Source organism: Camellia sinensis, chromosome 10 (genome assembly GCF_055761805.1).
Source record: "Camellia sinensis isolate YWXY chromosome 10, ASM5576180v1, whole genome shotgun sequence".
Taxonomy (NCBI): Eukaryota; Viridiplantae; Streptophyta; class Magnoliopsida; order Ericales; family Theaceae; genus Camellia; species Camellia sinensis.
Genome location: NC_138970.1, coordinates 121,011,871 through 121,083,959, shown reverse-complemented (window position 1 = coordinate 121,083,959; position 72,089 = coordinate 121,011,871). Strand labels below are relative to the sequence as shown.

Sequence of the window (72,089 nt, the reverse complement as noted above, 5' to 3'; positions counted from 1 at the left end):
TTATTATATGGCAGAGTTGAATTATACTTGCATATAATAGAGTTGAACTAAGTTGGCGATGTTTTTGATTGAAACATAACGAATAAGTTAGACTTATTATATGGCAGAGTTGAATTATACTTGCATATAGTAGAGTTGAACTAAGTTGGCGATGTTTCTGATTGAAACATAACGAATACCTTAGACTTATTATATGGTAGAGTTGAATTATACTTGCATATAATAGAGTTGAACTAAGTCGAATTAACCTGGACTTGCCATATCGACAGAGTCAAACACAGATTGAAACTAAGTGCATTTGGGTAAGATTAATAGAAGAACCAAGGTTGAGAACATCGACTAGTCTCTGTTTAATATAAACTTCGGCAACGAGGTCAAAGCCACAAGCTTAATGAGAACCCAAGTGGAACTTAAGTTCACATTAGGGGGCAGAGAGCTAGAGAATGATGCTTGGGAGTTGGAATTTACAAGCTAAGGTTGGTTTAAACACTTGCTGAAATTTTAAGAAAAATTTACAAGTTGAAGTTAAGCCGAGGTTATGATTAAAGGAAAAGATTAGCTTAATACTAGTTGAAATTTTAAGAAAAATTTACAAGTTGAAGTTAAGCCGATGTTATGATTAAAGGAAAAGATTGGCTTAACACTTGTTGAAATTTAAGAAAAATTTACAAGTTGAAGTTAAGCCGAGATTATGTTAAAGGAAGATTGGCTTAACACTTGTTGAAATTTTAAGAAAAATTTACAAGTTAAAGTTAAGTCGTGGTTATGTTAAAGGAAGATTGGTTTAACATTGGTTGAAATTTTTAAGAAAAGTTTACAAGTTAAGCCAAGGTTATATTGAAAGAAGTACCTACATACTTGCTGAGATTACCATGTTGCCAAGACTTGGAAGATATTGGAAGACTTTTGTCTTGATAAGTAAAAGTAAAGTGGCAAGTTTTAAGTAGCACTTGTGAAAATATTTTTTTATAATATTTTCAAGTGTCAAGCCAAGGCCGAGATAAACTGTTAGTGGGTATAACCAAGGTATTACACCCCGAGGAGATTGCACAGTTAAGGTGTACTTTGAAGACATGCAGAATATTCTAAGTACTTAAAACATACAAACATTAGAAAGGAGAAGTTGTACTTGCATTCAAAGATGAAAATGGGCACTTCGGCCTACAAAGGGATTACTTGTTCGGATTACAAAAGTGGCACGTCGGCCAAATTAAAACTAACATTGTTTCAAAAGTGAGAAAAAAGTACAAGGTACAAGAAATGAAGAAAAGCATCAAAATGAACTACTCGGTACCAACAGTTGGTTGTGTCTCAGCCTTAGAAGACAACTGTGAGCCTTTCTCGGCAGCCTTCTCAGCCTCGAGCTCGGCGTCGATCTCTCGTAAAGTCTGATCGATGCTCTTCTCGGCGATTGGCACCTCAGAGATTGTCTTCTAGGAGGAGGCACCTTTTGAAACTTCATCTTGTTCATCCTAAGTCAAGTCCAAGACTTGCTCATTCAGAGTTAGGGACTTGGCCCCAGCAGCTTCTTCGATCTTCTTAGCCTTAGCCTGATCCTCGGACTGGCTTGGAGAGGGAGGGAATGACAAGACGAGGTTACTAGCATTCGTGAGAGGAGAGTCCTCGAGAACAGCCAATTCCTTCAGAGCAGCCATCCAACCAAGGGTATAACCCTTGTTGCATGCCTGTTTGACTTGTCTCTTGTAGTCTTCTTTGACGTCGGCTCCCCTCGGCATACACTTTCTCATCCATTGCTTTGATCTCGGCCTCTTTTGTGGCCAAGGCAGCCCGGAGCTCGGCGTGGGCTTCGGCAGTTTTCATTTCGGCCTCCTTCTTTTCGGCTTCAAGAACCTTGGCAATGGCCTCCGCAGCATCTGCCTTCTCCTCGGCCTCGTCTTGAGCTTGCTTGGCTGCCTTAGCCTGGTCTATCAACCCCCTCATCTTGGCCTCGGCGTTGTTTAATGATTTGAGTAGGCCAGCAGCTTCCTTGGTCTTACGGGCCAACTCCTTCTTGATGTCGAAGGCCTACATCGCAAAGAAGAGAGCATGCTGGATTGCCTAGAAGACATGGAAAAAACAAAAGTTAGTAAAAAATCTCTAAGTATGGAAAAACATAGAATGGAGAGTTGAAGTGTTAGGGGCTTACTTGTACGGAGTTCTGCAACTGCAGAGCGAAATTTTCGTATTCGCGGACCTCGGTGTTGCGTTCGAGGTCTTTGGGAAGCAGCAAGGCAGTAGAGAGGGCAACGCCGACTTCAATGTCGGTCGCGCTGTCGCCGACTCTGACTGGCTTGTCCTAGATGGTGATTGGAGGGGCCCGAGGGGCGTCAGATTTCAGAGACCTCGAGGTTGTAGCAGATGTCGACCTCGGCTTCTTTGACTTGGAAGATTCGGAAGGTTCAGCCTCGGTGAGCCTCTTTTCAGCAGCAAAGGCACTTTTTTCCGCCTCGGCCATCTTTGAGATCGACAAGGTATCCTCAGAATCGATCTGAGTTACTGTTGCCTTAGGTTAGGCTTTCTTTAGCCTCTTTGGCTTTGGCTTGGGTTGAGACTGGGATGGTAAAGATTGTATAGTGACGACGTTGGGGATGTCGGCTAGAAGACGAGCTACAGCCTTTTTATAACCCATTTCGTCGGCGGCAACGGCAACGATGACCTTGGTGCTGAAATGGATTGCTAGAAGTGCAGTCGGGAGGTTGGCTGGATCATATGAGGATGCCTCAGAACTTTAGCATCTTCGGCTACAGGTCCTTTTAGCTGGTGCAAAAAGTGGAGCTCGACGTCAGCGTTTGCGCTGAGAGGGTGGAATCAGTTGAGGAGTTGAAGTAGATGGCTGTTCTACTGGGTCAGATATGGAGGCTTGATCTGGCCGAGGTGATGAGGTTATAGGAGGAGTTGTAGCGGAAGGAGGGGACTTGCTCTTCTTCGGGATGTTGGGTAGTACAGACTTGTAAGTTGGGATGTAATTGAGCCACAAAGGAGCTTTCCGCTGCTCAATTGACAAACCCAACAGCCTTTTGAAATCCTTGCTGGGATAAAAGGATTTGCGAAAGCCCTTTGGTGGTTGAGGAAGAGCTGCAAGAAAAAAACAGACGTTAGAACATATGGAAGGAACAAAGTATTAAAGACTTGAAAGCAAGTAAAGTGACACTTGGCTCTTACCATCTCCCTCTCTGAACAATGTACGGCTTAAGGGGTAGAGGTGAAGGTCATCATCTGGAAGGAACTCCCAGTTGCCCAAGACGATGAAATAATCATTCCCGAAGCCGTTGTTGGAATCAGGGAGGTTGGCGATGAGTTTGTATTCCGTCGACCTCGGCTTAAGGTAGTAAATATAGCATTTTTCTGACTTAAGGCCACATATGGTGTAGCAGTACTGGATGTTGGCTAGAGTCACCCTAGCATTTTCTTGGCTAGCTAAGGCAATGATATCGTTGATGAGTCTGTAAGAGTTAATGGCTAATTGCATTTGGTTGAGTTTATAATAGTGAAGGACTTATCGGAAGAGGATGTCAAGAGGGAGCCTAAGTCCACACTCTATGAAGGCTACAACTGGAAAGGGCATGGAGTTGCCTTTGGGCATGATGGAATCCTCCTCCCCAGCCAACCTGAGATGAATGTCGGCAGGGATGGATAACTCCTACCTGAAATATTCTAGCTTAATTGGGGTGTCTACCCTCCACCTCCACATACCCATGACGTCGGCTTAGGGGGGAAGGTGTTGGATTTTAGAAGGGAGTGGTTTGTTGGGGTTTTAAGGACCTCGGCTTGAACTCAAAACAGAAACTAGGGCAAGGGACTTCAGGATCTAAGAGGAATTTGTTTCAATTTTTTCTAAAATTTGTAAGTTCTACAACAAATCCCAAAACCCAAGTCTATGCAAACAAGAATTGAAGGCAGAAATCTGGAGAACACAACAAGAAAACAGAAACAAGAACAGTGATTCAGACTCGAGAAAACCAGAAGGGGTTCAAGAACATTGCGTAAAATGTAAATGTGCACAAATTGAACGCAGTGGAAATTTATAAAGAACACCAAGTGTATGAACAGTGTGTGAGTACGTGTATATACCCAGAAGTAAATTGCAAGCAAGGCAAAATTTACAACATAAATGAATATTCAAGAACATGAATGAAATCACAGTAGCAGTATACAAGCGTAACAGTTTGAAGTGAAACAAGAAATTGAAACGAAGGGAAGCAGTGGCTTACCAGGAAGAATGACGCCAGTGAAATGAATGCCGAAGTTGAACAACGGTGGAACAAGTAGCAGGACGGTGAATGCCTCGCTGGAAGGGGAGAATGGAAATAGTTGCAGAAAGCTTCGAGAGGACGGAAATGGAGGATTTGGGAGAGAAAGTTAGAGAGAGAGAGAGCTTGCACAGAAACGGTGGTGAAGAAATGAAAAGACGGAGAGAGAGAGAGATGATTTTGATCAAACACGCAGAATGGAGGCAAAACACAATTAGTGTGCCTAGGACGATGTTCTTGTCAGACGGCGCATGCAAGTGCGATGCGACTTAATGGCGCGTGTTAGGTACAGTTCAGTGGGAGAGAGACACGTGGCAAAAACGATTGAAATACTGTGCCATACGCGTGTTGAAACTCTTGGAGTTCACAATTTAATGAAGCAAGACCTTGGCTATGGGGACGATCTTGGCTGAGAAACTTGAGCAAACTTGGTTATTGGTTCTAAAACATTGATGAAAACAGACTATAAGTCTTGGTCATATTGAGCCGATGAATGATGACCTCGGTAATGAAGGATAAAGCAAGCCGACGTGCTAAATGGAAGAAATGATATAGGTTCCATCACCTCAGGATGCCGAGGTAATAGAACCTATGGGGCAGTTGTGGGGACATAATTTTTGAATGATAACACGTGACCGAGGTGGCACCGAAGTGCCAGCCGAGGTGCCATGTGTCCTGGTCATGACGCCGAGGTAATCTCGGCTAGGCCGAGGTTATCTGCGAAGATACCGGAATCCGAGATGAGCGGATAAGGGACAAGAATCCTAGAATGAGAAAGGACTTCAGTTTGGATAAAGATAAGACTCTTAGAGAGTTTGTCCTAATCTAACTGGGAGTCCAGGATTAGCATTGAGCCAGAATCCATTGAAGCTAGGCTTCTATTGGGATTAAGTCAGTGTTGGCTATAAAAGAGAGGCACTCTCATGGGTTTAAGGTACGCTTTTTGTATTCTGAATAGTGAGTTAAGCTCTTTTGCTATCTTTGAGAGATAACTGACTTGATCGTCGGAGTGCCCCTGGGTGGACGAACCACCACCAGAATCTTATCTTTTTGTGACAGGTCGTTCGGGCGCAATCTATTCTGACAGTGTTCTCCAGTTGAGTACCTGTTTGGCAGTGTGGTCAAAAATTGACACACACAATAAGTATGAGATAATTTGGGATTGTTTAATAATTTTTCAGTAATCTGTAATTGGTATTGTATGAGTCATTGGGTGGTATAATAGGATTGGTCTATCAAAAAACATAGCACAACTATAAAAAAAGAGTTAAAGGACATTCAGTTCATACCTGGTGGTTGAGGAAGGGTTGTGTGTAGAAAGTTTTGAGGTTGTCCAAACTTTTAAGATTCAATGTAGTTAGTTTAGGGAATAAGATGGTATTTTCATCATCTTTAACACTAACTAAATACTGTGTTGCCTTAAAACTTTTCCAGAATTCGTCTGGACAAAAAGGACACGACAGAGGCCATTTTGTAAATAAAAGGCACCTTGATGGTTTTTTTTAAGCTGATGGTCTCATAATTATGGAAAATTCTATTTCCACACATCTATTTACCTCAATGCACACACTTAATGAAACATTAAAATAATTACAATTATATCCTAAAATAAAATGACCATAATAAACACCAAAACACACCCTTAATATTATATTTAAATTTTCTCTATACACATCTTTTTTTTAAAAAAAATAAAAAAATTTCAATACACACCTTTTGAGTAAAAAAAACTAAACCCTAAAAAAAAGTCGAAATAAATGTATGCACTAAGAAATAATTATAATTTTCTCTCCATTTTTTTTAACTTCAAAGAAATTTTGTGTAACCGTTCATGGAACTCGTAATGCAAATGCAGTGTTGTTTCAATTAAAAAGCACTAATAGATTGATTTGGGGACAACTTTGAAATAGAAGAGCAACACATAAAGTTTCACTCTTTCTCTCTATCATGAAGTAAAGGACTGTTGATTGATAGGGTTTAGAGGAATTCTTAATTGCTTCTGGAAAGTTGTAGAATACTACTACTACATATCAGACCTGGATTGCATGTGATAATAGGTACACTGGTGGGAGTGACAAGTGGGTTGTCCCAGTATTCGGGCCATACCTGATGCATCTAGGGTTTATTTGTGAACAACTTGTTGCCTCTATTGAAATTCTCAATGGGTATTCATTGTTTTTTCATAGAATTGCCAATGGGTCATTTTGATACATCAGGTATGTGGAAAAAGGGCTTTCAATCGAAATAGGTAAAGGTGTGGAAGGAAGGTTTAGGTGGTGTGCCTACAATGATATGAGTTAGGGTATAATTGGAACATCAAGTGTAGAAGAATAATCAATAACTAAATTAATAAATGTGTGCACTAAGAAATGATGTGCAGTGACATAAGTAGGTGTATGAAAATAGAATTTCCTCTAATATGAGAGTGTGCACACATTTTTTTTATTAAATGAGTATATTTGGAATGTGGGGTGTGTGGCCTGAGATAAATACTTAATAATCAAATTACTAAGTGTGTGAAGTGAGAAAGAATGTGTACAGAGACAATATAATGTGTGGAAATAGAATTTCTGCATAACTATGAGCATCTCTATTGCTAAAATGCTAAAATGGATGGTCAAAGCCAAATTTTGACAATGCTACAATGTCAAAATGCCAAATGTTAGCAAGGATAAATTACATTGACACCCCCTGAGGTTTCTCTCTAATACATTAGTACCCTTGTGGTTCTACAGATTGCATCTCCTCCTAGAGATTTATAGTCACATTACAAAACTCCTGCTCTATTAATTGACCGTTGAGTCAACTAACGTATTTTGCTCATGTCATCAATTATTATTTTGAAAATGCCATGTTTACCCCTAAAACCCCACATTACAACCTTCTGCCTTTAAAATCGAGCATGGCAATACATATTTCTACAATCAATTTCTTTCTCATCTCTTCTTCACCATCTTCTCACAATCATCACACATTCATATAAAATCTTCATCAAGTGTGTCATGATCCGAACCCACCCCTGTAGGTTAGGATCATAACCGGCCAGTAATCATTAGATTACCTACGGCCTCAGACAGAAAACAGATTTTAAAATAATCATATAGGGCCCAAAGCGGAAGCAGACTTAACAATTTTGTCCACTGAGCTGTGCTTACATGATAAAGTGAAACATTTCATAAATAGTCCATAATAACTCACACATAAAAACAGAGTTAATATCTTATACATCCAGGAACTCCAAAACATGCAGTCAGCCAAACAAAACAAACTTATATACATGGATGATCCAACGTATTCACCGGCCAAGCAAAAGTGTGAACACAAGAACAAAAATAAAGTCTCATGCATGAGACGTGCGGGCTGACTTCACAAAACTTGACTTCCTCTCATATCTTTCACTGAGGTTGGGTTTGGTCAACTCTTTGCTCATCTATACACATATAAATGAGAGTGAGCGATAGCCCAGTGAATAATATCAAATAAAGAAGTTACAAGAATGAAATGCGTAATAGACATATCTAACGGCCTTAGGCCCATTCATGTTTTTATCTAATACATCAAACGGCCTCAGGCCCAAACATATCAAACGGCCACAGGCCCAATTTGTTCTTATCAAATGGCCTTGGGTCCAATTTGTTTGTGTCAAACAACTTTTAGTTCAATCATTTATGTCAAACGGCCTTCGGCCCAATCTTTCATGTCAGACGGCCTTTGGCCCAATCATTCATGTTAGACTATCGTTCATGTCAGACGACCTTTGGCCCAATCGTTCGTGTCGGACTATCATTCATGTCAGACGGCCTTTGGCCCAATCATTCATGTCAGACAGCCTTTGGCCCAATCTTTCATGTCAGACGGCCTTTGGCCCAATCATTCATATCAGATGGCCTTTGAACCAATCATTCGTGTCAGACTATCATTAATGTCAGACTATCATTCATGTCAGACGTATTTATGTGTGTTTCATGCTCATGATCATGATCGTATTTGTATTCACTTAGTCTTTGGCAAAAGACTGACATTTAGAATACTCATTCTTAATTCAAGCATACAAATCCATAAGGCATGTACAGAAGTAATGTTTGGGAAATCAACATACTTGAACATATCTTTACTAAGATATTACTCACAGTGTTCTGCCGGTGGATTTGTCCTTATGCTCGACCCTACACAATTCATAACACATATTGGGTCACAAATAATTCAATCCGTTCTTTAATCTATTTATTTCTCTTAGGCTTCTTTCTTTACCCTTTAGGTCATTTACAAAGCTCAATGTGTTCCTAAGAGTGCTTAGAAATGAAAGAGAACGGAAAACAAAACACAAAACCATTTTTCATAATTTCAGGAACAGGGCTCTCCGCTCGAGCGCGGATTTGGCCGCTCGAGCGGACCCCTTTGGTCTGCAAAAATACTGGTTACTACATTTCCACGCTCGAGCGTGACTCTTTCCGCTCGAGCGGATATCAATGTCTGCAAAAGTTCTAGATGCCAACATTTCACGCTCGAGCGGCGCTTTCCCCGCTCGAGTGGACATGCCGAATTCTGAAATTTCCAAAATTGCATTTGAAGCTCAAACTTAGCATTCAAAGGGTCTAAAACTCATGTTCTTGATACAAAATTATGGAAGTCTTTATACAATATGAGGCCATAAAAAAAGTTGAGTCTAATTTGTCCAAAATCTTAATTCAATTCCCAAATTATTTCACATTTTTCTTGACAACCCATACCAACTTCATATCTTTAAAACTCATGCAAATTAATTTTCATATCACTTTGAATTTCACATGCATGCGCAATAGGCTTCATTTTCAACGTAAATAACACAATTGATGCTCATCTTCATCAAACATGATCAATTTTAAATCAATTAAATCAAAACTCCTTTAATTTACAAATTAAGTTCTTTGTTCATAAACCCATAATTTTCCAAAGCTTAATTCTCATTACATCAAAACATGAAATCAATTATTTTAAATCCATGATGCATGTACAATTAGAGTCTTAAAACTTGTAAAATTTGTCCATGCATGTAGGAATTAGACTCAAACTCATGCAAGTTATTCCAAAATCTACCCCAAAACAATTAATTCCTAATTTAACTTCCATAAATTTGAACTTAACTTTATTTCTTCATCACCTTACTAACTTCTTTTTAATTGTATGGAATTGAATCTACTTACTTCTTAATTTCAACTTCTACATAATTTATCTATAAGATTTGAGCTTTGATTCCTCATCTAGAGTTCTTGATTGATGAGTTTCTTATGCATGCAATTTCCAAAATTTAAATTAAAATGATAAATCTTAACATAATTTTTCATAATTATGTATGTAACTCATTTCTTGCTCAAAACCCAATTCCTCTTTAATATCATGGACATGATTCCAAACCCTTCTCAATCTCATGCATAAAAAGAAGACCCTACATAAATCAAGCTTGAATTTCATACCTCAAGTTTTAATTTCAGCAATTAGATTTGATTTTCCCCTTTAAATCTTCTTCTTCTCTAGCTTCCTTAATTTTTCTTCAAAATTTCCAGCAAGGATCTATAAGGGATTAAATCCTCTCTCACTCACGGTTCTCTCTCTCCCTCACGGTGCCTTCTCTCCCTTTTTCTAACTCTCTGTTTTCCAAGTCTAGCACATGAACTCATATATTAACATATTTATATATTTATCATTGTTGCCTCTTGAAATGCTCTCCGCAGAGCACCAGCAACAAAAACCTTTTAACATACATACACGTGCACACTTAATTAAGCCTCCAACTCAACACTCACATGCACACACATACACAGATTTTCTTTACACACCCAGAATTTCTCTGCGCACACACCCATATACATCCTCAAATTTCTTTAGACCCTCCAATTTATGATCAAAATTAACTTAATTAAGTAACACTCAGTCTTAATAAATCTTGGTTAGTACATAATTAAATTAATCAAAACTAATCACAAATTCCACATAATTTAATTAGTCTAATTTGACTTCCTTTAGAGCCCAATTAATTATATTTAAATTTGTCAATTTGAATCAAATTTTTAATCAAACTTCCAAAAAAGTTCCAAACATTAAATTAAACTTATTGTCATCATTAATTTTGATTTCCCAAATCATTTAGGCCTTCAATTTCTAATCAAACTCCAAATTTTCGTCAATAAATTACATATTCAAATTGGACACCCCATAAATAAATTTAATTCATAATAATCACCATTCTCAATCCTCATAATTTAATTAACTTAATTAACTCTAATTCGGGCCTAATTAATCGAATCTCAATTTTACTAAATTGAATTGAATATTTAATTAATTCCCAAATGGGTCCGTAACTAAAATTAAATTGATTCAACTTCTTAATTTCACTTCCTTAAGCCATTTGAACCCTTAAAATAAATCTTTAATAGAGTCATATATGAATTAGATTTCACAATTCTCATAAATCCCAAATTAAATTAGGATAATGACTAATTAAAATCCCAAATCTCCTTAATTAGCCAAATATAAAATATTATACATGTCGAGGTGTCACAAAGTGTCTCTCTCATGCAACCTTATTCCATGGTATTTATATGAGATTCCTCTTTTTTATTCTTAAACAAGTCCCTGAGAGGGTTGTACTCAGTATATAGCAAATCACGAACCTGGACAACGGTCTTAACCCTTCAACTACACAAAATGAGATTACCAAGTTTGGTCCATAATACTCTTGATGTCCTTGGACACTGGTTCATTCCCAAAGAACATGGCAAGTCTGATAATGTCGGCATGATTTGGGTGGACATTGGTGGATGTCGTGGAGATAGACATTGGTGTTGTGGTGGGGATCTAGTCAATGGTTGTGGTAGTGACAAACATGGATGGTGCGGTGGGGTGGGGTGGTGATGGATTTGGTAGCAGCGACACAAATGGGATAGGTTTCGGTTGGTTATGGTGGACAGTATAAAGGATGGGTGATTATTGGGTACTCTCAGAGCACGATCATGTGGTGCTCCATTGTATTTTGATTGGTGGAGAAGTAAGGTATTATGATTTTGTATTGTATGATTGAGGAACATGAGAGGGTATGATGAATGATGATTAATAAAGGAGTATGAACAGGTGATACTCTGAGAGTACCTAATAATTTTTCGTGAAGGATGAGGATGAGAGAATGCGTTGGGAAAGAAGATTATGTTGTTAGATTGGGATAATTAGGTAATTTTATTTTCGAGTGTGAGGCTAATAAGGTAATTGTAAATTTTATGTTAACTCAAGTCACAAATTAAACACTTACAGGGATTGCAGCATACTTTATTCAAGGTAGAGGGGAGATCTGTATTAAATTTAAACTTCAAGAGGTGTTAATATAATTTAGGAGAAATATCATATTAGGGGAATGTTAAAAAAATAATTAAAAATCAATAAGAAACTTTATAAATAGTAACAGTAATTAAATTTGTAAATCTTTTCATGAATTTGTATATATATTTTTTTCTGACATTATTGGGATGTAATAACCCCTATAATTTATCCTTTTACCAAGGTTTTCTTTAATAGTTTACCGCCCATTTCTTTTGTTTTTTTCCACAAGAATTAGGGGTGTAGTCGGTTCGGAACAATCGGTGTTTAGATGAAATTTACACCAAACCGATAATGTTGATTCTATTATATTGAGAACCTGTAGACACCCCATTTTTGACCGACCTTAAGACTCAGACGTCACCGATTGAGCGCTTGGTGATATTGCATAATGTGCTTGTTCAGAAGTTTCAGAGTCGCGGCTGTGAGCCCTGCCTCCGGACTTCCAAACCCTTTTCTGCGCCTTGTCTCGGTTTGCGAACCAGACTCGGTTTTCTCCGTTTCTTTTCCTGAGGGGAGGGAGAGGTCCCGTAGACCATCTCTCAATGTCCGTAGGCTACATTTGGTGGCCGTAGGCCATTTTGCCCATTTCGGAGTCCGGTTCCCGGTTTTCGGAGCCGTCAGGCCGTGTGCCTCGGTTCGGGACCGCCTAACCATCTCCGTTTGCTCTGATTTTTGGCATACATCTTATTTTCTCCCTTTTGAGGGACACTGGGGTCTGAGAAACCCACTTCGTGGCCGAACGCCACTTTCGGTGTTTAACGGGCAGTTTCCGGGGCCCCGAACTGCGTGTTTTGGCCCCCGAACATTCGTTTTGCATCGGTTTTCGTTCATTTTTGGCAGGTACCTCTGTTTTATCACCAGGAAGGTCACTGAAGGGTGGGAGGCCAGCAATTGTTGCAGCAACCAGTTATCTCTCCTCCGGAGCCTCCCGACGCCCGTTTTTCGCACTTCCGGGCTAATGTTGAATACCCTAGGGTTAGTGTTGCCAACTTTCAACCACATATCTGTGATCTACACACCTGGGAGGCTCCTAAAAACCCATGGCCGACCACTAATTTTTCTTTCCATTTTTGCCCCTCCTCTTTAACTGCAATGTTGAACACCTTGGGCCAATTTTCTCGAACTTTCAACCACATATTTGTGATGTACACACATGGGAGGCCACTAAAAAGTGGTGGCCGGCCATTAATGTTGATTGACCCTTTTGAACCCCTCTTTCCGAGCCAATGTTGAACCCCTTGGACCCATTTTCTTGGACTTTGAACCACATGGTTGTGATGAGGAGACCTAGGGGAACATCACCATGTGGTGGCCGGCCACCAAATTTGATTGAACCTTTTGACCCCTAGCCGGCCGGCTAGGGGGGGTGGCCGGCCAGCCACCTGCAGCCAAAGCAATGGGCCAGCCTGCTTCCTCACTGTGTGTGCTTTACAGCTGTCCAGCTGTTTCCCCCCAGAAAATATCCCAATTCGGGGATATTTTGTGGGGAAAGATTGCCTCCTTTTGGCCCCACCTTTACACCCATCTTCTTGTCCATATAACCAGCTGAGGTCCTTCTTGACAAGGGTTAGAAACTTTCATCTTCAAGCTTCCATAGCCAACTCCATCTTCTTCCTTCTCAATTCTTGAAAAAACCCTAAGTCCCTAACCATCATTCCTTCTACACCACCAAGCTCTACCACCACCATCTCATTTCCAGCAACAAGGAAGGATTCTTGAAGGCTAAAGAAGCTGCAAATCCATCTAAGAAGCAACAAAAGTGTTGATCTTCAAGGGTAAGTAATACTTTGACCCTTTTGACCCTTTTTCTTGATCAATATGTAAGCCATGCATGCTTTTTGTGTTGAGCTCCGGCCATAACTGAAAGTGGCCCTCTTTTGAGCTCATTTTCACTTTTCATTAAGGGCTCAACCCTGTTTGAGCCCTCCATGATGCACTTGCTTCATTGACCCTCTTGTATGTCAACATTTTGCATGCTATTTTTAGCCTATATGTAATCTGTTTTTGAGCATGTTGTAATCTGTGAATGTGCTTATTTTGGGCCCTTCTTCAACATTGTTGAAGGGCCCCTCACCATTTGGTGCCTCCATGTGTCACTTGTAGTTATATCCCTTATTTGGCCCCTTTTTTGCATAAATTGGTAGCCCTCTTTGCTTCTGTTTTTGGACCTTGGTCCGAACTTAAAGTAGCCTTATTTTGGCCTATAATTCATGTTTCATTCACACTTTTTTTCTGTTTGGTGATTATTTTGTATACTTCATGTTTTAGCACCTTTTGAGCCTCATTTTGCATCATATTTTTAGCATGTTTTTATACTGATTTTGAGGCTGCCATATACTGTAAATGTTCATATTTTTGGTCCATATTCAGTGTTGTAGAAGGAAATTTTTCAGTTTGGGTTTTGCTTATACCACTTGCTTCATTACCCCTCTTTTGGCCCCTATTCTTGCATGCTATTTTTCCCCTACCCATACTTGCAGTTTGACCATGTTTATAACTGTGAAAGTGCATCTTTTGGGACTGTCTAGCTTCTTTCTTTGCATTGCATGTCCATATTGTGCATGTTTAGCATAGCTATAGGCCATTTCGGGTGCCTAATGTTGCATTTCGGGACATTTCCTTGTATTTCATGTCATTTCGCTTCATTTCGGGACTGTTTTCCCCCATATTTTGTTGCTGAAATTCCATTGGCATGCTTGCATATCATTTTTGCCATATTTCATTGCATTTTATCACTGCCTCGGTTTGCGTGCCCGTGTGCACGCATTTCGAGGCACTCCATTTTTATCCGACGGCATCCTATGTGAGTGTGGCTGAGGCTCACTCATGTTGGTATAAGCCCATTTGTCATTTCCGTGCCATTTCATTGCATTTTATCACTGCCTCGGTTTGCGTGCCCGTGTGCACGCATTTCGAGGCACTCCATTTTTATCCGACGGCATCCGATGTGAGTGTGGCTGAAGCTCACTCATGTTGGTATAAGCCCATTTGTCATTTCCATGTCATTTTAGCATCGCCTCGGTTTGCGTGCCCGTGTACACGCATTTCGAGGCGCTCCATTTTTATCTGACGGCATCCGATGTGAGTGTGGCTGAGGCTCACTCATGTTGGTATAAGCCCATTTATCATTTCATCATTCTATCATTGCCTCGGTTTGCGTGCCCGTGTGCACGCACTTCGAGGCATCTCATTTTCAGTGCATCTATCATTGCCTCGGTTTGCGTGCCCGTGTGCACGTACTTCGAGGCATCTCATTTTCAGTGCATCAAGCATCGCCTCGGTTTGCGTGCCCGTGTGCACGTACTTCGAGGCATCTCATTCTCATTGTATCTGTCATCGCCTCGGTTTGCGTGCCCGTGTGCACGTACTTCGAGGCATCTCATTTTCAGTGCATCTAGCATCGCCTCGGTTTGCGTGCCCGTGTGCACGTACTTCGAGGCATCTCATTTTCATTGTCATTCTGTCAATCGCCTCGGTTTGCGTGCCCGCGTGCACGTACTTCGAGACATCTCATTTTCATTGTATCTGTCACCGCCTCGGTTTGCGTGCCTGTGTGCACGCACTTCGAAGCATCTCACTTTTAACATCCCGTCACTTTCTCGGTTTGCGTGCCTGTGTGCACGCATTTCGAGGCATCTCATTTCCATAGCATTCTGTATGTTAGGATTATATCTTAGTTGCATTTCATGCATATCATGCATATTGCATCGTGTCCGGAATAGGAATTAGCCCGGGCACGGGAAACGAGGTACATTTCGTACTCCGAGTGACGGAATGTGTCTCAATTCCCCCAGTCACCAACACTCCGGATTATCCATGATGGAGTTAGGTTTTAGCTGTAGCTTCATGTGCATTCATCCTATATTGAGTTGTGCATTTCGACTCTTCGGCCATCATGCCTCGGTATGCGTGATTGGTGGCACGAGGATCGAGACATGCATATATATGTGCAAATACATTGCTATGCCCCTTTCCTGCTCTCTGTTGCAGCAAGACGAAGAATCAGCAATTTTTCAGGACTTGGCACGCATTTCAAGAACAGATGTAAACAGAGGCTAATTGGGGCATTCCGGTGGATTTCCGCGCAAGACAACCCGGACATGCATCATCCACCAGAAGCAAGACAGTCCCTGGCTTGCACGCCAGTTTATTTGCTTTCTAGTTAATTCATTAATTAATTAGAATTCTGTAATATTTGGACTGTATATTTATTCGGACCCTCTGCGCGAGGGCATAACTGTAATAAGTGTGCGTGAGTGTGATGTATGTCTTCCAACCCCACGTCTTTCTCCCTTTTATTTATCCGCTTATGATGGTTAGATTAGGGCATATTTAAATTAGCATACAGTATGACAGCATGTTTGCATCATCCATCTGTATTGCATGCACCGGGCTCGGCGCATCATACTAACTGCATTGTATTTTTCAATTCTAAAATTGAATACATGATAGTTGTAGCATCTCATATGCCATGTTTAGAATAGCCGAGCCTGCTATAGTTGCATTTTGCATGTGTTGCATTAGGCATTTCTGTATACTTAGGATTCATGCATGATTTCTAATGAGTTTCTGTTTTGGCTTGGAGTACTCGGTAAGCTTTATGCTTTAACATCCTTGCATGCGTGTGAGTGACTGCCATGAATAGCATGCTTACCATGAGGCTATGTGCTTATCTGATATAACTGCCTGAATGCCTGTGGGTGAAGGTTGGGTTATCTGAATTGGAATGAATCATCAAAATGTTTCAAGCCTATCTGCGGGTAGCAAACCATTTTCAAAAACAAGCATGAAATGTTTTGTTCCAATTCGGGCGACCCGGTCTATACTTATATGCTGTGCGCATCACATAGTAACCTAGGCTAATAACCGGTATAAGAACTCACAATGTTTTCAAAAATTGATATCATGGTTAGTAGAGGCCGGTCTATGACCGGGCGAGCGGGGGTGCTCACGAAGTGACCTTCCCCAATCGTACCCAAGTTCCCGAGCCGAGGCAACTTTGGTGATGACGGACACGTGGCCTTTTGGCACCGAGTCAGGGTTTCCTAAATTTCCCAAAATAAAATATTTAGGTGGCGACTCTGTATCTGGCAAAGCAGTCCATGTTTGGCACTTCTTTCAAAAATCAGTTTTCCTAAAACGATTTGCCGGATTTGGACTCTTTGGTTCAGATTTAGAACCGTGACAACAAAATCGAGTCCGAGCTGTAGCGAGGTCCCCCGCGGGCTTGTTACAGTTTCTGGCGACTCTGCTGGGGATTTAGAGAACTTGACTCGAACTCATGATATCTGTTTTTGACTACACTTGTGTGTTTCTTTGCATTGCATTTGCATTGGTGCGCCTAGGACACAGTGTTTGCCATCTGCTATTCCTGAACGGTTTGCCGGAGGCTTGTCTTGTCAAGGCATGACCATAAGGCTGACCGGTTGTGGGCTCTGCCAGTATGGGAACACAAACCCCGGTTTTACCGGGGCACCCTCTTTGACCATTCGACCTAGTGCATATTCGGATCCATAGTGACCATTCCAAATTAGGACAGGTTGCTTACCCGTTTATAGGTTGTTTGAAACCGCTGCGTGCGTAGTGAAACCCTAGCTCCTGACAAAATAGGACAGGGAAACCCTACCCCTTTATAGGGGTGTTTTGGCTCTCACTTATCTGTTATGTGCTTTAGAGTGCGTCTCTACAGGAATGCATGTATCAGTGTATGAGTTTGGGCGTCAGGCCTGCGGGCACCAGTTTGCGAGTTTGGGCATCAGGCCTGCGGGCATTACTATCAGTATTTGGGAGTCAGCTTTACCTGTGGGTATCAGACTCAGATTTTGAGGCCGAATTTTGGGCAGAATTCAGTAGAGGGCACACTTATTCAACTATGCTCGTATCTATTCAGATGGAATCAGGCTGAGATGCTGTCTGTTTTCTCTTTTGCTAGGGTAGTCTTGGAACTGTCGCTTCAGAAGGCTCCGATATCCCCCGAGGTTCATCGAACTTGTGCTTATAGACTTTGTCAGGTCAGAGATTCAGTTCAAGGGTAATCAGTGTTCTTTCGCTGAGGCAAGGTAAAGAAAAGCCGGTCAGGGCTCATATGTTCATCTAATCCGTCAGTCACCAGTCACATCACCTTTGTTCAGACTCAGCAGGCCGTGATGGCACAAGGTTCGGAAGCATTTGCGGCCGTGATAGCAGCGCTAAGTCAGGGAACTGCCATGCAGGCTGAGACCAGTATTGAAACGCAGCGCCCATCTGGAGCATCTGCCTCACATCTAGCTTTGGGACCCCAGCCGAACTTTGATCCAATTCCGCCAGTTGAAGATTTGCAGTGTCTGAATCCTCAAGAAGGGTTGGCTCAAGCTCAGGTGCTCAGACCCCTGGTGCAGCCTAATGAGAAAACTCAACCCTTTCATGTTGATGAGTTCAATCCGACTGCAGTGAAAATTGCAAACCTTGAGAAGCAATTCAAAAGGGCACAGGGCCTTAACTCCATTCCTGGCATTGAGGATGGGCACACCGAGGCTTCCATCCGGCTCCCAGACAGATTCAAAATGCCATATATCGACCGTTTCGACGGGTCTGGAGATCCAATGGTACATATCCGAGTTTTCTTAGATGTCCTGAAGCCGATGGGTCTGACTAAGCCACAGAAACTCTCTTTGTATGGAAGAACCCTATCGGGTGTGGCAGCCACTTGGTATACCAAATTGGAGGATACAGTGAAGCAAAACTGGGAAGAACTGGCTGAGGCCTTTGTCGATCAGTATTCCTACAATACCCAAGTTGAAATGACCATCCAAGAGCTTGAAGCAACTCGCCAAAACCCAACAGAGCCTTTTGTGGAATTCATTGCAAGGTGGAGAGCAAAGGCAGCACAAATGACAGATCGTCGCCCTTCTGAGAAGGATCAAGTGCAGATGATGGTCCGAAACCTCGAGCATGATATGTTGCAAAAGTTGATAGTCGCTCCACTATTCACTTTCAAAAGTTTGCATGAACTGGGGGTTCAAGTCGAGAATGCGTTCAACAGCGGGATCATTCCCAGGACAAGGGAACTAACAAGGAAGGTGATTTCAGGGAGTACCAATACTGGTAGCAGCGCTATTCCCAAACCCACCGAAATCAATACAGTCACCACAGCCAACCCTTTTTCCAAACCAAGCCTACAAACAGCTGGCCCAGCCCGAGCTCAGGGTAGAACTTTCACCCCCCTCTATATGAGCCTGACTAGCACACTGAAAGCCTTGATGGAAAAAGGGCATCTCAAACCCCTCGATCCTCAGCCTCTTCCCAACCCACTCCCAGCCAGACATAACCCCGCCAAGTACTGTGTGTACCATCAGCAGCGCGGTCATGGCACCGACCGTTGCTACCGCCTTCGTCATGAGGTCCAAAATCTCATCGACAACCGGACGATAGCTCCACCTTCAGATCCTAATGACCAAACATCTCCTGCCTACCTCAATCACATCCACATACTGCCATCCACCTTTGACCCCAGCATATACATCACCCCGGCCCATCTACCCAAGCCTGAGGTGTTTATCCCAGAAAGCATGGACTTATGCATGATGGGTGCACCTGAACCTCAACCATCTTAAACCCGTGAACCCACTACTTCTGAGTTGATGGGAATGATTAAAGATCTTCAAAGAACCGTGACGGATCTGGCCTCCGGGACATTGGCTCCATCATCGACCACACCACATACCGGGAACTTCATGTCAAAAGGCTTCTCGATGTTGGGACGGGCTGCATTTGAGGAAGGCCAATCCCTTGGCAAAGTGGAGGCGAGTGGAAAGAACAAGGTAGGGGCGGGTATGGATCCCCATGAACATCTTCTGTCCGTTGTTGAGGCTTTGAAAGCCGAAGGACTGAACAAACAGCAAGTGCTTGCAGTGATTGCAAAAACTGTGGATAACACTTTCGCCACTCAGAATGAGAGCAGTCCGAATCAAATGGAACATCGGGGGAAGGGCAATCATACCAGAGACGATCCTGTTATCTCTAATCCTCCACTCGGAAGAGATCGGCAAACCAGGCCAGCATCTGCCAATCCCTTTGCTGGTGCGCCCAGCAAAAATCCACAAACCTTGAAATACCAACCCCGAGGTCGGAGGGTCTTCCATGCCCTCTATATGCCTTTGTCCAAAGCTCTCCAAATCCTTGTTGGACAAGGCCATCTCAAACCCCTTGAGCCTCGGCCTCTCCCGAACCCTCTTCCAGCTACACATGATACTACCCAGTACTGCGCGTACCATCAACAAACTGGCCATACTACCAACGCCTGCTTCCGTCTTCGCCATGAAGTACAGGATCTATTTGACAATGGAGTCATCCCCGCACCAGGTCTTGCAAAATCTATCAGCACTTGATCAGTGAAGTTGTAGGGGATAATGTGATGTGATTGGAGGGATGAACCACCTGCAGGCAGCGCCCAGTTACTCCAGATATGGTGGACGGCATGCACTGTTTTGAGCATTTGCAAATGCTAGTTTTTGTACATGCCGACTTAAGTATTGAGTCGGTCTTGTTGTTTTGTTTCTGAGTCTGTCTTTTTGCTTTGAGTCTGTCTCTTTTTATTTTGGATCTGTCTTGTTGTATCGAGTCAGTCCTGTTGTACAAGAGTCGGGTGATTCCGGGGGGGTGTTACCTCGGGCGTCACCATTTTGTTTTGTGTTTGTCTTTTTCGTTTTGTTTTGAGTCTGTTTCTGCCAGGGAGCCAGTTGTACCAAAAGATTTGAATGAACAGCAGCAATTTTTTGCACTTCTGTGTTCGCTTCTGCCATGTGCCAATTGTGCCAGAAAGTTTGAATGAAATGGCAGTGCATTCCACCTGCTCTCTTGTGCCCTAGAATCATTGCATTGACCTAAGTTTTTCAAAACTTTTTGAACACTGCGGTGAAAACGAAGAGGAAGGAATTCCTCGGGATTCGCAAAACTTTGATCATTTGAGAGAAAGAGAGGCATGCTAAGCCCTTAATGAATGAAATCATGCTTGTTAGCGTGAGTACTGAGAAGGACCCTGGCTTGATCCAGACTGGTTTCACACTACCTTCAGCGCGAGCGATTTGTCGCTTTCTTAAAAACTTTCAAAAACAAAATGTTTTGCGTGGTCTTGCGAAGACCTGTGTGGAATCGCTCTTGAGATTGTGCAGCCTAGGATCACTCTCAGCCTCGAAACTCAACCCCTTCGCTTCCAAACCTTGAACTTGAAATCAGAAGGTTCGATGGTCAACTACGATGTGAGGCCTGTGTGGCTAGATTTGAAGCAGCCCTCGAACAAGAGGCACCAAAGTTAGGTCAAGAAGATCAGATCTCATCAGAAGAAGCTTACAAAGCAAAACAGCAGCCATTCTCCTGGATTCAGATGACTCCAGGATCTCAAAACCATTTGGCATGGACTTGTTATACTTTTACCCTTGAGAGGCTCGCTGGGCCGAAAACCCGAAAGGGCGACCCAGGCAAAAGTTAGAGCAAGAGAAAAATACAAAAAAGAAGCAAAAAAATGCAAAAAGAAAAAAAGAGAACAAAAAAGAAAAGATGCGAAGAAAAGAACAAAAAAAGAGAAGAAAAAGAATTGAAAAGAGAAAGAAAGAAGAACAAAAGCTCGCAAGGTCGAAAACCCGCAACGGGCGCCTTGGCAAAAGTTAGAGCCTAAAAAGGAGAGGTTAATACCCGAGTGTACCTTAACCCCGAACTACGTGAGGCTTGATTCCCATCTTTGGGATACGTAGGCAACTTCATTCTGAAGTCCAGCCGTAAAACACTTCAAACTCAATCATGTCCATGTAATGGTTCTGATAATCTTGGCCTTCTCTATATCTGAGAGTCTGGTTGCGTTCGTCGCTCGAAGGACTGACTACAATACACTACGGTGCCATTCAGACAAGGGGCAACTTTCCGTTGCCATTCAATGCACCGCGGTGTTATTCAAACAAGAGGCAACTTTCCGTTGCCATTCAATGCGCTGCGGTGCTATCCAAACAAGGGGCAACTTTCCGTTGCCATTCAGAACGCCGCGGTGCCATTTCAAACAAGGGGCAACATTCCGTTGCCATGCAGTGTCCTTCAGACAAGGGGCAATTTTTCATTGCCATGGATCCGAGGTTGCGCATCTCAAGAGTAGGTCCCATGCTCGTAGAGCAGTGGTCGTTTACGAAAATAGTTTTTGAGAATTTTTACTGAGGTTGACTAATCTTCTCGAAAAGTATTCCATTTTCAAAACTGGACCATTTCTTGGACCCAAAAAAGGAAAACTCTCAGTGCTCACTGCCTAACTTGCATGATTTTAAATCAGAAAATTGAACAAGTATGTTAATCTAACTCTCATTTTGGTCAAATTTTTTTTTTAGGAGAAAACTAAAACTAAAAAATGGTCAAAATGATGAAATAGGGGCACAGTTGAGTCAGATGTCCTGTCTTCCTCCTGTTGTCAACATACTTGCCAAGAAGGGCACTCTATCTGCCAGAAAAGGGCACAACAAAGGGCAGAAAGCTCTCACATCCTCCAAGCAGCGAGGTATCAAGCCGAGTGCGAAGCACGAATTGGAATGGATCAAGATGCTCCATTCCCTCATCCGGCGCATCGACAGATGTCACCGAAGGAAATAGCCGCGAGCTGATTATGTTGGGCATGAGCCCGCAATTTGCTGTTCGTCCATCAACCACCCAGGGGAGGGATGAAAAATGAGAGATTGAAGAATAGAGAGACGTGCGTTGAGAGAAAAAGTGAGAAAAGGGCTTTTTCAGAAAAAACAGAGCTTGAGGGCCGAGCGATGTGAGAACTACAAATGAGAAAGGATGGGAAACACTACCCGGTGAAACAGACTCCCTGTGCACATTTGAGTGTCGTGTCTTTTTGTTTTATCTCGATTCTTGTTTTGAGTCGTTTTGAGTGTTACTCGATGTGTCTAGGTTGTGTGCCTTTTATTTCCGTGTTGAGTTGTCTTGCTGTGTTCAGTCGTAGGCTCGATACCCGGTCAAGAGCTCATTTATCAATTTCAAAATAAAATCGTTTTGCGCTCCGAGTGCCATGCCGTTCTCCACATCTGTGCAAAACAAGATTCATTCTTTCATAAAACCGCAGGGTTCAGCCCAGGTCATGTCAGAACAGCAAAACCAGGACCTATCTGAAGCTATATAAGTTCCGGACTGCAAAGCAAAAGAAAATAGGGAAAATGTCGAGCATCTGAGTGTGTTTCACCTTCAGAAAATTCTGAGATTGCATTCCATATGTACCTCTTCAGGCCTTGCCAGTGCCCCGAAGAATGAGTATGCCTCTACTCCAAGCTTAAGCATGCTTCAAGTCAGAACGGCAATTAAAGCAGCAACAGCAGATGTTATCTCTTGCCAATATGAACAGGGTGTGCCCTTTTTGAGCTGAGTGTGTTGCAAAGTCCTCTAAGAGGTAAATCAGAGGCACCAGAGTACATATTTGATGCTCCTCTACTACATAGAATGTGAATTTTCATATACACTGTTGTTGCATGCGTGCCGCACATCGTTATGATTCATGCATAGAATATGCCTACTTTCGATTCTGCATAGAATTTGCTTTCAATATTGCATAGAATATGCTCCTGTTTCTTGCATAGAAAATGCTCATATCTTTTGCATAGAAAATGCACTCTTCCATACTTGCATAGAAAATGCACCTCATTTGCATAGAACATGCATTCACTCGCACTATCTTGTGCACTTACACTTTGTATCTCATCGCACTGTTTAGTGCATTTCAAATCAATCGCGCTGTTTAGCGTATCGCACTGTCTAGTGCATTTCAAATCAATCGCGCTGTTTAGCGTATCGCACTGTCTAGTGCATTTCAAATCAATCGCGCTGTTTAGCGTATCGCACTGTCTAGTGCATTTCAAAATCAATCGCGCTGTTTAGCGTATCGCACTGTTTAGTGCATTTCAATCGCGCTGTTTAGCGTATCGCACTGTCTAGTGCATTTCAAAATCAATCGCGCTGTTTAGCGTATCGCACTGTTTAGTGCATTTCAATCGCGCTGTTTAGCGTATCGCACTGTTTAGTGCATTTCAAAAATCACTCGCGCCATTTTGGGCATCGCACTGTTTTGTGCAGTTTACATTTCGCGCTATTTTACGCATCTCAATCGCACTTTCTTGTGCATTTCGAATCAATCGCACTGTTTAGTGCATTTCAATCGCGCTGTTTAGCGTGTCGCACTGTCCTGTGCATTTCAAATCACTTGCACTGTCTTGTGCACTCCCCGGTCTGGGAGACCTTAAATCCTCCGGTCTGCAGAGACCTTAAATCCTGCATCTCTGCATCGCACTGTCTTGTGCACTCCCTGGTCTAGGAGACCTTAAATCCTCTGAAGGTGCAATTCCTTTGGTGTTTGTCGTGCCCGAACGACTTTCGGTGGTCTGGTATAGCCACCTGCCTGTGTTTGCGGTGAGTTCCTAGGAGACCAACTGAGACGGTGGAAACTAGAGTTTGAATGGCTTATGCCTAGAACGCAAAGGTTCGGGATTTCCAAGACTAAAGTCTGGTTTAAATACCCAGGGGTATATCCTCGGCTTGAAATCTGTATGGCAGCCCCATAGATTGAGATAGCATCTGTATGCGCCTTAATTCTGGATACTGATCCAACCTAGTCTGTCACCCTGTTGGAGAATAGGGAAAGCTGCGACCATAGTCAGGGAGAAAAGTAGTACCTGCAGTTCAACCAAGAAGGAGCGAAAGATCCCCAGCAGCATGAGGTAAGTCATTGCCAATTGCCCCTGTAAGGTACCTTTACCTCTTAGCTATTACATTGCATTTTAGCCACTACGTTACAGTGCATTGCATGAATCCCCAACTCTTCAAACCGGCTTCGCGTAGCGTATAAGTCCAACTTTCAAAAACCGGCTTCGCGTAGCGTATAAGTCCAATCTTCAAAATCTTCTCGCATATCATTTTGCATCTTGCCCCCCCTGCCTGCGGGCACATTTCTGTTTATCTTGTATGTTTGTCTAAGTCTTCGGCCTTGTCAAAAATGGGTCGTCTCTTGGCTTTGACATTCACTCCCGTCACTTGTGACTTCCGAGTTCTGTCAAAGAGGGGCAACTGTAGACACCCCATTTTTGACCGACCTTAAGACTCAGACGTCACCGATTGAGCGCTTGGTGATATTGCATAATGTGCTTGTTCAGAAGTTTCAGAGTCGCGGCTGTGAGCCCTGCCTCCGGACTTCCAAACCCTTTTCTGCGCCTTGTCTCGGTTTGCGAACCAGACTCGGTTTTCTCCGTTTCTTTTCCTGAGGGGAGGGAGAGGTCCCGTAGACCATCTCTCAATGTCCGTAGGCTACATTTGGTGGCCGTAGGCCATTTTGCCCATTTCGGAGTCCGGTTCCCGGTTTTCGGAGCCGTCAGGCCGTGTGCCTCGGTTCGGGACCGCCTAACCATCTCCGTTTGCTCTGATTTTTGGCATACATCTTATTTTCTCCCTTTTGAGGGACACTGGGGTCTGAGAAACCCACTTCGTGGCCGAACGCCACTTTCGGTGTTTAACGGGCAGTTTCCGGGGCCCCGAACTGCGTGTTTTGGCCCCCGAACATTCGTTTTGCATCGGTTTTCGTTCATTTTTGGCAGGTACCTCTGTTTTATCACCAGGAAGGTCACTGAAGGGTGGGAGGCCAGCAATTGTTGCAGCAACCAGTTATCTCTCCTCCGGAGCCTCCCGACGCCCGTTTTTCGCACTTCCGGGCTAATGTTGAATACCCTAGGGTTAGTGTTGCCAACTTTCAACCACATATCTGTGATCTACACACCTGGGAGGCTCCTAAAAACCCATGGCCGACCACTAATTTTTCTTTCCATTTTTGCCCCTCCTCTTTAACTGCAATGTTGAACACCTTGGGCCAATTTTCTCGAACTTTCAACCACATATTTATGATGTACACACATGGGAGGCCACTAAAAAGTGGTGGCCGGCCATTAATGTTGATTGACCCTTTTGAACCCCTCTTTCCGAGCCAATGTTGAACCCCTTGGACCCATTTTCTTGGACTTTGAACCACATGGTTGTGATGAGGAGACCTAGGGGAACATCACCATGTGGTGGCCGGCCACCAAATTTGATTGAACCTTTTGACCCCTAGCCGGCCGGCTAGGGGGGGTGGCCGGCCAGCCACCTGCAGCCAAAGCAATGGGCCGGCCTGCTTCCTCACTGTGTGTGCTTTACAGCTGTCCAGCTGTTTCCCCCCAGAAAATATCCCAATTCGGGGATATTTTGTGGGGAAAGATTGCCTCCTTTTGGCCCCACCTTTACACCCATCTTCTTGTCCATATAACCAGCTGAGGTCCTTCTTGACAAGGGTTAGAAACTTTCATCTTCAAGCTTCCATAGCCAACTCCATCTTCTTCCTTCTCAATTCTTGAAAAAACCCTAAGTCCCTAACCATCATTCCTTCTACACCACCAAGCTCTACCACCACCATCTCATTTCCAGCAACAAGGAAGGATTCTTGAAGGCTAAAGAAGCTGCAAATCCATCTAAGAAGCAACAAAAGTGTTGATCTTCAAGGGTAAGTAATACTTTGACCCTTTTGACCCTTTTTCTTGATCAATATGTAAGCCATGCATGCTTTTTGTGTTGAGCTCCGGCCATAACTGAAAGTGGCCCTCTTTTGAGCTCATTTTCACTTTTCATTAAGGGCTCAACCCTGTTTGAGCCCTCCATGATGCACTTGCTTCATTGACCCTCTTGTATGTCAACATTTTGCATGCTATTTTTAGCCTATATGTAATCTGTTTTTGAGCATGTTGTAATCTGTGAATGTGCTTATTTTGGGCCCTTCTTCAACATTGTTGAAGGGCCCCTCACCATTTGGTGCCTCCATGTGTCACTTGTAGTTATATCCCTTATTTGGCCCCTTTTTTGCATAAATTGGTAGCCCTCTTTGCTTCTGTTTTTGGACCTTGGTCCGAACTTAAAGTAGCCTTATTTTGGCCTATAATTCATGTTTCATTCACACTTTTTTTCTGTTTGGTGATTATTTTGTATACTTCATGTTTTAGCACCTTTTGAGCCTCATTTTGCATCATATTTTTAGCATGTTTTTATACTGATTTTGAGGCTGCCATATACTGTAAATGTTCATATTTTTGGTCCATATTCAGTGTTGTAGAAGGAAATTTTTCAGTTTGGGTTTTGCTTATACCACTTGCTTCATTACCCCTCTTTTGGCCCCTATTCTTGCATGCTATTTTTCCCCTACCCATACTTGCAGTTTGACCATGTTTATAACTGTGAAAGTGCATCTTTTGGGACTGTCTAGCTTCTTTCTTTGCATTGCATGTCCATATTGTGCATGTTTAGCATAGCTATAGGCCATTTCGGGTGCCTAATGTTGCATTTCGGGACATTTCCTTGTATTTCATGTCATTTCGCTTCATTTCGGGACTGTTTTCCCCCATATTTTGTTGCTGAAATTCCATTGGCATGCTTGCATATCATTTTTGCCATATTTCATTGCATTTTATCACTGCCTCGGTTTGCGTGCCCGTGTGCACGCATTTCGAGGCACTCCATTTTTATCCGACGGCATCCTATGTGAGTGTGGCTGAGGCTCACTCATGTTGGTATAAGCCCATTTGTCATTTCCGTGCCATTTCATTGCATTTTATCACTGCCTCGGTTTGCGTGCCCGTGTGCACGCATTTCGAGGCACTCCATTTTTATCCGACGGCATCCGATGTGAGTGTGGCTGAGGCTCACTCATGTTGGTATAAGCCCATTTGTCATTTCCATGTCATTTTAGCATCGCCTCGGTTTGCGTGCCCGTGTACACGCATTTCGAGGCGCTCCATTTTTATCTGACGGCATCCGATGTGAGTGTGGCTGAGGCTCACTCATGTTGGTATAAGCCCATTTATCATTTCATCATTCTATCATTGCCTCGGTTTGCGTGCCCGTGTGCACGCACTTCGAGGCATCTCATTTTCAGTGCATCTATCATTGCCTCGGTTTGCGTGCCCGTGTGCACGTACTTCGAGGCATCTCATTTTCAGTGCATCAAGCATCGCCTCGGTTTGCGTGCCCGTGTGCACGTACTTCGAGGCATCTCATTCTCATTGTATCTGTCATCGCCTCGGTTTGCGTGCCCGTGTGCACGTACTTCGAGGCATCTCATTTTCAGTGCATCTAGCATCGCCTCGGTTTGCGTGCCCGTGTGCACGTACTTCGAGGCATCTCATTTTCATTGTCATTCTGTCAATCGCCTCGGTTTGCGTGCCCGCGTGCACGTACTTCGAGACATCTCATTTTCATTGTATCTGTCACCGCCTCGGTTTGCGTGCCCGTGTGCACGCACTTCGAGGCATCTCACTTTTAACATCCCGTCACTTTCTCGGTTTGCGTGCCTGTGTGCACGCATTTCGAGGCATCTCATTTCCATAGCATTCTGTATGTTAGGATTATATCTTAGTTGCATTTCATGCATATCATGCATATTGCATCGTGTCCGGAATAGGAATTAGCCCGGGCACGGGAAACGAGGTACATTTCGTACTCCGAGTGACGGAATGTGTCTCAATTCCCCCAGTCACCAACACTCCGGATTATCCATGATGGAGTTAGGTTTTAGCTGTAGCTTCATGTGCATTCATCCTATATTGAGTTGTGCATTTCGACTCTTCGGCCATCATGCCTCGGTATGCGTGATTGGTGGCACGAGGATCGAGACATGCATATATATGTGCAAATACATTGCTATGCCCCTTTCCTGCTCTCTGTTGCAGCAAGACGAAGAATCAGCAATTTTTCAGGACTTGGCACGCATTTCAAGAACAGATGTAAACAGAGGCTAATTGGGGCATTCCGGTGGATTTCCACGCAAGACAACCCGGACATGCATCATCCACCAGAAGCAAGACAGTCCCTGGCTTGCACGCCAGTTTATTTGCTTTCTAGTTAATTCATTAATTAATTAGAATTCTGTAATATTTGGACTGTATATTTATTCGGACCCTCTGCGCGAGGGCATAACTGTAATAAGTGTGCGTGAGTGTGATGTATGTCTTCCAACCCCACGTCTTTCTCCCTTTTATTTATCCGCTTATGATGGTTAGATTAGGGCATATTTAAATTAGCATACAGTATGACAGCATGTTTGCATCATCCATCTGTATTGCATGCACCGGGCTCAGCGCATCATACTAACTGCATTGTATTTTTCAATTCTAAAATTGAATACATGATAGTTGTAGCATCTCATATGCCATGTTTAGAATAGCCGAGCCTGCTATAGTTGCATTTTGCATGTGTTGCATTAGGCATTTCTGTATACTTAGGATTCATGCATGATTTCTAATGAGTTTCTGTTTTGGCTTGGAGTACTCGGTAAGCTTTATGCTTTAACATCCTTGCATGCGTGTGAGTGACTGCCATGAATAGCATGCTTACCATGAGGCTATGTGCTTATCTGATATAACTGCCTGAATGCCTGTGGGTGAAGGTTGGGTTATCTGAATTGGAATGAATCATCAAAATGTTTCAAGCCTATCTGCGGGTAGCAAACCATTTTCAAAAACAAGCATGAAATGTTTTGTTCCAATTCGGGCGACCCGGTCTATACTTATATGCTGTGCGCATCACATAGTAACCTAGGCTAATAACCGGTATAAGAACTCACAATGTTTTCAAAAATTGATATCATGGTTAGTAGAGGCCGGTCTATGACCGGGCGAGCGGGGGTGCTCACGAAGTGACCTTCCCCAATCGTACCCAAGTTCCCGAGCCGAGGCAACTTTGGTGATGACGGACACGTGGCCTTTTGGCACCGAGTCAGGGTTTCCTAAATTTCCCAAAATAAAATATTTAGGTGGCGACTCTGTATCTGGCAAAGCAGTCCATGTTTGGCACTTCTTTCAAAAATCAGTTTTCCTAAAACGATTTGCCGGATTTGGACTCTTTGGTTCAGATTTAGAACCGTGACAACAAAATCGAGTCCGAGCTGTAGCGAGGTCCCCCGCGGGCTTGTTACAGAACCGATACAGACCGAACTTTTTCCTAAACCACACCAAACTGCACCAATTCAAATGGTACAGTTCGGCTCGGTGAGATTTTTGGTTTACGACCTTTCAAATTTGAATTACTTCTTAAATTTGTAGTATAGTAAATGATTTATATAGAAATATTGAATTAGCCATTTATATAGTACTTCAATATCCAATCCAACCATTCACAAAAATACAAACAAAAGAATTAATAAATAGTAAGTGTTTAAGCTTTTATTGAAGTAAAATTAGAAATAAAATATAATTTGAAAACCATAGTCTTGACACCAAAGTAAAACCAAAGTTTAAAATCATCATCACATAAGACTAAATCAAGAGTCTATCAAATAAAGTAAAACAAAAAATTGAAAACGACTTAAACATCTAATATAACAATATGGCCCTGTTTGTTTTCAAAAGTGGAATAAAGGGGATTGATAGTGAAGGGATTAATAGTGAGGGGAGGATTGATCGTGAGGAGATTAAGTAAAATTATGTTTGTTTTGATGATAGTTGTTGGTGTAGGGATTGTTAAATTATTTTCATATAAAATAAATATAAAATAATAAAACAAATAAAAAAAATACAAAAACATTAAACATTAATGTTCAAAAAAAAAAAAAACAATACCCAACATATAAAAAATAAAAAATAAATTAAAAAATTTCCAGAAAAAATAAAACAAATAAAACAATGATTTTTACTTAACAAAAAATACAAAAAATTAAATATTAATGTTCAAAAAACAATGTCCAACATGTAAAAAATTAAAAAAAATAAAAAATTTCTAATCCGGCGGACTATTTTTCTAATACCACATCTACCTCCTCCATCCCAATCCCCCTTCCAAGGCCTAACCTTATCCCCTCCTCCATCTTAATCCCTTCCCAAAATCTACAAACAAACACAACATTAAATGGGCCCCACCTCTATCCTAATCACATCCCTCCCTCTATACCCCAAAACAAACAGGGCCTATAGGTATAGTAGTAGCAAAACTTGACTCAAGCACATATGAATGGCAAACTAACAACTTATCACATTGCCAATATCTATTGTCAAACCTAAAACATTTAAGAAAAAAATAAATGATTAAGTAAATCAACTAAACTTTGTACTCAACCAATTTCATTATACATTTAATATATATTATGCTTAATATGTGAAACTTTCAGTCGGTTTCGGTTTAATTCGGTGCATAAGGTGCCTAAACCGGTACTGAACCAAAAATTGAAAAAAAAAAATTTAAAACTACACAGACCGATTCATATTAAAAAATTGATCAAATATAACCGGTTTGGTTCAATTGGTTTCACTACAAAAAAATTGACTTTTTGCGACGGCAAAATGCCGTCGCAAATACTCCAAATGCCGTCTCAAAAGCTTTTTTTGCGACAAAAGATGACTTTTAGCGACGGCAAGTGGGGGGTTGCAACAAAGGGTGTTGCTAAAAAGTTTTAGTGACAGCACAATGTCGTCGCCTTTTTTTTGCGACCGCAAAGTTGCCTTTTTGCGACGGAATTCTACTGTCGCCATTAATATGTAAAAATCTGGAATTTTTTGAGACGGCACTGTGTTGCCATCGCGAAAGTGTTTTATTGCGACGAGTAACTTGCCGTCGCTAAAAGTTTATTTGAGACAGCACGACGACGCTGTCTCTAAAAGGTTATTTGTGACGGCAAATAATACCGTCGCGAAAGGTTTTTTTCAATTTTTGGAAATATCTTTTGCGACGGCATTGCTTATGTCGCAAAAACAATCTGGTTCTAATGTTTTTTGAGACGGTGTGGTGCCATCTCAAAAAAAAAAAACAAAAAAAAAAACTGCAATAAATTATTAAAAATATGAAAATTACCTGTATTAAATGAAAAATAACTAAAAAATAAACCGATAATTACATAATAATATAAAAATTCCAGTATAAAAATCACAATTCATCCATAATAAAAATATTCTTCCATTCATAACAATACATCAGCAAAATTATCCCACTACATAATGTTGCATAATACATATACAATGTTTAAATACATAATGTTGTTCACAATTCAAAATAACGTAAATCAAAAACAAAAGTTTTCGTCATGATTCTTCCGTGGTTAACAAAAACAAAAGTTAATCACAATCTTCACACGCCTACATTCCACAAGAAGCAAACTTCTACTGGGGAAATATCTAAAAACAAAAAATAAAATAATTAATGACAATATAATTATGTGTTAATATTTTAATTACAAAAAAATATAAAAAATTAAGGGGAAATTATTGAGAAATCCCATTTGGGAGAGTTTTAGTCTAAGGAGTCCTCCTTGTTTTTTAATACTTTGGGAAGTCCTTTTTTTTTTTTTTGGTAATATGATCCGCAAGATCCCATTTGCTAATTTTGGAATGGATTTGGTGACTTTTTTACCCTTTCTTTGTGTAACATTTTTAAAACGATTTTTGAATTCCATTGATTACGTTTGTTTTACTGTGCATATTTTTGGAAAGATCAAATATGGGTAGGATTTTGTGGGTTTCTAAGGTTCGTGAGTATTTGAATTCTGAAAAATATAATTAAATGTGAAAGTGAACGTTCACCGAGGCCGCGTTGTATATACATTATTGAATGATGTGAACGTATAAAACACTTCATATTACAGTTCAAATTACACAAAACCATCAGGCACAACAAAGTTCAAAGACAAACACAATTACATAAATATGCGTCATATGCCCCAACACAAAAGTTCCAACCTACATTCACGCATTCCAACACTACATACATTCATAAAAAAAAATAAAAATAAAAAATGCACTCACCACACATGCTACAGTACACATCCACACACAACAACGCCATGCCATCCCACATTACTACTCCTGCATAGCTACAATAGACAAAACACAGCATACATCTCCATAACACACAAAACCAACAGCCACACCCACGACCCTTGAACACGACTACATTATGAAATACTAACACCACCCTTAAATGGCACCTTAATTTGTTTGGACACACAATCGAAGGTATACTACCACATTCCCACATATTCCCACATCTCATATTACTATCCTAGTGTTTTTCCACATATATCACAAAACCAAACCTACACCCGAACGCACCCCACCACTACCAACATCCACATGCGAAACCAAAACAACCCACCCCAACAACACATACGCACACACCCACATATTCACACATCTCACATTACTGTCATAGTGTTTTCCCACATATGTCACAAACCCAAACCTACGCCCAAACAAACCCAACCATTACCAACGCCCACAGTCGATACCAACACAGCCCTGACATCAATATCACCAACAACAACAACGCTCGCTACTCATGCTTGGGCGTTTTAATTCCATATCTACATCAACAAATCTGGCATGCAATCCCGCTAACCACGCGATTCAAAACCAATACGAACCCCCTCTCCACACTTACGCCGCAACCTTCAGCATGTCTAATCGCACAGAAATGTCTCCCACACTGGTTCCGTAAGGTCGACGGCAGAACACCTTGCCCAAACCCCAAACAACAATAACAACAACGTCAATCTAACGTCCGCAAACTGTCGATGTCCGAATTGCCTCCAGGGCCTTAGATTTGTGCAATTGATGATTTGCTTCAAATGTGACTTACTCAAATGTGGGCGAACCACATTTCACGATCAAAAACCCTAACCACCTACAAAACTCGGAGTAGTTCAGTCGGTCAAAATTCAACAATGGCAATTGAGAAGTTGCTCACATCAACCGAAATGTCAAAATAAGATACCACCAATGTGGGTGCAATAACTAAATATGGGTCATATATCAAATGTGGGTCACCCAAAAAACAACACCAATCCCAAAAACCCCTATAGTGCACTTTTTCAAAACGTGCCATCTATGCCAATCAAAGAAACAATTCTGCCCAAACCTAATACCCAACACAGAAGGGCAAAAACGTAAACCAACACATAATGAGACCTCTGTGTGTACAAAAAAAATATGGGACTAATCAGTTTCTAATTCCACCTTTTGGGATTATTGGTCAGTTCCCCAAAAATTAACTACTATATAATTACAAAGATAATTAAGTAAATAATTTTGGCTAGACAGAAATCCGGCTCTAACTCCCAAATCGGGAACCCGATTCGAGCCCCGTCTTCTCCCACAAGTCTCTCGTGCCTAGGCGGTCGTTTGTGCCAAGTTTCATGCTAATTCGACCCCGTTTGGTGATTTTGGGGCGTCTAGCACCTCGAATTCAAATTTCTTAAGGAACTAGTTTGCCTAGACCGAAATCCAGCTTTAACTCCTAAACTGGGAACCTGATTGGAGTCCCTTCTTCACCCACAAGTCTCTCGTGCCTAGGCGGTCGTGTGTGCTAAGTTTCGTGCCAAACCAACGCCGTTTGGCAATTTTGGGGTGTTAACACCTTGAATTCAAATTTCTTAAAGAACTAGTTTACCTAGACCGAAATCTGGCTCTAACTCCCAAACCGGGAACCCGATTCGAGGCCCGTCTTCTCCCACAAGTCTCTCGTTCCTAGGCGGTCGTGTGTGCCACGTTTCGTGCCAAACCGATGCCATTTGGTGATTATGGGGCATCAATACCTCGAATTCAAGTTTCTTAAGGAACTAGTTTGCCTAGAGTGAAATCCGATTCTAACTCCCAAACCAGGAACCCGATTGGAGTCTCGTCTTCTCCCACAAGTCTCTCGTGCCTAGGCAGTCATGTGTGCCAAGTTTCATGCCAAACCGACACCATTTGGTGATTTTGGGGTGTCAACACCTCGAATTCAAATTTCTTAAGGAACTAGTTTGCCTAGACCGAAATCCGGCTCTAACTCCCAAACCGGGAACCCGATTCGAGCCTCGTCCTCTCCCACAAGTCTCTCGTGCCTAGGCAGTTGTGTGTGCCAAGTTTCGTGCCAAACCGACGCCGTTTGGTGATTTTGGGGCATCAACACCTTGAATTCAAGTTTCTTAAGGAACTAGTTTGCCTAGAGTGAAATTTGGCTCTAACTCCCAAATCGGGAACCCGATTGGAGTCCTGTCTTCTCCTACAAGTCTCTTGTGCCTAGGCGGTCTTGTGTACCAAGTTTCGTGCCAAACCGACGTCGTTTGGTGATTTTGAGGCGTCAACACCTCGAATTCAAATTTCTTAAGGAACTAGTTTGCCTAGACCGAAATCCAGCTCTAACTCCCAAACCGGGAACCCGATTTGAGCCCCGTCTTCTCTCACAAGTCTCTCGTGCCTAGGCGGTCGTGTGTGCCATGTTTCGTGCTAATCCGACCCTGTTTGGTGATTTTGGAACGTTAACACCTCAATAGTTTCTTAAAGAACTAGTTATCCTAGAGTGAAATCCGGCTCTAACTCCCAAACCTGGAACCCGATTTGAGCCCCGTCTTCTCCCACAAGTCTCTCGTGCCTAGGCGGTCGTGTGTGCCAAGTTTCGTACTATTCTGACGCCGTTTGGTGATTTTGGGGCGTCAACACCTCAAATTCCAAGTTTCTTAAGGAACTAGTTTACCTAGAGTGAAATTCGACTCTAACTCCCAAACCAGGAAACCGATTCGAGTCCCGTTTTCTCTCACAAGTCTCTCGTGCCTAGGCGGTCGTGTGTGCCAAGTTCCGTGCTAATCCGACGCCTTTTGGTGATTTTGGGGTGTCAACACCTCGAATTCAAGATTTCTTAAGGAACTAGTTTGCCTAAACCGAAATCCGGCTCTAATTTCCAAATTGGGAACCCAATTTGAGTCTCGTCTTCTCCCACAATTCTCTCGTGCCTAGGCGGTCATGTGTGCCAAGTTTCGTGCTAATCCGACACCATTTGGTATTTTGGGGCATCAACACCTCGAATTCTAAGTTTCTTAAAATACTAGTTTGCCTAGACCGAAATCCGGCTCTAACTCCCAACAACATCAAATACAACATTTTTTTTGTTAGTCATCAAATCCCACATGGATAATTAAACATCTCAATCAACAATGAGAACAGCTACATTTCTGAGAAAATTAAGCAATGGAAATAAGTTATGCTGGTGTTTACCTATGCTGAGAACTCTTTTGACTGCACAAGGAAGTCTCGTATGTGATTGTTAAATGTGGAAAGATCATTTCTTGACTCAAACAGTCCACTTACAAATTGGGTTACCTGCAAAGCTCACCAAATAAGTGATATCCTGAGAGAAAATGGTGTTAGAATTATGTGTGCATTTCATACCTCAGTTGTTGTCATGTTGGGGAATGGTGTACCCAAAATTTTTATGGTATATTCATGTACAAAAGGAAAAAAGGAAAAAGAAACTGTGAGAGAGATAGAGTAGTCAAGCAGCTAAAATGATCAAAGAAAACATTGTAGCTAAAATAACCCTATGGAAAATCTACACCACATGGTACACTTCAACTATGACTAGGAAACAGATTCATAAAGTAAACATATATGTGTTTGTCCATGCATATCAGGTGATTTTACTGGCCCCATTTGCTTCCACTTATTTGAAACTTATGTAGTTTTACTTTGTTTTGATCAAAAACTTATGTAATTTTACTTCACATTCACACAGGTTTGGTGCTTGGTTCAACTTATCAGATTTTTAACTTATTTGCCATTTCAACGTAAAAAACTTATTTGCATTTTATGTTCCCAACTTTCTTCTTCTTCTTCTTCACCCAAAAAACTTCTTTCTTATTTCTTCTTTCTAATAGTTTCATTCCTCAATTGAAATAGTTACATAGTGGTATTATAGTTTTGTTATGAACGTTAGAAAATTATCATGAATAATTACAACATAATAACAAATTAAGAAGTACAACATATAGGTACTTATAGGCATAAAATTAATGTGATGGAGGATTAAATTTTATGATAATCAAAATAATCAATGTTTTAGGGAAATAATGACGGAAATTGTAATCCTAGGACAACTTAGATCGAATTGAACTAATGAGGATATCCCAAGGTTGTCCAAATCCAACATTTGGTTTGCAAATCATACAAGGGTATAAAATTAATATTTCAAAAATACCCCTCATTTATGGGTTATGGATTTATGGAAGAGAGTGACAAAATCAAAATGTTGAGAGTAAGAATGGAATAATAGGTTTAAATCTTATAATTTTTCCTTCCATAGGTTTAAATCTTATAATTTTTCCTTGTCCAGTGGGCTAGAATTAAAAAAACCAACCCCATTCCCACCCTATTTAATAAAACAATCTGTTTAATGACTTTTACCGGTAAGAGATCTCAACTGTCTGGTCCAGTTGAAATTTCAATTGAAGACAAACGATTCCCTTTCATAAAATCATAGAACACAGATTATCAAAGTCAAATAGAAAAAATCACGATGAAATGTGAAAATAATGTGAAGCCTGATTTTCTCTCATTTTGTACTTTTAATCTGCCGAACCCATCAATTTTAAGAAATGGTGGATTTATAGTTGGTTGAAATTTTCTTAATATATTCAATTGATGATTTGCTGTCAAAACAATCAAACCAACTCATGCACAACACCTATTGCACAATGAGGACAAAAGGTTGCACCAATGCAACAAAAAGATTTGTTACTTCCAATCTATTATAGTTTCAATTACATAAAACAAAATCATATTAGTTGTTATGGAACCAAGAATTTAAGTTTTGGCATTAATTGGAACATAGTAAAATCAATTTATTGGACTTCAATTATTGTCTAATTAAAACTAACATAAATTTATTGGCCTATATTGTACTACTTGTTATAATGCTGACCTTGGAGTCTAATGTTTAACAATTATGTTATGAAAGTTACAGGTTACATTCCCTGCCATGGAGAGATTGTAAATTCAAAGACTAACAAAGATAACAGAGATATGGGATAGGAAATTACTTCCATCAGAGCCTTTTCGACAATTGAGAAACATGGCCATCCGGAGCTATGAGAAACTGGTGAATGTCGGTTCATCCAATATGCCCCGAAAATTACCAAAACTAAAACAACTTGTGGTTAGTCATTGTCGAGAGCTGAAAGTAATAATATTGAAGAATGGGGGGAAAGAAGAAGAAAAAATAGAAAAAACAACAATACCAACTTATTCCTTCAACTAACGAGTTTGACACTTGAAGATTTGTAGAGCCTCAAAAGCTTTTTCACCTCTAGATCTAAAACACAATCCCTCTTCACTAGCCAGGTATGAATGTCCTCATCAGTTTTGGTTGCACATGACCAGTAAAATCGGAAACACAAATGTATATATACGTATATATATATATATGTATGCTTGTATTTTTCTCAGATTAGGCTTTTCTCGTGTCAATAATCTAGACTCAAATGTGTTGTTCGAGCCCGTGGGCCCACTACGACTCTCTTTTTAATTATTTGAACTGTGCATTTTTTAGGATTCTTCGTTTATATCATCCGCAAAAAAAATTAAATCAATTTTATAATTTTAGCCTTTTCAATTTATCGTGTTTGTCATTAAACAAAAGGATTGTTTTTATTTATTTATTTATTTTTTTTAAACACAGTTATCATTTATTTTTTCAAATGCAATTGTAATAAATTAAATAGGCTAAGATTATTGGATCGATCTTTTTTTTAGATGATATACACTAAGGACTTTACAAAATGAAAATTTTAAATCATCTAAACGTGACCCATGGTGTCCTCCCACGACCCGAAAGGCACCCTTGTTGGCCATGTATTGATTTGTGTATTTATTTTGAATCTTTCATATTTTTCAATTTAATACTTTGACATTTTCTTGAATATTACTATCTAAAAACTTGAAAAAATAAAATAGTAAAATTCAAGGTTTTAAATAAACCTCAAATGGTGTGTTTTTATAAGGGAATTGTCTTTTCTGTAGTTAAAAGTTCAAACGGAACAGACAGTTAAGGTCTCTTACCGATAACAGTCATTAAACGAAGGTCTCTTACCAATAAGAGTTTATGAAATGCATTGGCCCATTATTTTAACTCTTCATTTAGTTAAATCTTTTCATAAACTCGCAGCGGTAAGAAACCTCCGTTTAATGACTTTTATCGGTAAGAGATCTCAACTGTCTGGTCCAGTTGAAATTTCAACTGGAGACAAACGATTCCCTTTCATAAAATCATAGAACACAGATTATCAAAGTCAAATAGAAAAAACCACGATGAAATGTGAAAATAATGTGAAGCCTGATTTTCTCTCATTTCGTTTTTTTAATCTGTCGAACCCATCAATCTTGAGAAATGGTGGATTTATAGTTGGTTGAAATTTTCTTAATATATTCAATTGATGATTTTCTTTCAAAACAATCAAACCAACTCGTGTACAACACCTATTGCACAATGAGGACAAAAGGTTGCACCAATGCAACAAAAAGATTTGTTACTTCCAATCTATTATAGTTTCCATTACATAAAACAAAATCATATTAGCTGTTATGGAACCAAGAATTTAAGTTTTGGCATTAATTGGGACATAGTAAAATCAATTTATTGGACTTCAATTATTGACTAATTAAGACCAACATAAATTTATTGGGCTACATTGTATTGCTTGTTAAACTGCTGACCTTGGAGTCTAATGTTTAACAATTATGTTATGAATGTTGCAGGTTACATTCCCTGCCTTGGAGAGATTGCAAATTAAAAGACTAGCAAAGATAACAAAGATATGGGATAAGAAATTACTTCCATCAGAGCCTTTTCTACAATTAAGAAATGCGACCATCTGAAGCTGTGAGAAATTGGTGAATGTCGGTTCATCCAATATGCCCCGATAATTGCCAAAACTAGAACAACTTGAGGTTAGTCATTGTCAAGAGCTAAAAGTAATAGTATTGAATAATGGGGGGGGGGGGAAGAAGAAGAAAAAGCAGAAAACAACAATAATACCAACTCGTTCCTTCAACTAACGAGTTTGACACTTGAAGATTTGCAGAGCCTCAAAAGCTTTTCACCTCTAGATCTGAAACACAATCCCTCTTCACTAACAAGGTATGAATGTCCTCATCAATTTTGGTTGCACATGACCAGTAAAACCAGAAACACAAATGTATATATACATGTATATATATATATATGTATGTTTGTATGTATTTTAAACACACTTATCATTCTTTTTTTTTAGATACAATTGTAATAAATTAAATAGGTTAAGATTATTGGATCAATCTTTTTTTTTTTTTAGATGATATACACATGGACTTTACAAAATGAAAATTTTAAATAATCAAAACGTGGCCCGTGGTCAACTTCCACAGCCCAAAAGGCACCATTGTTGGCCATGTATTGATAATGTGTATTTATTTTGAATCTTTCCAATTTAATACTTTGACATTTTCTTGAATATTACTATCCAAAAACTTGAAAGAATAAAATAGTAAAAATCAAAAAGTTTATCCCTAAGTTGAGTTGTCGTAGTTCATATAATATTTTCCTTTTTTGGGGTGTGTGTAACAAAAATAATGCTGCCATTTTATTGCTTTAGGCTATGTTTGGTTCCTAAATTTGAAGAAAGATTTGGAAAGTGAAAGGGAAAAGATGTGTGAAATTTAGTTATATTTCGTTGATATTTCACCTACTTTTTCCCTTGTCATTTCCAAATCATTTCCCAAATTCATAAATCAAACACAGTTTTAGATAAAGAAGTACATGAAAAATAATCAAAACCTAACAAAATTACAAAAATGTAGAACAACGTAACAAAGAACCAAACAAGACCCTAGTAGAACAAACTTAAAACATGATGACCAGATTAGTATCTAAAATAGAGAACGATGCGGGACTTTTGTGGGACGGATGGCTTTTGTGAACACGATCTACGTGTACTGTGGGGCCATATCTTCTGTAGGGCCTAAAGTTGGACTTAACATCTCTTAAATAGAAACCTAAAGCATCTCCAAAGGCACAACAAAATATTGTTCAAGTTTAATTTGAAAAACTTAATGAGTTTAAAAATATATTTGCGTTGGTCTTTTTATTTTTATCAACAAAAGATGATCTTCGTTTACCATTTGAGCCGAACACAAATGAGCTTTAATCAAACCGAGTTCAAATAACTTGATATTGTATTATACATTTAAGTTTACGGAACTAAGTTCGAGCCGAACTCAGAAAATTAATGATAAGTTTCAAAAATATGTTCAATTTTAACTTATTTATATAATGAGTCGTTCTTAAAATAATTTTAATGTGCCCAACATAAGTGGAGTTCAAATAACTTCATTTATTTTACCATCTAACTTAAATAGATATGTCAAGAAAATGAATATTAAATTAAATAAGAAATTATCAATATAAAAATAATCAAGGCACGTGGTGAATTTTTTAAATAAAATTTTCTTCTTTTTCATAGGTCTAATACTCAAATCAACAACATAATTTACCTTATCTAAAAAATAACCAATAAACTTATGGAACACAGATTATTAAAGGAAAATAGATAAATAATGATGAAAGATGGAAAACAATGTGAAGAGCTGACAACAAAAGGTGCTTTAGTTAGTAATTAGATACTCCAAATATTTGAGAAGAATATGGAGATATGCAATTATGAATTTGCTTTCCTGTTGCTCATCATTTGCACATAGCCACAAGTACAAAAGCTCATACATGATTAGAGCATGCATTTGAAAGTGTTGCAATTATCAATTGTTGCTTATCCACAATTTTGTAATAGTCACTAACCTAAAGTACTGTAAACTACTTTACAGGTTGCTTTCCCAGTCTTCGAGTATTTGGAAATTCAGAAATTGCCTAACATAATAGAGATATGGGACAAGCAATTACTCATAGCTTCAGAAAAAGAATCAAAGTCCTTCTGCCAACTGAAAGATATGACAGTTTCTAATTGTGAGAAATTGGTGCATGTGGTTCAGTTCAATATGCTCCCACGACTGCAAAATCTGAACATATTCAGGGTAGATAATTGTCCAAAGGTAGAAGCGATAGTCTCAGAGAAAGAAAAAGAAGAAGGAACCACCAAAAATGATATTATCGTGTTATCTCAATTAACGAAACTTACTCTTCAAAATTTGATGAGCCTTAAAAGTTTTTACAACTGGTCTACAAGATTTGAAGCACAACCCTTGTTCAACTACCAGGTTTGATTTTCCTAATTTATTTTATTACCCTTAGCCATGGAAAAGCGTGCACACAAAAACAAAATTAAAATTCTTATTTAATTACAATTTTAAATTTGAAGCTTATTTGAATATTTTCTTTCTATCCAAATTCAAATAAAAGGAAAATAATTTCAAGGTGGATATATACTACGAGCTTACGATATTTAAAAAAATTACAATATTGCCCAAAAAAATATGTATGGATTCTAAATTTAACACTACATTTTTATTTTGAATATGAATGTTAATATGATTTTATTTAACTAAAATTATGTCCAAAATTGTAATTCATCTAATCTTGAGTTGGAGTTGATTAAAAATATTTAAATATTGAATATCAAATTTTATTTTTTTAGTTTTGACTGATATGATTTCATTTTGTTTTACAATCCAAAATCGTTCCCTTATAACCTTTTTAAATTTAGATTGCAATTTCCCGATCATCAATCCTAAATTGCCTTCCTTTTGAATTACGCCTCTTGGATTTTAGGGATTGGTATTGTTATTCAAGTCCAAAAATTAGGCCTACTTTTTAAGCCCAATGATGTGACAATCAATTAGAATATTTGAAGTAGCACACACACACACGCGCACACACGCTCTCTCTCTCTCTTATTTTTTTTTCTGATCATCAACCAATCATATCAGTTACACATCATTAGTGTGGGGATATATTTTCTAAGCACCAACACATGGCCAAGGTGACTCCGACGTGTCAGCCGAGGTGCCACGTGTCTTGGTCATGACACCGAGGTGATCTCGGCTAGGCCGAGGTTATCTCCAAAGATATCGGAGTCCGGGATAAGCGAATAAGGGACAAGAGTCCTAGAAAGAGGAAGGACCTCAGCCTGGATAAGGATAAAGCTCTCAGCGAGTTTATCTTTATCTATTGGAGAGTCCAGGATAAGACTGAGCTAAAGTCCATTGAAGCTAGGCTTCAATTGGGACTAGGATTGAGTTGGCTATAAAAGAGAGGCACCCCCAATGGGTCTAAGGTACGCAATTTATACTCAAAATAGTGAATTAAGCACTTTTGATATCTTTGAGAGATAACTGACCTGATCATCGGAGTGCCCCCGGGTGGACGAACTACCGCTGGAATCTCTTCTTTCTGTTACAGGTCATTCAGGCGTCATCTATTCTGCCAGTGCTCTCCAGTTGAATACTGAGTTGGCAGTGTGGTCAGAAATTTACTCACACAATTTGGTGCCGTCTGTGGGAAAGAAAGGAGAATAGATGGCCAACGACGGACAGAAAGAGAAAGTATGAGACAACACTCCTACAGGGAGTGGAAGACCTATTGACCTTGACATCGAATGAGCCAACTGCAATGAAGAGACTCGTGATAAGAATCACGAAGGAAAGGACGTCGGCCAGAAGGGCGACGTACCAAAGAAATCAGACCAAAACGAGTACTACAACGAGGATAACCTCCAAGTATGGAAAGAAAGATGCCTACGGAGGGACGAAGAGATGAAGGGGATGGCGAATAAATTGGCAAACCTGCAATCGGTCGTCAATTTCATGATGCAAAACAACGTCATGCAGCCACCATTCCCGCTGCAGGACACGCTAATTCCAGCGGCCAATGCCCAAAATGGAGGGCAGAAAACAATCCCTGTAGCCCCACAGCACACCAGGAGCGAAAAACACTCTCACCGGCCTTTAAGGGAGGTCGGGCGAGGAAAGTCGAGAAGGGAAGAATCTTAAAGGACACACCGCACCAAGGAAGCAGATCCTAGAGAACATCGGTATGTTCAAAGGCAGGAGTTGTGCTTTGATGCGACCAATGGAGAAAGATCGAAAAGGGCTCACAACGAAGCTGAGAGTAGTGCACCTAAAAGATTGAAATCAGGAGATAGCCGAGCTCCTGGGCGGACCAAGGAGGACTTGAGAGATTACCTTAAGAGGAAGCAACAAAATGCCGAGGTAACTTCCCCTGTTAAGCCGAGAACACCATTCTCAGTGGAGTTGGATAAATTTGAGGCACCAAAAAGATTCAGTATACCGAGGTTCTAGATATACGATGGTAAGTCAGACCCCAACTTTCACGTCAGATTATACCTGAACTCGATGGCACTGTACACTAGGAACGAGCCGTTGCTCTACAAGGTGTTCCCCTCATCCTTCGGGGAGATTGCATCGGATTGGTTTCACAAATTGCTGAAGGGAAGTGTGAAGACCTGGGAAGACCTAGCCAAGATGTTCGTGGCCAGGTTCGTAACAAACAAACTACAGCCATTAAGGGTAGACGCCCTGATAGCCCTGAGGATCAGTGAGGATGAGGACCTTAGGGCCTACGCAAAAAGGTATTATGAGGTGTTCAACCGAATACCCGAGTGCAACCAAGAGGTGGCAATCGTGTCTTTCAAGAATGGCCTAAAAGATGATTGTGCACTACGAAAGTCATTGGCAAAGACATTGCCAAAAAGCATCAAGGAGCTCACGGCCATAATTGATAAATATGCTAGAGCCGAGGAAGACACGCCAGAGACTAAGGCGACAAAGCAAGAGAAAGCTAACGGCTCGCCGAAGCGAGGCCGAGGTAATAACGGATCCAACAAGCAAGAGGTAGGACTGAGGGCTGCACAGGCAGTCACAACTATATTCCGAATCCCAATTCACAAAGTCTTGGATAAAATCAGTACCCAACCCTATTTCAAAGTGCCAGCAAGGGTACCAGGAGAGTTTATGGGAAGAAGCCTTGCTAAGCATTGTGCTTACCATAATGAAGATAGGCATCTGACTCAGGGTTGTAGAGCCCTGAAGTCACACCTGGAAGACCTGGTAAGGCAGGGCCATTTGAGGGACCTAGTAGATGAGGCCAGGACAAGGGAAGAGCAGGCAAGACTGCCTCAGGCACCAGCAGCTCCACCTCCCCCAGCACAGCAACCGCAGGCAGGCGGACCTCAGGTAATTAATGTAATTCACTCGAAGGTCAACGAAAATAAAATACGGGAGGAGACCCAGAAGGTAAAGCACTTGCAGCACGTGTACCAAGTCAGGGAGAAAAGGCCTCGGGATGAGGAGTGCCAGGGACCAGTAGTGTCCTTTACTGAAGTCGACCTTGAGATGGTGCAGCATCCACATAACGATGCCTTAGTAGTATCCCTCTAGGTTGGGGAGTGCCAAGTGAAGCACATCCTAATTGACCAAGGCAGCTCTTGTGACATCATGTATGTCAGGTGTTACAAGGAGATTGGCCTTCACCCAGACGATATGGAGCAGTCCAACAGCCCAATGGTCAGGTTCAATGGAACGCCGACGTGGCCACTGGGATCAGCAAGCTTAGAGGTGCAGGCTGGCACCAAGAGGGTGAAGACAGAATTCACCATAATCGACACACCGTCCCCCTACAATGCTATACTGGGGAGGCCATGGCTGCATGCAATGGGTTTGTTCCCTCAACACTGCATCAGCTATTGCGGTTCCCAACAGAGCATGGGATAGAGGAGATTAGAGGGTATCAGATACAGGCAAAGAACTGCTCCATGGCAACAATGAAATCCACCTGCAGCATACGAGAAGCAGAGACAGTAGAGATCGAAGACGAGAACGTAGAAGTCCTAGATGACGTCGGCAAAGAGCCAGCCAAGAAGAGTGAAGAAGCCCTGAAGAAGATCCTTGTCCAACCTGGGGATGAGGAACGCTTCTTCCTTCTCGGCTCGGGCTTAGTGGAGGAAGAGAAAAAAGAACTGGAGGCTTTCTTGAGAGCAAACATTGAAGTATTTGCCTGGACGCCTTACGAGATGCCTGGCATTGACCTTGAGGTTACTTGCCATAAACTAAACGTAGACAGGTCGGCCAAACCTGTAATCCAGCGGGCAAGAAGACCAACGTTGATGCATGTTGAGGCAGTGGAAGAGGAAGTAGACAGACTTCTGGAGACCAGAGCCATTCGAGAGGTAAATTATCCAACATGGCTATCGAACACAGTGGTGGTGAAGAAAAAGAATGGTAAATAGAGGGTTTGCGTGGACTTTACCAGCCTAAACAAGGCCTGTCCCAAAGACAGTTTCCCATTACCCAAGATAGACCAACTGGTGGATGCCACTTCAAGGCATGGAAGGATGAGCTTCCTGGATGCCAACAGGAGGTACCATCAGATAGCCATGTACCCCCCAGATGAGGAGAAGACTGCGTTTATCACCCCAAAAACGTTGTATTGCTATAGAGTGATGCCTTTTGGGTTGAAAAACGCAGGAGCAACTTACCAGAGATTGGTAACCAAGATGTTCAGACACCTGATCGGTCGAACAGTGGAAGTTTACATCGATGACATGGTCGTGAAGAACAAGGAACCTAAAGGTCATCTGGCCGACCTAAAAACAGTCTTTGATATCCTTAAAACATATCAGCTCCGACTCAATGCATCGAAATGTGCATTTGGAGTTGGATATGGTAAGTTCTTGGGATACCTGGTGACCAGAAGGGGCATTGAGGCCAGCCCAGATCAAATCAAGGCCATCCTAGAGTTGAAAAGCCCAACATCGGCAAAACAGGTGCAGATGCTGACTGGAAGGGCTGCAACCCTGAATAGGTTCATAAGCAGAAGCTCAGACAAGTGCAAACCTTTCTTCAGCTTAGTGAAGAAAGCAATAGACTTCTTATGGACCGAGGAGTGTGAAGCTGCCTTGGCCGACTTAAAGAAGTACTTAACCACGGCTCCAGTTCTCTCAAATCCAGAACCTGGAGATGAGTTGTTCCTGTACTTAGCAGTTTTGGAACATGCGGTAAGTGCAGTGGTAATCCGAGAAAAAAAAATGGAATAAAAGGCTGTTTACTATGTCAGCAAAACCTTGGCTGATGCAGAAACCAAGTATTTACCCCTAGAGAAGTTGGTACTGGGTTTAGTAATGGCTTCAAAGAAGCTGAACCATTACTTTCAAGCCTACAAAATTGTGGTGCTAACTGAACACCCTTTGAAGTCCCTATTGCAGCAGGGAGATCTGACAAGCAGAATAGCCAGATGGGCAGTGACCTTGGGCCAATATGACCTAAAGTTCAGACCCAGAACAGCAATCAAAGGCCAAGTTTTGGCCGACTTCGTGGCTGAGTTCACACTAGAATCCATCGTACATCGGGCTCTGTTGAGCAGAGGTGAACGATGCCCAAACGAGCAAAGAGAAACCCAGCCCAAGGCAACGGAATAAAGGAGTGGTGAAAAACTCAGACCCTGCAGCATTTACATCAGTGATCCTTTCGACTGTTTGTTGATGAGAGTTCAAACCGACAAGGAACGGGGGCAGGAGTAGTACTGGTATCTCCAGATGGACAGATATTTGAACAATCCATTCGTTTGGGGTTCAAGGCCTCAAACAATGAAGCAGAGTATGAAGCACTGATTGCAGGACTGAAACTGGAAGTAGCAGTAGAAGCAGATAAGGTGATAGTCTTCTGTGACTCTCAGCTTATAGTCAACCAGACAACCGGTGAGTTCGTAGCCCGAGACGAAAAGATGTCAGCCGATGTAAAGGAGGTGGGCAGCTTGACGGCCCTGTTTCGGAATTTTCAGCTACAGCAGATTAGCCAAGATGATAACAGTCACGCCGATGCCCTGGCCAACCTGGCTAGTGCAATACAACCTAGAAAGGCAAGGACGATAATGGTTGAGTACTTGTCAGGCCCGAGCATCGAACCACTGACCACAGAGCGTGAAGCAATGTGTGTGGACATGGGACCAAGCTGGATGGACGCAATAATAGCAGTCCTGAAAGAAGAAAAACTGCCAGATGATCACAAAGAAGCATATAAGATCAGATTGAAGTCGGCAAGATTTAGTCTGACAGCAGAAAGACATCTCTACAGAAGATCCTTCACTGGACCACTTTTGAGGTGTGTACATCCTTCACAAGTTGAAGATTTTTTTTACAAAATACATGAAGGAGTATGTGGAAGCCACGCTGGGGGCAGATCACCTGCTCATAAGACCATTACCCAGGGGTATTGGTGGCCCTACATGCAGAAAGATTCAGAAGCCTATGTCAAGAAGTGTGAAAAGTGCCAATGGTTTGCACCTCTGATACACCAACCAGCAGTAAACCTAAACCCAATATCCAGTCCTTGGCTGTTTGCCTAATGGGGCATGGATCTGGTTGGAAAACTGCCCCAAGCAACTAGGCAAAGGAAGTACCTGCTGGTAGCAACGGATTACTTCACCAAGTGGATAGAAGTTGAACCCCTTGCCAAGATTCGAGATGTGGATGTGAAGAGCTTCATATGGAAGAACATCATCACTAGGTTTGGGATCCCAAAAGCAATAGTTGCAGATAATGGAACACAATTTGACAGTAAGTTAATCAAGAGCTTCTGTGCAAAATTCAAAATCAAGAATTATTTTTCAACCCCAAGTTTTCCTCAAAGCAATGGACAAGAAGAAGCATCCAACAAAGTTATCTTGGATGGGATAAAAAAGAGGCTACAAGCAACAAAAGGAAAATGGGTGGATGAACTGCCCAGTGTACTCTGAGCATATCGGACTATGCCGAGAAGATCAACGGGGGAATCCCCATTTGCCATGGCTTATGGCATAGAAGTAGTAATTCCACTAGAGGTCGGCATCCCAGGAATCAGAACTCAGGAAGTAGAGAATGGGACTAATAATGTATTATTAGCCCGAGATCTGGATCTGCTAGAAGAAAGAAGGAAGAGAGCTGCAATTCAGCTGGCGGCATACCAACAGTAGCTTGCCAGGGCTTATAATAAGAAGGTCAACCCAAGGGAGTTTCAAGTCGGTGACCTCATCTTGAGAAAAGTCATCGGCAACAAGAAGGATCCCAGAGAGGGAAAGCTCGGCCCTAATTGGGAGGGACCCTATAAAATCATCTCGGTATTGAGCAATGGGGCATATCAGCTTAAAGATAATGAAGGCAAAGAGTTGCCAAGGCCCTAGAATACTTGCAATCTGAAATTTTTTTACCATTAGACTTTCTTGCTCTTTGTTATTAGCCGAAGTAATAAATAAAGTTTTAGCTTGATTTTTCACACTTGTGACTGATAAGACAGTTGATGATGTTTTTGGAATACATGCATAATGAGAACCCAAGTGAAACTTAAGTTCACATTTGGGGCCAGAGAGTTGGAAAATGGTTCCTAGAAAGGTAGAATATACAAAGCTAAAAATATGTTTAACACTTGTTGAAATTTGAAATTTACAAGTTGAAGTTAGACCGAAGTTATATTTAACACTTGTTGAAATTTGAGAAAAATTTACAAGTTGAAGTTAAACTGAGGTTATGTTTAACACTTGTTGAAATTTGAAATTTACAAGTTGAAGTTAAACTAAGATCATGTTTAACACTTGTTGAAATTTGTAAAAAATTTACAAGTTGAAGTTAAACTGAAAGCATGTTTAAACACTTGTTGAAACTTGAGTTTACAAGTTGGAGTTAAACTAAGGACATGTTTAACAGCTGTTGAAATTTGTGAAAAATTTACAAGTTAAAGTTGAACTGAACACTTGTTGAAATTTGTGAAAAAATTTACAAGTTAAGGCCAATTTTGTATTAAACTAAGTACTTATGTACTTGCCGATGTAAACCGTTGGTGGGTATAAACCGAGGTATTTTACCCCGAGAAGATTACACAGTTAAGGTGTACATTGAAGATATGCAAAATATTCTAAGTATGAGAGTCATACAAGAGCAGTAAAAGGAAGGCAAACATACAAGCATTCCAAAGAAGAAGTTGTATTTACATTCAAAAGATGGCATGTCGGCCACATAAAGAGCTTACATTGTTTCAAAGAAAGGAAAAAGTACAAGGTACAGAAAGAAGGAGAAAAACATCAAACTAAGACCCTTCGGCGCTTCTGGTTGGTTGGGTCTGGAGTTCGGAAGACTGTTGGGACGACATCTCAGCGGCCTTCTCAGTTGCGAGCTTGGCATCTATTTCTTGGAGGGTTTGGTCAAGGATCTTATCGGCAATAGGCGCGTCCGAGGTTGCCTTCTCAGGAGTAGCATCTTTTAGGACCTACTCACCCTCCTCATCCTGAGTCAAGTCCAGGACTTGCTCATTTGGAGTAGGGGACTTGGGTCCAGCAGCCTCCTTAGTCTTCCTCACTAAAGCTTCCTCCTCAGACTCAGAATCGTCTTTGGATTGGCTTGAAGTAGGGGGCATGGCAAGACAAGGACGTTGGCATTTCTGAGGGGGGAGTCCTCAGGGACGTCAAGCTTTTTAGATCAGCCATCCAACCAAGGGTGAAACCCTTGTTGCATGCCTGCTTCACCTGACACTTGTAGTCTGCCGTGACATCGGCCACACCCTCAGCGTACGCTTTTTCGTTGGCGGCCTTGATCTCAGTCTCTTTGGTTGCCAAGGCATCTTGCAGTTCTTTTTGGGCCTCGGCCATCTTGGCCTCAGCCTCTTTCTTTTCAGCTGTGAGGACTTTGGCAATGGCCTCTGCAGCATCTGCTTTTTCCTCGGCCTCATCTTTAGCCTTAATGGTTTCCTCAACCTGGTCTGATAAAGTCTTCATCTTGACCTCAGTCTTCTTAGCGGCCCTTTACAGACTAGCAACCTCCCTTATTTTGTCAGCCAACTCTTTCCTCATTTCGAAAGATTGCATGGAGAAGGAGTGGGCATGCTGGATTGCCTAAAAGAAAATGAACAAAACAAAAGTTAGTAAAATTCTCTGAGTATGAAGGGATAGAGAAAGAAAAATACCAAGTGTGGAAGACTTACTTGAACAGAATGTTGGAGCATCAGAGCGAAGTTCTCATACTGGCTCATCTCGGCATTACGATCAAGATCTCCAAGAAGAAGCAAAGTTGTACTAAGAGCAATGCCGACATTAAGGTCGTTGGCACTATCACCAGCTCTGACCGGCCTGTCCTCCTGAGTGATTTGGGGGGCCCAAGGGGAGTCAGACTTCATGGAGCCCGAAGCTGTTGCAGATTCGAACCTCGGCCTCTTTGACCAAGTTGATTAAGACAGTTCGGCCTCGGCGGGCCTCTTCTCGGGGACGGAAGGGGTCTTCTCGCTCGAAGCCAACTTTGAAATTGGCAAGGTGTCCTCAGTGTCAATCTAAGTCACCGTTGCCTTTGGCTGAGCCTTCTTTATTCTTTTGGGCTTTGGCGCTGGTTGAGGCTGGGACCGCGCTGATTGAGCATTGACGGTGTCGGGGATGTCGGCTAGAAGGTCCTCTGTGACTGCCTTCTTGCGACCTATCTCGGCAGGAATTACAGTTCTACAACAGCATTGGCGTTGAGATGGCGAGATCAGATATGGAGCCGAGGTTGACAATTGCTCTGCTGGATTAGAGGTCGATCCTTGGTCTGGCTGAGATGACGAGGCTGTTGGAGGAGTTGTGGCGAAAGGGGAAGAATTGCTTTTCTTCCTCTTTGGGACGTCGGGAAGCACCGACTTGTAGGTCGGGATAAAGTTCAGAAGCAAAGGACCTCTCCGCTTGTGCACTGGCAGATCTAGTAGCTTCTTCAAGTCCTTGCTGGGGAAGAAGGACTTGCGAAAGCCCTTTGGTGGCTAGGGAAGAACTGCAAAAAAGAAGAGCACAGGCGTTAGAACATACAAGAAGAATAAGTTTTAAACTGCTTGAAAAGTAAGTCTGTGAAAAACTTGGCTATTACCCTCTACAAAAACTGTTCGGCTGAGAGAGTAGAGGTAGAAGTCCTCATCTGGAGCGAACTCCCAGTTGCCCGAGACGATGAAATAATCGTCTCCAGCACCCTTGTTTGAGTCTGGGAGGTCGGCAATAAGCTTGTACTCAGTGGACCTCGGCTTGAGGTAATAGACATGGCCTTTTTCGGATTTCAGGCGACACATGGTGTAGCAATATTGGATATTGGCTAAAGTCTCCCTAGCATTATCTTGTTTGGCTAAAGTTATTATACCATTGATAACTCGGTAAGAGTTAATGGCAAGCTACATCGGGTTCAATTTATAGTAATGGAGAACTTCTCGGAAAAGGTTGTCTAAAGGAAACCTGAGTCCACATTCTATAAAGGCAACAACAGGGAAAGGCATGAGGTTTTCATCGGGCATGATGGAGTCGTTTTCTCCTGCCAACCTCAGATGAACGTCGAGAGGGATGAAAAACTCCTGCCTAAAGTACTCTAACCTAGTCGGGGTATCGACCCTATGCTTCCACATACCCATGACATCGGCTTAATTTGAAGAATTGGATTTCATAAGAAAGTGCTTTGGAGGGGCTTAAAGGACCTCAGCTAAAACCTAATAACATACTATGATCAGAATCTGTGGGGATTCTAGGGGGAACTCGTTTCAACTTTTCCTAAAGTTTGTGGGTTCTACAAAGAAATTCCCAAAACCTAGATTTATGGAAACAAAGATTTAAGGCACGAATCTGGAAAAGACACAGGAAACAGGAAACAGGAACGTGTTTCAGAATCAAGAAAACAGTGATAAACTATCAAGAACAGTGGCAAAAGTGAAACAAAATTGTGAGCAGTGTGTGTGTTCAAGACATGAAATCGGCAAAAGCAAAGTCATGAAATAAACATGCTCAGATACGTGATTCATAAGTCAAGAACTTGAGCAAAATGACAATGGCAACGAATAATAAGGTAAAACGTTTTCAAGAACTGAAACCAGGAGGAACAGTGGCTTACCAGAAAAAGTGAGGCCGGTGTGAAGATCGCCGAAGTCAGACAACGGTTGCAAAAGCGACAAAGTGGTGAAAATCACGCCGGATGAGGTGAATGGAGCAAGTGTCAGAGCTAGGGAAGCTTGAACAATGACAGATCTTGGAGAAAAAGCCAAAGAGAGAAAAAACTTGAGAAACGATGTTGAAAAGTGAAAAGACGGGGGGAGGAAGGAAGTTCTGTTGAAACACAAAAACGGCGACAAAAAAGCAATTAATGTGCCTAAAACGACGTATGTGCCAGATGGCGCATGCAAGAGCAATTCGACTTAGTGGCGTGTGTTGGGTACGGCCTAAAGAGAGAGAGACACGTGGCAAGAACGGTTGAGTAGTCATGCGTGACAGCTCATGCGCGTGTTAAAGCTCTTGGAATTCTTGATTTAATGAAGCAGTACCTCGGCCTGGAGGATGGTCTCGGCTGAGAAATTTGAACAACCCTGGTTAGTGGTTCTGAGGCATTGATGGAAGCAGGCTATAGGACTTGGCCATACTGAGCCGACGAGTTCTTACTTCGGCAATGAATAAAGAAGCGAGTTTAGCAGACGTGCTAGAAGGAAGTACTGATATAGGTTCCATCACCTCAGGATGTCGAGGTAATAGAACCTAGGGGCTAGTTGTGGGGATATATTTTCTGAGCACCAACACGTGGCCAAGGTGACGCCGACGTTTCAACCGAGGTGCCACGTGTCCTGGTCAGGACGCCGAGGTGATCTCGGCTAGGCCGAGGTTATCTCCGAAGATATCGGAGTCTGGGATAAATGGATAAGGGACAAGAGTCCTAGAAAGAGGAAGGACCTCAGCCTGGATGAGGATAAAGCTCTCAGAGAGTTTATCTTTATCTATTGGAGAGTCCAGGATAAACACTGAGCTGAAGTCCATTGAAGCTAGGCTTCTATTGGGACTGGGATTGAGTTGGCTATAAAAGAAAGGCACCCCCAATGAGTCTAAGGTACGCAATTTATACTCAGAATAGTGAATTAAGCACTTTTAATATCTTTGAGAGATAACTGACTTGATCGTCGGAGTGCCTCCGGGTGGACGAACCACCGCCAGAATCTCTTCTTTCTGTTACAGGTCATTCAGGCGCCATCTATTCTACCAGTGCTCTCCAGTTGATTACTGAGTTGGCAGTGTGGTTAGAAATCCACTCACACAATTAGGTTTAGAAAATATGTCTAGAAAGTGGGCTTCTATATCATTTTCCTTTAGAGAAATAATAACAATTTGTACATGATTCCTGGTTGTAATTTTTTTTTTTTTTTTTTTTTGGTGAATATTCCTGGTTGTAATATTTGAATATGGAAAAAACACTATTATAATTTCTTCACATAGTAATACTATGGACCCAGATATAAAAATCTAGAAATTACCTAGAATTTCACAAGAATGGCTCATATTTATTTCATATGTGGACTCCACACATCATCAATTCAATCTCCATTACACATACTCATTTCTGAATAAATCCTGAGTCCCAAATTCTAGGACCCTAACTTTTTTATTCTTCTAAAGCCTCAAAAATATTGAGCAACCTTTATTTAGAGGAGGTCACAGATCAACTCCCACAACCTCAGCATTATGAAAATGTTACTTGCCCCTGCCCAACATCTTACGAAACTTCTTGGAAGTTCAATCCCAACCATTGATCCAATTTAAAAACTGCATTAATTGATGGTTATGCATGCTGGCTTGAGTTGTTACTAGCAATTAATCTATAACAGCTTCAAGCTCAATCAATTTTACTTTAGTGCTATATTTATTAGGGGTCAATCTTGATATATCAATGTGAAGAACACAAAAGCTAAACACATAATAGAATATAGATATCTCACATGGGGTGAGGTCTCAAGGATGGATCTAGGGGGGTGCAGAGGAAGGCGATTGCACCTCTCAAAATTTTGAAAAATATCATATATTCTGCTAGAATATTTAAAGTAATTAAAATAATAGGGATTTATTTCTCCAAACATATTTTTGTACCTCCATAGTGATAATCATAGATTTATCCTTGAACATATATAAGAAGTCCACATGGTGAATTTTTAAAATAATTAGGGCACGTGGTAAATTTTTAAAATAAAATTTTCTTCTTTTCATAGGTCTAATACTCAAATCAACAACATAATTTACCTTACCTAACAAATAACCAATAAAATTATGGAACACAGATTATTAAAGGAAAATAGATAAATAATGATGAAAGATAGAAAACAATGTGAAGAGCTGACAACAAAAGGTGCTTTAGTTAATAATTAGATACTCTAAATATTTCAGAAGAATATGGAGACATGCAATTATCAATTTGCTTGCTTGTTGCTCTTCATTTGCACATAGCCACAAGTACAAAAGCTCATACATGATTAGAGCATGCCTTAAGGTATCTGATATATATAGGTTCACTGATTCTCTTTTGGGCGCTCAGCTCAAAATTTGCAAGTTTGTTTGGAATAAGAGTATTCCCCCCATAGTTCAATTTTTTGGTTAGTTGGTTAGCTTGGAGGAATAGAGTTAAAACAGGGGATCTTTTACAAAATATCGGTGTCCTTCATAGCAGTGCTTCTGTCTTATGTACCTTTTGCAAAATTGAAAATGAATCAGCCACTCATGTCCTCTTACATTGTCCTTTTTCATGGAAAGTATGGTCTGATTTGCTGCTATGGTGGGGTGTTTTTGGGTGGTGCCAAGGTCTATTGATTGTTTATTTCATTGGTGGTTAGGTTGAAATCATAAGAAATTGGTTAGGAGATTGCGGAGGGCCTTACCTTCTATAGTTCTGTGGTCCATTTGGAAGTTAAGAAATGATTGTATATTTAATGGAGTCCAGCCGTGTGGGTCTAAGTTATGTGAGCTTATTGAGTTGAGATTTGCTCTGTGGGTTAAAGCTTCTGCAAAAGGGTTCATGTACTTTGTCTTGGATTTAATCAACAATCTGGATCAGATTAAGGACTGTAGTTGAGGGATATTAGGTGGTTTGGTAACTTGGTCTGCCACCACTTGGTTTGCTGTTATCTAGTTGGTTTTTTGCTGTGATCTGCTCTGTTATCTGTTGCTTTATGTTACCTCATGTTGTCCACCATGGTGAGCTGTTTAGCTATTTTGAGGTCTGTTGGGGAGGTTGTTATGAGGTATTGGGTGGCATTTTGGAGTTGTTGATATAGATGTTGTTTTGCTGTTTGCTGTTTGCTGATTGGGCGACACCTGCTTCAGTTGACTGAGTTTTGTATTACACAAAGATTCTTTTGGTCACTTCTAGGCTGCTAGTTTTGTTGTATTTGTATCAGTGATGTCATACTTGTTAATTCTGGTTTAGTGTTTTTGGTGTATTTGTTGGTCCCTCACCAACAGATTCTTGATTGGTGCTGTCATATGATTGTATGGGCTGCTTAATGCCAACCTTGTTGGGATTGAGCAGTTTCACTATGATGGCCTTTGCATCATCCCCCCCCCCCACCTTTATTGATGTTTACCTTCCTTTCTTGTAAGGTTTTCTCTCATCAAATTTGTGTTGATAAAAAAAAAATGATTAGAGCATGCATGTTGAAAGTGTTGCAATTGTCAATTGTTGCTTATCCACAATTTTATAACAGTCACTAACCTAAAGTGTAACGCCCCAAAATAACCCCAACATATTTAATACATCAAACCCTATTCATTAAATAGATACAACCATTCTCCAACATTTACTTCATAAATCTCTAAGGTTTGTACAAAAGGCTCCACATGCAAATTATACATTCATTGGTAAGAAACACATGAATTTATAGCATGTAGAGCATTAAGTTTCAAAAATAAATAAAAAGCCCTTGCGGGCTACAACTTCCGAGGCTTAAGCGCGGTTACACAAAAGTGGTCTCTCGGACCCATACCAAAAATAGCCCTTGGCTAGCAAATTAATCCACAACAAAAGAGTTAGTTACTCTTCACGAACTTTCCACGCCCTCAACTTGGCGGCACCACAACATCCTTTCCTGCACCAAAATCCCATAGAGGTGAGTATGAAGCCCAGTAGAGAATTCTTTAACAAAGTATATACATTTATGTAATATATCCAATATTAAATGCAAATGCAATGCCATGCAATGCCATTTCAAAATAATCACATGCTATGCTTTTCTTGAAGATCTCCATGTTTTATTAACGTATTTTCAATCTCGCCAATTTCCAAACATCCAGTTTTAAATCATAAGGGGGTGGTAAATACGACTCTGGTAATCCCTAGGTCGGTGTCTGCAAGTAAACTATACAAGTACTACCAAATAGTCATTTTCACCGGTATTAACCGGAAGGCTCGACACCTACCCGCACGGTTTTCTGGTCTTTCACCATGGACAGTCAGGCCAACTTATCAAGTTCAACTGCACCCCCTATCTGGACTTACCAACGTATTTACCCTATAACACATTTCCATTATTCTCATCACAATACCATTTTCTTTCATGAAGTAAATAACTTCAATCTAAATTCACAATGCATGATAGTAAATCAAGTGAGTATGCAATGCAACCATTTTGCTATGCCTCATGGTATTTCTCCAATTTTCAAGTTACTCCCACAACATTACCAAATAATTTCATTCCTCATTTCCATGTTCTTTCAACCAATAGTCAAGAGTTTAACATCACTTGACCTTGTGTAACAACATAACTACAATTCATGCTCATTCAACATTTAAATTCATTTAAGACATAGCAACATGAAGATACTAGCTTCTACTCTCAAATCTTTTATATGTTAAAACGTTTCTTCACCAACAAAAGGGTTTTATATATATATAGACATTCATATACATCTGACATTTCATATTCTCCTTACTTATCATGTCTCATAACAATACATCCATGAACATGTATCAATATATATATATATATATATACATGCATACATCTAATATCAACATGAGGCTTCATCCCCCTTCATTTAAGAAATCCCCAAATTTCTAGGTTTTCTCCACAAAACCCAAACATTTTCCATCTCTTTTGTAAAATCTCACCTCACTCTTTAATCCTAACTCATTTTGTCAAAAAAATTGGGAAAATCTTTAAAAGATTACAAGAAGGTGTTTATCCTATAAAAATCATCAACTTTATTAAGCCATCAAACCCATTTTCTTGAGATGACAAGTGGAACTCACAAAAATCAATTGAAACTTACATAAACATATATATAACTCAAAGGAAGACCCTACCTCAAAGTTTGATGAAGAAACAAGAGAGGAAACCCTAGCTTCAAGGAAGGATTCTTCAACTTCCACTACACCAAGAAGGGCTCAAGCTTGATCTTCAAGATTAGAGGGAGAAGATGATGATCTAGCCCCAAAGATTGCAAGGATCAAGGGTTTTAATGTTTCAAAAAGTTTTCTAGAGAGAAGGGAGAGCAAAAATGGCCTTTAGACTGAGAGAGTGAAGCCCTAAAATGATGTACAACTCGGTCCCAAAAGATACAAAAATGCAGAAATTCGGGCCCAGGCCGACCGCACGTGCGGCGCCCTTCCCCGTACGTGCGGCACCTTCCGCACGTCACTCACGCACGTGCATATATTACAGTGTGCGCGCCCAGCCCTCCCTTGAAATCCGCACGTGCGGCCTCACCCTCCCGCACGTGCAGCCCTCTCTCGCACGTGCAGCCTCGGGCCCCTACATATGCGACCTGCCAACCAGTCCAGAATATTTTCTAGTTTGACAACCGGCCACTCCAGACCTAACCTCACGCTCTCCGGAACTAGCGAAAATCGACACCGAACCAAACAAGAACAAAAACTCAAATCTAGAGAACCATCTTCGAACATTTCAAGCCCAATCAAGATAAAAGAAGAATGGAGTGACGGGAAAAGAAAAAGGAAGAAAAGACCCGGTTGTCACATAAAGTGTTGTCAACTACTTTGTTGGTTGCTTTCCCAGTCTTGGAGTATTTGAAAATTCAGAAATTGCCTACCATAATAGAGATATGGGACAAGCAATTACTCATAGCTTCAGAAAAAGAATCAAAGTCCTTCTGCCAACTGAAAGATATGAAGGTTTCTGATTGTGAGAGATTGGTGCATGTGGTTTAGTTCAATATGCTCCCACGACTGCAAAATCTAAACATATTCAGGGTAGATAATTGTCCAAAGGTGGAAGCGATAGTCTCAGAGAAAGAAAAACAAGAAGGAACCACCAATAATGATATCATCGTGTTCTCTCAATTAACAATTCTTGATCTTTATGATTTGGTGAGCCTTAAAAGTTTCTACAATTGGCCTACAAGATCTGAAGCACAACCCTTGTTCAACCACCAGGTTTGATTTTCCCAATTTATTTTATTATCCTTGGCCATTGGAAAGCGTGCACACAAAAAAAAATAATTCCTTTTCAATTACAATTTTAAATTTAAAGCTTATTTGAATATTTTCTTTCTATCCAAACCCAAATAAAAGTAAAATAATTTCAAGGTGGATATGCTAGGGGCTTACGATGAAAATTCCAATATTACCCAAACAAAAATATGTACGAATTCTAGATTTAACACTATGTTTTTATTTTGAATATGAATCTTAATATGATTTTATTTGACTTAAATTATGTCCAAAATTGTAATTTGCCTAATCTTGATTTGGAGTTCATTAAAAAAATATTTAAATATTGGATGTCATATTTTTTTTTTTTTTTTTGGTTTTGACTGATATGATTTTATTCTGTTTCATAATCCAAAATTATTCCCTCATAACCACTTTAAATTTAGATTGCAATTTCCCGATCATCAATCCTCAATTGCCTTCCTTTGGAATTAGGCCTCTTGGGTTTTAGGGAAATGATATCAATTTCTACATGATTCCTAGTTGTAATATTTGAATATGGAAAAATCACTATTATAATTTCTTCTAAAACCTCAAAAATATTGAGCAATCCCTATTATAGGAGGTCACAAATCAACTCCCACAACTTTACCATTATGAAAATGTTAACTTGCCCCTGCCCAAAACATCTTAGGAAACTTCTTAGAAGTTCAATCCTGACCATTGATCCAATTTTAAAACTACATTAATTGATGGACTATGCATGCTGGCTTGAGTTGTTACTAGCAATTAATCAATAACAACTTAAAGCTTAATCTTCTCTACTTTAGTGCTATATTTATTGGGGGCCAATCTTGCTATATCAATGTCAAGAACACAAAAACTAACATAAATTATTTAATGTTCTAGGAGACAAAAGGTTAAGTTTTAATTTGTAAATGGAATAAAGCAATCCTCCAAAAACTAAACACATAATGAAATATAGATATCATATACGAGTGAGATCCGAAGGATGGATTTAGGGGGTCTGGAGGGAGGCGACCGCACCCCAAAAATTTAGAAAATATCATATATTAAATTTAAAATAATAAGGATTTACACCTCCAAATATATGTGAGATCTACCTTTTATGAGATATGTGTATCTCATTTTTTGTTTTGTTTAGTCAAGCCTTCACGCCATGCTATGTGGCAGCTTTATCTAGCCTAAAATAAAAAATTGTAATTCAAACGTGTCATCAAGGTTTGATCCCAAGACTTTGAGTTTCATTAAGAACAATCTTACCACTTAGGTAACATACATATTATGATATTAAATTCTTTATTATTTATTTTTATTCTTACTTATCTGAATTGCACACGCATTGCGTGTGTCACTTGCTAATCATTATTTACATGATTTATAATTTCTAATAAACAAATATGTACATATATATGTATATATATATGTATGTATGTATTTATTTTGAACATTTGGATATAAATTTAGAAAGACAAAGGGAAATAATAATAAAAAAAATAATTTATATTTTATTGACATTGCTCTTACAATTTTTTTTTTTTTAAATATTTACTTAAATTTATAATCCGTACATAAAATAAAATTTTGGCTCATCAATATGAGAAACATGTCTCATCAATCATCACTGACGTTGAATTCCAATATACAAGCCTACTTCATTCTGTTATTAAGCAAGATGCCAAAATGAATCTTTGCAGGTTTCTTTTCCAAGGTTGGAGACACTAATTCTCAATAATTGTGTAAACTCAAGAGAGATACATCATTGGAATGTTCAGGCTGGAAAAATAAGTTTAAAATTCTTGGACATAGAGAATGTGAACAAATTAATTGTGAGAAATTGTAGTGAGGTGGAAGAGATTTTTCAACTTGAGGGGCTAAATGTTGGAGAAGGACAACATGTTAGGCCATTAATTGAAGTAAGAATGATGGAATTGGATGGATTACCTCAGTTGACATGTTTGTGGAACAAGGATCCCCATGGAATTCTGGGCCTTCAAATCCTACAATACCTAACAATTAAGAAATGTTCCCTCTTGAGAAATCTATTCACATGTTCCACCGCCATGGCTCTTCAACAACTTAAAGTACTTTATTTGGAGTCTTGTCCAGTGATGGAAGAAGTTATTGCAACAACAGAGGGTGGGCTCAAGGAAGTGATTGATGATGTGATCGAATTCCCAAAGTTGGAGTGGCTAATACTGAAAGATCTACCAAACCTCAACAATTTCTGTAATGCAAACTATAATTTCAATTTACCATCATTACAGAGAGTTGTTTTGAAAAGGTGTCCGAAGATGCACAACTTTTCTTTTGGACAAGTACGCATGTCACAGATATTTGTAAGTACACGTGGCAATGAAGGCCTTCAGATAAAAGATCTCAATAAGTATTTAGAGAAACGGCTTCTGAAAGGAGAGGTAGACTTTCTTTCTCAAATTGATTTATGGTTAATTATTTTTTTCATTTGATGAACTCTTTTATCTTTGAATATTTAAAAGAGACTACTCAACTGGAGTGCTTCACATGTATTTTTTGATTATATGTATTTTACTTTCTTTTCTTTTAGGAATGCGCAACCGTGGATGAAAATGATTACCACGGCAATGAAAAACAGTTCTCCTACCTTGGATGGCTGTAACGCCCTCAAAATTAACCCATTAAATATATCATTGACATGCATTATTTAAAGAAGACAATTTATTAATTCATTCATCAGAGTATTACTAAATAAAGCATTACATGTAACATTGAATAAAATGCCTTACAGGCTTACATCTTTCCAAGCCAACACTTGGATACAAAAATATGAGTTCTAACTCATTACAAGAAAAGCCCTAGGCTTGAATGTTCACATGTACTAATAAATAAAAACAATTAACTAAAGGTAGTCTTCTTCAATTCAGAAGCCAAACCCTCCCAAGCTAAGTCCTTGGAGGTAGTTTATCACCTGAACCTGAAAATGATGTTCCCATAAAGGGTGAGCCACAGCCCAGTAGAAATATACTAAACCACATATAAGCAGTGAATAAAGCAATAGCATTCAACAGATGGTTAACCAAAATAATCAATTACTTCATTTTACAGTCTCATGACACTATTGCCAAAGGTACGTTTTACTTTCCAATTTTATCAACATGGCTCAGAACCTGGCCAAACTTATAACAGTGAATCACATATATCATATTCACATCCTTCCAATATCAACAAACAAATGAGACTCAAGCTCAAATCAAACACTTCATACTTCCAGATTGATACACATTTTAGTGTTGTATCAATAAAACACTTCTATATAAATAAGCACACATAAAAGTGATGCTAATGGAGTCCATCCCCTATCTCCTCCCAAACAAAATCCGGTTTAGAGGTCCATCCCCTATCTTCCCCTAAACCGTGGAGTACATCCCCTATCTCCTCCCACACACAAAACAATGTATGCAAATGCAATGCTCAATCAATACACATATTTTCTGTATCAATGCCATAGTCAAAATTAATGACTTAACCAATGTGATTAGTTTTAGTTATTCCTAATCCACATGCAATGTCTACAACAATCACGACTATCCTCCACCGATAGCCCAAAACAGTTATTTCTAAACTGAAAATAACTATGTCATCAATTCAATAAACAAATGATTCCAATTACCCAATTACGCTATTTAACCAATGAATTCCCCAATTCCATGAATTTAACCATCTTTTCCCAATTCCATGAATTATTTATACAAATTAATTCAATAATACAACTAGGGTTTTTCCCAAAATTTACCAAAGTATCCCCAACATATCAAATTACCAAAGCTTAGAACAAAACCTATAAAATGGAGTAGGAAATCCCTACCTCAAAGAAAATAACCCGAATGGAGAAGATAGAGATAAATGCCCAAATTCCAATGTGCTCCAAATCACCAAATGTTCAGATTAGAATGAAGCCCAAGCCGCCCTCTATCTTTCTTACAAAGAACTTAAGATGGATTCACACTAGAAGTAGATGAACACCTAAAGAGAAGATGAGTTTTGAGGGAGAGAAGTCGGACCTAGGGTTTAGAACCAAAAAGAATAAGAAAAGACTGATCAAAACCCGCTGCTGCGTATATAAACTGGACAGGCTCGCTTGAGCGAAGACTTGGTCGCTCGAGCGACCAGACACAGAGAAACTACGCTCGAGCCAAGGAAGCCTTGCTCGAGCCAACAACTCAAAAGCTCGCTCGAGCGAAAGAAAGCTCGATCGAGCGAAGAACTCAAACCCTCAGGTCTGCAACAAGACACACGCTCGAGCGAAGGAACTATTGCTCGAGCGAAGGACGAACTAACTCGCTCGAGCGAAGAAAATCTCGCTCGAGCCAAGAATGCACAGCTACAGGTCCAAATCAAACGCAACCTCTCGCTCGAGCGAACAACTCCTCGCTCGAGCGAAGAACCAAAAACCTGGACAGCAACACTTGGTTTCTAAACCCAACCAACCTGAAACAAACCTGCCCAACACATCCTATAATTCCAAATGAGAAAATAAGGGACAACAACAACAATTATACAATGACAAAATCTACGGAACCTAAGTCCGGATACAATAATCAAATGGGAAAAGACCGGGGTCGGTATAATGGCTATATGAGTAAAGTAAGTTGATCATCCTTTATTATTAATATATATGTATAAATTTCATAATATTTATAGGAAAATTTTATAATAAACATGTTTAAAAAAATGTATCATATGTCCAGTTATGATTTATCAGTTGAATATAATAAGTTGATCCTCCTTTTAAAAATAAAAAAAATAGGCAAATTACGATGGTGGTCCCTATATTTTACTTCTTATGTCATTTTGGTCTATACACTTTCAATGAACTCAATTTTAATTCCTAATTTTAGATTTTATTTTAATTTGTCCAATTAATAATATTGTTAGTTTTTTTAAGGAAAATTATCACTAAATTGATTGAGGTTAACTAACCCAGTTGAATAAGTTTATAATTTTACCCTTAAAAATATGGCACATGACACGTACATGCTTATTTTTCATTAAAAAAAAGAAAAAAAAATACTAAAAGTTGTAATCAATTGGATTGAATTGAGACAAAATCATAAATTCGGGGTCAAAATCGAGCGAATTGAAAGTACAAAGACTAAAATGACACAGGGGGTAAAGTACAGGGACTACTATTGTAATTTGTCCGATATATATATATATATATATATATATTTATAGGGTAATGCTACCATATACAAGTTATGTCATTTATGAGTTTGATTATCACAGATGACATAACTCAATAGTATGAGAATCATAACAAATAATAATAATAATAATAATAATAATAATAATAATAATAATAATAATAATAATAACCAAACAACTCTTGAATCATAACAAAAATAATTTCATAACCAATATCACAATGTGTCATAATTGACAACACAACAAGGCATAACCAAAGACACAAAAGTGTAAACCAAAGCATAGAATTTCCCTATATTATATATATACATACGGGGGCGGAGGGAAAGAATGACGAGGGGGTGACGTGCCCCCCTTCAGTTTTGAGATTTTTTTTTTTTTTTTTGGGTCTTGTTGTCATATATAAAATGTATTTTTTTTAACATGTTTTTTGGTTAAGGATTTATTGTATTGTTCATAACAAGTAGTTATTTAATATTTTGAAAGCACTATGTGGTATTATTTATGTAATAGTTTAAACCAATAATATAGCGAAAAATCTTATACATTGGATATAATGAACTCATTATTTTCAAGCAATTGATAGACTGCTTAGTGTGATTTGTGATTTCTCGTGCTTTGAGCATCACGTAGGCAATGCTATATGGTATTCTAAGATTGTTTAATAATTTTCATTCAAAACACATCATTTATAAGCAATGTCATCTCTTTAATATTTTTCTATCAAATAAAAATTAAATAGATTTTATAATAATTTGCGCTATAAACAATGTGTTTTTATTTTCCAAAATTAAGAATTTTGATTATATCACCATCCCACACAAAGCTATTTTACACTATTATAGAATTTTAATTTGTTCCTATTAATAATGAATATGTAATCTTCTATGCTTAAATTTAGCTCATAAAATTATTATTATCTTAATGTTCATCATGATTTTTTTTAAATAAAAAATTATAATTAATAGTGCCCCCTCTAACTCAATTTTCTGGCTCCGCCACTGTATACATATCTCATAATATTTATAAGGGAATTCTATATAACACTTTAAAAAATGATGTATTATATGCCTGACTTTTTGTGATCTTTAGTTATAACTCATTTAGTTATAATCACTTATAGATGTTATTTTGGTTAGAACCGAAGAAATCTTTGATAATACTTCAAGTGATATTTGATTATGATGCATTTTGGTGTTGGTTATAACTCGTAATGCTGGCCATAATTTAGTTATAACTTAATGTAATTGTTATTTTGCTTTAACAGGAGAATTTATTGGTTATATGTAAAGTGAGATTTAATTATGATTTATTACGGTCCTTCTGCTTATAACTGAAAGTTTATATTAAAATCACAAACAATATCTTAACTTGCATGTGGTACACTCCAAAATAGGAATGTGTATTGTAGAAGCTCTTTTTATTCGGCATGTTTGGTGGAGCTGGTAAGCTAAAAGTTTTTTTTGGATGGGTAATAAGCTAAAAGTTGATAATAAAAAAAAAATAAATAAAAACACCCCCTCTTCCATCTCCTAAATAGTCTTCTTTTGTTTTTAGTTTATTTAAATTATTTCGGTTATGTAATATATAAATAAAAGGTTCACTAAATAATCTAACACATTTTTAAAATAAAAAATATATATATTGTAAATAACTCAAATAATCTGTACCAAATACCCTATTATAATATTGCTAAATTTCTGACACTAACAACATTTTATTGTATATTTATATATATCTAGATGGGCGATTGATAGAATCATTGGCAGCTAGCAAATCTTTTTCCTATTAGGACACTCTCTACTACCTTGGTGCAACTTGAGGGATTGTGGATTCAAATAATAAAAATCTTTTTCCTATTAGGACACTCTCTATTAGGACACTCTCTACTACCTTACTGTAGGCTATGTTAAAAAGTCATGAATTTGTGGATGGATTGTGGATTCAAATAATAAAAAAAATGAAAAAAAAAATAAGAAGAAAATGAAGTAAAATAAACTAAATTTATTTAGTCTTTTTTTTTTCTCTTGATAAATATGCTATGTAGAAATTTAATCATTCCAATCATAAAATAAAGTAAAAAAACAAAACACATAACACAAGATATACATGATACGTTCTAGTCCTCTCCCTTCATAAAAAAAAAAAAAAAAAAAAAAAAAACTCCTGACAATAAATCTAAACATATAGTAAAAAATAATAGATACCTCAAAATTCAAAATCCAAACATTTTGTTAAGATTTGAGTCCCTTTATTAAAAAATTCCTGAAAAAGAAAACTAATCAAAAGGTACCTATACATATTAATTCAATAAGAGAAATTATTTGAATTTTTATTTTATTCTTCACAAATCGCTTCTCAAATGCAAAATCTAAAAGTCCATATTAAAATTAAAAAAATTTGAATTTTGTTTTCTTAAATGATTAAATTCAAAATGCTTTTTGTAATTATAAAATCTCCATGCATCTTCCAATAATTTTTTTTGTATATTTTGTTTTACTTTGACTCCATCAATATTTTGGTGTGCAGTTATATATGATCGAGTTCAAGTTGCTGAGATTAGAGTATGCTAGATTACCCTCCTACAGTCAATGGCAAACTTATTGCTTCTTCCAATAAGTTAAAAGGCAAAAAAATAAAAAATAAATTGCAAAACTATTCAACTACCTATAATTGTATAAGAAATGATATGTGTGTGTGTGTGTGTGAATATGTGCGGTAGTAATGTCATATTACTCTATCTTGGTTCTTGAACTTGCTGATAAGATAGAATTTGTATGATTTTGGAGTCTAGGTGTGCTAATTATGTGGGATATACACTTGCAGGGTATTTTATTTATTTATTTTTGTTGGGATTTTATTATTATTTTTTTATCAGCAAAAAAACACGAGCTATTTTGTTTGGATTTCATAATCATAATTCTATTGAAAGAAACATGGATGAACATGTTTTATAATTAGGCTGGGTAAACTAACTAGGCCAGGGAGAAATATTGTCAGTCCATGTTAGCTGAGACTCAACATGGAGATTGGTAACAAATTTATCCATAAAAGAAGATACTTGCATAAAAACAGATCTTAGAATGCATTAGTGAATATGATATATATATTCACTATATATAGGGAGTACTAGGGGCTTATTGTGTATTTGGAACCCTGAAGTTTTCATGGTGTTAAGAGTGTTGCTGCGGCAAGTATTTCATAGTGCTCTTAAGTATGACTTCTGATCTTTTTGAGTGTGTGATTTCAAACATTTACACACCCAATGATGTTGATAGTAGAGGTAAGTTGTAGGATACACTTGTAAGGATTAAAAATGATTTTCAAAAACCTTGGTGTGTTGGAGGGAATTTTAATGAAATCAGGCATTTATCAGAGAGAAGAGGACTCTATGGAAGAGATAAGGGGATGAGAAAGTTTGGTAACTTAATTGAAAAAAAATGGAATTGGATGATTTACCAACGGTAGGGAGAAGCTTTACATGGTGCAATTCACTTGATGGAGAGACGTGGAGTAGGATTGATAGATTCATATTTGATCCTAGGTGGCTGGAGAAGTTTAAGTTTCCATTGTGGAGTTTGCCTAGGGATGTATCAAATCATTGCCCTATATTACTTGGGGAGGATAATAGGAATTGGGGCCCTAGGCCATTTAGATTCTTGAATGCTTGGACCCTACATCCTAATTTCCTTAAAATAGTACAGAAATCTTGGGCAAACTCAAAGATTGATGGCTGGGCTGCGTATAGATTTGTGAGGAAACTGAACTCTTTGAAGAGTGATCTAAAAAAATAAAAGGGTCACTAGCTTAAGATGGCAGAGGATGAATTACATGATTTTGATTTGAGGGCTGAATCAAGAGAATTACTACCACAAGAGGTGTCAAGGAGAAAAGAGGTTAGAAGTTTGGTTTGGAATTTGAGGAGGGGAAAAAGAGGGTATAGATGCAGAAGTCAAGATTGGAATGAACATTAAATGAAGATAAAAAGACAAGGTTTTTCCATCTAATGGCTAACAAAGATTCACCAAAAAGCTGGTGGATTCACTAGAGGTTAATGGAAGTGTCTGATGAGAAGATCCAAGAGTTTGTGTAATAACCTGAACCTGAACCTCGTATGTGTTTTTGGTATATTTTCAATCCCACATTCTGTGCATTTAAATGCTTACTGTGAAAATTTATGTGAAATTAAGTTTAATTTAGTAAATCCTATGCTTATGGATGCATATCTGTTTAATAAGAGAAAAATCTGTCACAATTATAATGTTTGAATCAAAAATTGGAAGCCTTAGAGACTTAATTACCTGAAATTGATGTTATATTTGAGTTCAGTATGATTTTTAGATCATAAGATGATTTTCTGTGAAATTTCAATTTGGAATGATTAAACTGATTGGATTTCGTCCTTATTCACTTTATATATATATATATATATATATATATATATATATATATATATATATATATCCATATGTTGACTTGGTGATCTCTACTCAAAAAAATATATCCTGGGAGAGAGAGTTGAGAAGAAGAGAGTTTGAGAGGAAGAGGGGATGTTCATCAAGAAGAAGGATTGGGAAAAATTGGGAGGGTTGTGGAGATTTGAGCTCAAGGTAAGTTAGTCCATCTCCAATAACTCCCTATTTGGACATGAATAAGGTTCTCTTTATATATATATATATATATATATGACTAGGGTTTGTAATTGAATTAATGGTAAGGATGTTGTATCATTTTGGCCATTTGAGTTAAATTGAGTTCCATGGAGTTGAATTACCTTCTATTCCTTCATTTTACATGTTTGATCATGTTTATGTATTTAGATGTTTGATCTTGTTGAATTCATGGAAGTTGATAGTTTGATTTTGGAATCAAAACAAGTTGATGAAATTAAGCTTGAATTACCCTTGAAATATGTTGGTTTATCATGTTTTAAAGAAAGACTACATGAGATCTTGGTTTGAATTTGAGTTTGCAAACTCACACTTTGATGAATTTTCGGATTGTCTGTTTTTGCCCAGACCGCACGAGCGGCCACGGGCACCGCACGAGCGGAACATGAAGAAAAAAAGGAGGTTTTCATTCTGCTTTTGGGCGCTCGAGTGGCCGGGTTTCTCCGCTCGAGCGGAATTGGGCCGCACGAGCAGTCCAATTGGGCGCACGTACGGCCAACCCTGTTTCAGCTTATACCTGGTAACTTTGAATAAGCATATATTTTGCATCCGGACTCCGTTTTGAGTGATTCTTGAGCCTAAAATCAATCCCCGGAAGTCTAGTTTCCAATGGTAGTGGTCTCACTCACAAATTCTAAGTACATAAATAGTTATGCCCAAATTAGTGACGACTTTTCACTTTCTATTTACCGGGTTTGTACCATTCCTTTGTCTGAACCTTTTCCTATCGATTCCTCCTATCTTCTGAGTCATAGATTACAACTTATTAAGGAATAATGATCTTGGGACCACCATGGCTAAGTGATTAATTGATCAAAGAGAATAAGTAAAGAATCGGTTATAATCTCATATTATGTGTTGTGCACTGTGTTTGTAGGTCGAGACAAAGACATCGTCCCATAACTACCAGAAGCCGATCACTGTGAGTAGTAGTACAGTAGACGTACATTTTACTTACCGTTAACAATTAATGTTATTAACGTTCTGTGTTTCGTAAGTGATTACGCTAACATGTATATAAATTGTCGAGAACGACATATACTATGGATGTTGCACTCTGACTGAATTAACGAATACGATGAAATGGTGACATGAACGATGAAACAAATGTGTATAATGAATAAAAGGGAACTTATGTTCATTCTTGAATAACGGTTTTAGTGTAACTATGAAAGTAGACCGTTTTGCTACTAATGGGCCTGAGGTCGTTCAGTTATAACTCATTGAGTATGGATATTTCTGAAGGATCAGAATAATTGGATAAGCTATGTGCATCCGAATGAATCTGAAATAGTTCTGTTGTGTTACATATGGACCCGTGGTCATTTAGAACCTACGATATAAATACAAAGGTTTAAAGTTATTATGTGCTCTCTGTAATATTCTTATTCTGCTATACGCGAGACAACTGTGTTAATCTGTAACTAAGTCATGAGAAACTATGTGCACTATCCCATAATGGTATTCTTAAGGAACTGAGGTTATTCTATTTCTATTTATCCGTTCCGGTTATGATATCATATGCATTGTTCGGTCTTTAAGACCTAATGATTTATGGTATGGAACAAAGTGTTGTACGGAACTAAGTGCTGCAGTGCGAGCCATCTCTAGAATCTGTACGAGCCACCTCTTGAGTCCATACATATGTGAACTGAGGCCTATGGCCGTTTTGTGAAAGTTATGAGGCTTATGGCCGTTCTATGACGTATGTGAGGCCTATGGCCAATCTGTGACATCTGGGCCTATGGCCATTCTGTATGATCTGTTAGTATGAAACAAAGTGCTGCACGGAACTAAGTGCTGCCATGCGAGTCACCTCTAGAATCCGTGCGAGCCACCTCTTGAATTCATACATACATGAAAAGGGCTTTATGTCATTCTGATAAGGGTTGTATGCCATTCTGATAAGGGCTTAATGTCGTTCTGTTAAAGGGCTCAATGCCACTCTGTTCAAGGGCTTAAAGCCATTCTGGTTAAAAACGGGGCCTAAGGCCATTTTGAAATTAGTACAGAATCAAATTAACTACCTGTCTTTTACATTATATACGCTTTGCTCTGCATTATAATTCAAGTTGAACATTGAGTTATTAATGTACTATTATTCACTGAGATTGTCTCACTCTGTATTTTGTCTGATTCTGTAGGTAATAAGTCTGGAGGTCAGCCATAACCCTCGATGCTCGTCTCCCTTTGTCAGCCTCTGTGTGTCCAAGCATTTGGGTGAAGCCTACCCGTTTTGTGAAGTTTTGCTAAGTTTTGGCTTATATTCTGATTGTCTATAATATGTTGAAGTTTCCAATGTTTTTGTTATACGCCCAAACAAGGGGCGGGGTTGTATATGTGTATGTAAATATTATTATTTGATGCACTGTTTGTGATCCTGGGATGATAGTGGTCGCTCAATGGATGTAGTTTCTTTTATTTCATGTTATTTTATAAAATTTATGCTTCCGCTCAGGCCCCATATGTTATGTATAACAGGTTAACTGTCCGTTTCTGAAGTGGTCATGCCCAAACTTTTAGGGACGGGTTTGGGGCGTGACAAGTGGTATCAGAGCACAAGTTGCTATCTCACACACGGATCCATTGAGCCTTAAGATGTCTAGAAAAGATTTAGGCATCATGTATAATATTCTGAATGCATATGGAAAGATTGATGACAACGTTAATTGTATATGTTCTATCTACTAACTCTGATGATTACAGTCTATGTCCATTGTATATTCCTTGGGTATATTGTGATTGATTGTTATGCAGAACATAACGAGAATAAAGATAGAAGATTCGGAGGGAAAATGTACAACATAAGTAAAAGGAGTTGCAAAAAAAAATTTAAATAATAAATAATCATGGGAACTATTGCCTTTGTTTATCTTACATAGATTGGTGAACAATGCAAGACATGCAGATTGGATTAAATCAGACAGTTTTGCACTACAAAAGCATGGTGTGGGTTCGAGCTAATCGGTAAGACAATTTATATGCAAATGGTTAGATGAAATGTGTGTTATCAATTGATAGTTACCTGTGAGAAATGAAGACAATATAGTTATGCTTTCTAGCGTCTGTCTAAGTGAATTGATTAAACTCTAAGTATTGAATATTTTTAAGATTTGTTGACCCAATGAAATGATATGTGTGATGCTTCAACTTTTATGACATAGTCATGTCTTCCTTGCCATAGCAATGTATAGACCTGTGATTTTGAGAAGTTACTGTGTTTAGATATTTTGATAAGTTGTGTTCTGCATGATAATCTGAATTGTATTGAGTATGACTGGCTATGAGAAGAAGTTATGCTTATAGTGACCCCTCTCAGAATTGTGTAAGAAGTTATGTGAATGTGATTTTGTTTCCTACTGATTGTTTAAATGGATAAGGGAATGATTTACACATTAGCTATACTTGAAAGTTGATTATTGACCTTGAAATAGCATATAATTAATATGATTTCGTGAATTGAGAAAAATTACTGACAACTTCTAATAAGGAACTGAAGGAATTATTGTTGGTGTCTAATCAGTATTGTTTATGTGTAATCGGGACTTGTTTATGGGAATATGTAATTATAACTGTGTCTGCTCATAGTTAAGGAATCTGTAATCTGTTTGTTATGTGTGATCTATAATCCATAATCGGGATTCTCATAAAGAA

The 72,089-nt window shown here is 39.5% G+C and overlaps 1 protein-coding gene across 1 annotated transcript; it reads left to right on the top strand.

Moving 5' to 3' along the window:
* The first annotated feature begins 37,636 nt into the window (after positions 1 to 37,636).
* On the top strand, positions 37,637 to 61,219 carry LOC114264290 (uncharacterized). The gene is made up of 4 exons (XM_082890385.1): positions 37,637 to 37,747; positions 41,261 to 41,650; positions 60,279 to 60,998; positions 61,148 to 61,219. Exons 2-4 carry the CDS (start codon positions 41,384 to 41,386, stop codon positions 61,217 to 61,219), a joined length of 1,059 nt encoding a protein of 352 aa, XP_082746511.1. The 5' UTR covers positions 37,637 to 37,747; positions 41,261 to 41,383.
* Positions 61,220 to 72,089: the final 10,870 nt, after the last annotated feature.

Coding starts and splice junctions, on each gene's coding strand:
- LOC114264290 (XM_082890385.1), top strand. CDS start 41,384: ATGACAGTTTCTAATTGTGAGAAATTGGTGCATGTGGTTCAGTTCAAT. Junction 41,651..60,278: donor AACCCTTGTTCAACTACCAG/GTTTGATTTTCC, acceptor GAATCTTTGCAG/GTTTCTTTTCCAAGGTTGGA. Junction 60,999..61,147: donor AACGGCTTCTGAAAGGAGAG/GTAGACTTTCTT, acceptor CTTTTCTTTTAG/GAATGCGCAACCGTGGATGA.